The sequence below is a fragment of the Gossypium arboreum genome, chromosome 3, assembly GCF_025698485.1.
Source record: "Gossypium arboreum isolate Shixiya-1 chromosome 3, ASM2569848v2, whole genome shotgun sequence".
In the NCBI taxonomy this organism is placed as follows: domain Eukaryota; kingdom Viridiplantae; phylum Streptophyta; class Magnoliopsida; order Malvales; family Malvaceae; genus Gossypium; species Gossypium arboreum.
This window is the reverse complement of record NC_069072.1, coordinates 65,611,145-65,683,233: the sequence shown is the minus strand read 5'-3', so window position 1 is coordinate 65,683,233 and position 72,089 is coordinate 65,611,145. Positions and strand designations below refer to the sequence as shown.

General features: G+C 35.5%; 2 protein-coding genes and 1 non-coding gene across 4 annotated transcripts; all 3 read left to right on the top strand.

Annotated features, from left to right (window-relative positions):
* Window positions 1–27,863: 27,863 nt before the first annotated feature.
* On the top strand, window positions 27,864–34,524 carry LOC108475570 (high mobility group B protein 15-like). The gene is made up of 7 exons (XM_053026168.1): window positions 27,864–28,072; window positions 29,294–29,505; window positions 31,258–31,336; window positions 32,151–32,313; window positions 32,397–32,516; window positions 33,259–33,662; window positions 33,762–34,524. The coding sequence occupies exons 2-7, from the start codon at window positions 29,336–29,338 to the stop codon at window positions 34,155–34,157; spliced, it is 1,332 nt and encodes a 443-aa protein (XP_052882128.1). The 5' UTR covers window positions 27,864–28,072; window positions 29,294–29,335; the 3' UTR covers window positions 34,158–34,524.
* A 7,539-nt stretch (window positions 34,525–42,063) lies between these two features.
* Window positions 42,064–42,170, top strand: LOC128291068 (small nucleolar RNA R71). Its single transcript, XR_008280844.1, has one exon. It is a non-coding gene; the product is annotated as a small nucleolar RNA R71 (small nucleolar RNA).
* A 4,856-nt stretch (window positions 42,171–47,026) lies between these two features.
* LOC108476142 (ubiquitin carboxyl-terminal hydrolase 2) lies at window positions 47,027–53,522 on the top strand. Of its 2 annotated transcripts, XR_008280102.1 has the most exons (4): window positions 47,028–47,236; window positions 47,747–50,535; window positions 50,722–50,797; window positions 52,947–53,044. XR_008280102.1 is itself a non-coding variant. In XM_017778254.2 (3 exons), exons 2-3 carry the CDS (start codon window positions 47,756–47,758, stop codon window positions 53,182–53,184), a joined length of 3,018 nt encoding a protein of 1,005 aa, XP_017633743.1. In that variant the 5' UTR covers window positions 47,027–47,236; window positions 47,747–47,755; the 3' UTR covers window positions 53,185–53,522. The 2 variants fall into 2 exon arrangements, 1 of the variants encoding a protein (XP_017633743.1); XM_017778254.2 differs by lacking the exon at window positions 50,722–50,797 and having other exon boundaries at window positions 47,027–47,236; window positions 52,947–53,522.
* Window positions 53,523–72,089: the final 18,567 nt, after the last annotated feature.

The window sequence follows — 72,089 nt, the reverse complement described above, 5'->3', positions numbered from 1 at the left end:
AGCCAACTTTCATGGCTATAAACAAACCAAAACATTTATCATTTACAAGCCATTTCAAATTACCAAGATCATTATAAACTTATAACCAAAATAATCATAAATCCTATACATGCCATATAATCAAAACATAATCTCAAAAGTACCAAAGTGATAGTAGGATAGTGTGACGAAGTCTCCGACGATCCCCGAATCTGAGCTAGTTTCGAGATCACTATAAAACATGGTAAAAAAACAAAGTAAGCTTTATAACTTAGTAAGCTCGTATGGAATAAATGCAATTTGATTATAAATATACAATTCAACAAATTGAATATGTCAACAAGTAACTCATATTAACTAACAAACCTTTTATATAATCAATCATAAGATTATACGTATCTTTCACAAATTCTTTCAATTTAAAGTTTATACGGTTTATATACATACCTGTACTATCTCTTGTCAATCTCATACTCAACCACGTCTATCATTTACCCATTGAACCATTCAGAATACTATCAGATACACGGGAAACTTGCACCAAAGTGCCACATACATAGCCAATGCTATCTCAATCTCATATCACATATATGCTCACTCTCGAGTTATCAATGGGCTCGCTCACACAAGCTGTGGGTCAGAACGTAGCTACACGGTGCTGCTCACATAACCTGTCAAGTAACCACAACACATGTTGGTATACTCAGCCACTGGTAGGATGTACAGGACCAGCACCTGGATCACAATATCACAATAACCCTTAATGACATGTCATTCGTATCCTAATCTATTCCTAAGGTTCAACCGGGATTTTCACGTTTGTCGAATCATCATCGAATATGTCTATAGTCTTGTATTCATATTTTATGCAATATCAAAGCATTTAAAAATACATTTACAATGAAACTTCTTACATACGAACTTACCTCGATTCACAAAAATGGTAAAATAGGTCAATTAGTCGAGTACTTTATTTTTCCCCCGATCTAGATTTGAACTTCATTTTTCTTGATCTATATAATATCAAATTTATCTTATTAAATAATCTTTCTATTCAATTTAATCCAAAACACTCAATAAAGCACTTTTACACTTTTGCCCCAAGTATTTCACAACTTTTACAATTTAGTCCTTATTTCATAAAATTACAAATTCATGCAATTTCACCCAAACCCATGCTAGAAGAATTTCATTAGGCCCTAGCAGCCTATATTTTTCATTTATTTCACATTTTAAGCACAAAATTTCCACATTTCACAATTTAATCCCTAATTTACATTTTTACTAAAAATCACTTATCAAAACTTGTATAACTAACATCAAGCGTTCATAATATACCATTAAATATCAAAATACATGCCTATTCATCAATGGAAACATCCTAAATCTTTAACATTTTTGCAAAATAGTCCCTGGCCTAGCTTGACATGGGTGCAACAATCTCAAAAATGTAGAAATCATTAAAAACGGAACAAAAATCATACCTAATTGCAAGGATTTAACTTGGCTGAATGAAGAACCCTAGTGTCTTCTTTTTCTTCTTCAATTTCGATTAATGAAGATGATAATGGATGAAATTTTTGTTTTATTTTACTTATTTTAACTTTAATTTCTAAATACCATAATTAACCTTTAAAAATAATTCAATTTACAACATTACCATGCCACTATCATCCACAATCTCATTAATGGTCTAATTTCAACATAAGGACCTCTACTTTAATAATTCATAGCTATTAGATATCTTTAACTAATAGAACTCCACTTTTACACTTTACGCGATTTAGTCCTTTTTATCAAATTAACTATTCAAACGATAAAATTCTTTAACAAAACTTTCACACAAACATATTATCATACTGTAGACATTAAAATAATAATAAAATAATTATTTCGACATCATATTTGTGGTCTCGAAACCACTGTTCTGGTTTACCAAAAGCGGGCTATTACATATCACCTTGAATACGTTCTAGAAATACAGGAGATGCAATCCCAACTTTAGCTGGTGATGGTCTAATAACAATTACCTTGAGAACAAGCATCACAAGAGAAATCTTTGAATTCAAGAATCCTCTGGCTCTTTAATGGGTGCCAAATTGAATATAGATCCAGGATGGCCTAACTGGTCATGCCAAATAGTAAAAGTATGTGGTTCTAAAAACTTATGGTTTGTAGTAACATGTGCCTCTATTGCATTAATATGTGTATAATATAAACTTGATGAAGCAGGTAGTCTTTCCAAAACATATTTATTTCCACATTCAACATTTGTAATATATATAGATATTCAATATTTTTTCATTCATAATCTCAATATGATATCCATTAATACTAATATCTTTAAAACTCAATAAATTTCTTTGAGACTTAATGGAAAATAAAGTATCGTCAATGGCAAATTTTGTATCTTTATGTAATAATATAATAGCTCTTCCAAAGCCTTCAATTAGTTTTGAACTACCCAATATTATATTAATATGAGCATCACTTATTGTTAAATGAGAAAATTATTTTTTATCTTTGAGTATCGTATGTGTTGTAGCAGTATCAACAAGACACATGTCTCCATTGATTTTAGATCCAACAAAATTTTGTTAATCATTCATATTCTTCATAAAATTAAATAAAATATAACATTAGAAATGTTGCAAATATTTATTGAATATGTATAACTTGCAAGAAAATAAACATACGTTTTTTAATTAAGAAAAACATACTTAAAATAGCATAAAAATGCCAAAATAACACCAACTTATTTTTATGCAAGAAAACAAAACATACTTAAAAACAACATAAAATACTAAAATAACACCTTCCTAATGATTCTCAATGAAATCTGTCACATCAAGGTGAGTTATATCATTTAGGCCATGAATTACATCACCTTCCTCTTTTTCCTCCATGTCATCATTTTAGGATATAAAATTTGTCTCAAAATTATTTTTCTTCCCTTTAATGGATTATTGATAAAGTTTCATTAAATTTTCAGGCGTACGAAAGGTATGTGCCCAATGCCCCTCATACCATATTGGTAACATAAATTCTCAATAGCCTTTGAAGGATTATTTTGACCGCCTCTTTCTTGTCCTTCGTTGCTATTCTTTTTTGGTGGTTAGAAATACCACTAATATGAACACCATAATAACTGTTACTAGTACATCCTCAACCAAGTCCCCCACTACATCCACAACCACGACCATGACCATGATTGCGACCTCTATATTTTTCATTCCCATATTTATTGTGTACTGTAGCATTCACTTCAGGGAGTGCTGCAGTACTAGTGGGATGAATTCCATGGTTTTTCATCAACAACTCATTATTTTGTTTAGCCATTAAAAGGCATGAAATCAATTTAGAATATTTTTTAAAACCTTTTTCACGGTATTGCTACTGCAAGAGCACAGTAGTAGCATGAAAGGTTGAAAAGGTTTTGTCTAACAAATCCTTATCAGCTATGTTCTCTCCACATAATTTCAGTTGAAAACTAATTTTGAAAAGTTCTGAATTGTATTCACTTACAGTCTTAAAATCTTGCAATCATCAGTGCATCCAATCATAACGAGCTTTAGGAAGGATGTCCATTTTCTAATGGTTAAATTGTTCTTTCAAATTTTTCCACAACTCAAGAGGGTCATTCACAATGAGATATTCCACTTTTAATCCTTTTTGTAGATGATGACGGATGAAAATCATTGCTTTTGCCTTGTCCTGGTTAGATGCTTCTTTATTTCTTACTATAGTATTCCCTAGACCTTTAGTATCTACGTGAATTTTAGCATCTAATACCATAACAAATAATTCTTGCCTGGGATGTCTAGAGCGGAAAATTCAAGTTTGGCAAGATTTGACATTATAATAATTAAAAAAACTTAAGTCGATTAAATTCGATTCCTCCCGAGAACTTTAAGAAAATATTGCACAAGTTTAGAACCCTTTTTTTTGGTCAATTTTGGGGTAGCCAAGCAACCAATTTGAATGCTAGTTAGAAAAATAATGAAAGTAATTGTAACGCTCCTTACCCGTACCTGATATCGGGACAAGGTACGGGACATTACTATACACGAACATGACATTTTTAGGAAAATTTCGGGCTATAAAATTTTGTTCCAATTGAAAAACAATCAATCATATTCATAGTGTCCCTTTTATGGACCTAAGAGGCCCAAGATATACATTGAGAATGGTCCGGGACTAAACTGAGAACTTAAGAAAGTTTTTGGAAAATCTCTTACGTTAAGCCTCACACGCCCATGTGGAGACAATGCACACGCCCGTGTACTTTGGGACATGCCTGTGACCCTTACTCATGTGGAATTAATTAAATCTATTTCTCATTTCGAACCTACAGGGGTTTCCACACTACCGAGCACATGCCCGTATCCCTGGCCTGTGTACTTCACACGGCCTAGACACGCCTGTGTTGACACCCGTGCTCACAAACTCGAGCATTTTGTTTATGACGTCATCATGCATTTAGGGACACACGGCCAAGACACACGCTCGTGTGCTAGGTCGTGTCCTCCACACGGCTAAGACACACGGCCGTGTCTTTACCCGTGTGTTTACTACCATGCATTCTGACCTAAGGATTTTAGGTGCAGGGGACACAAGGCCATACCAAACGCCCACGGGGATGACCGTGTGTCATACACGGCCTAGACACATGCCCGTGTGTCTATCAGTGTGGACCTTTTTGGAGACTACAAATCTAAGCCAATGGTCACCCTCTATAACTACTCATATTCGCGAACCTCAATGATCTTTAACATGGCCTAAATATGTCCGTATACTACCATAAATGGTCTATTGAATGTCAACCTCATCTTATCGGTTATGTATATACTAATTTATCCTCTTTGTATTTAAGAGTTCCATCTCATTCAAAAGCACATTTCAACTTGGCTCTTTGTTACAACTTATTGCTAATTATGACCTAACCATCCCAAGTGATTTGGCCACATTTCATATGTCTATTTATAATATACCACATTTAATCATCATAAGAATATTTAAACACAAACAAGCACAATTAATAGGTCATAGCCTACAACACAATGAGCCATGTCTTATGGCCATATACAAAAAGAATAAGTTTAATATTTAAGCCTTTACAGAGGCCAACCAATGACACATATCACAAAATAACCAGGACCTATACATGCCATTGAAACAAAAATAAAGTATCTATATACCAAATCAAAACAAGTTGATAGTGTTGACAATGCTCCAATCGTCTTCCAATCTTCATGAGTCCACGAGCTCTGTAAAATAGGGAAAGGAGAGGGGGAAAGCATTAGCATGCTTAGTAAGTCCGGATAACGGGAAAGTAAACTTACCGGCTATTTAGCATGCAATCATATAAGACATTCAGGCCAGACATTTATAGTAAAATTTCCTATCACATTTACTCAACCATCAAGTTAGTCTCTTGTCAGTACAAAGTAACATTCTTTGTGGATGAGTTCATCAATTCAAACATGTCTATTCCCATTTAACGTTTTAATCCCGTCGAATTTCTTGGAATCTTGATGGATATCTCGTTTACCATCAAATCATGCAAGTGATCCTTTAAATACGCACTCCCATGAACCTCACTTTTATGGCAGGATTACCAGTCTAGGCTAAATCCCTTGCCTAACGTAACTCACAGAGTAATGTCGAGATTACCAGTCCAGGCTAAATCTCCTACAATGACATATACTCCTACGAGTTCAAGTCTAAATTACCAGTCCAGGCTAAATTTAGATCCTATTCGGATTACCCATCTGGGCTAAATCTGTCAAGCACACTTATTCTTCAGGATGCTAGAGCACTATAGGATCACCCGTCTGGGCTAGATCCATTATACCATTATTTCAGTTTCGAGTAATCCATCAGACATTTCTTTCTATTCAACCGGGACATTTCATCATAACATTAATAATTCCTAAGTTGTCATACAATAAATATTATTATTACAATTCATATATGTACATACATATTTAATGTATTTAAAGATACTTTACATTCGAGTTACACAAACTTACCTGGTAACTGCTTAGGTTTCATATTTCAGTTATTCCGAAACCTTTCATTTTCCATGATCGATCTCCGAAATCGGTTCCTCAGGATCTATATCAATAAAAATAAATTATTAATACCTCATGCTATTTATTTCGGACCAAAAATTCACCCCTGGGCAAGATGACCATTTTGCCCCTAACATTTCAAAATTTTACAACTTAGTCCCTAGGCTTGTAAAATAAAATACATGTAATTCCTTGGTTACCCAAGCCTAGTAGAATGTATTATAAACTCATGCTAGCCCACATTTTCCTCTATTTCACATTTCTACCACATATTTTGTACCTTTTGCAAAAAGGTCCTTTTAGGGTTTTTCATGAAAATCTCTTAGGAAAATATGTTTAACACACATCTAACTTTCATATTCCCCCATAAATCATCAAAGAACAAACATGTCACGCATGGGTCATTTTGCATACATGAACCCTAGCTTAAAATATGGGTAGAAATGGAGAGAATATGTTACGAAGATCTAAAAAATACAAAGAACATTAAAAACGGGGCTAGGAGTCACTTACTGTTGAGCTTGGAAAGTGAAGAAACCCTAGCTATGGTGTCCCTTGGAATTTCGGCAGCAAGAGGGAGAAGAATGGCTGATTTTTCCCTTCATTTTCCCTTTTTATTGATTTTATTACCAAAAGACCAAAATGCCCTTCTTACTAAACTTCCAACATTTTCCATACATGCCCATTTTTGTCCAAAAACTTAGAAATTGGGAAAATTACTCTTTAAAGACCCCTAATTAACACTCCAAATCAATTTCACACAAATTTCTTCTAGAATCCAAGTTTTACAATTTATTCAACTTGGTCCCTAATTTCCAATTGGACACCTTACACATAGAATTCCTCCATGAAACTTTAACACATGCTTACTTTCATATTCTAAGCCTCATAATAATCATAAAACAAATATTTTTTCATCAGATTTGTGGTCCCGAAACCACTGTTCCAACTAGGCCCAATTTTGGGATGTTACAGTAATTCAACGAGGATCAGAAAGGGATAGAACGCAATTGAGGTATGGGTATCAAAAAAAATTTGGGGGGTATCAAATGAAAAATAAGAATGAGGTGGGTTTAAAAAAATTGAGAATTATGCTGATAACGTGTTATAAAATAAAGAGAGACAAAGAGAGTAAAGAACAAAGAAAATATGTAAAGCAATAGAGAATGTATTTTATTGATCAAATGGAATGATTACAATGTTTTTCAAAGTCTCTACTTATAGGCATAAGAAGTATGAATGAAGTAGAGATATAATTTTAATAACTATTAGAATTTAAAGTACATCAAAAATTATCTTGATCTTGATGGATATCTACTTAATAAGATTTTTATAACACAAATGAATAAAAGAAAATAATGTGTTTATTTTAATAGTTTAGATTAGATTTTGTGTAAATTAAGATAATTAGAAATTTAAATTATATTATGACAATTAAAATTTTAATTTAGTTAAGATAATTAGAAATCTAAATTAATAGGTTAGATAATATTTTAGATTTTAATTAAAATAATTAGGACAATTAACATTATAATTTATTTAAAAGAGTTATAATTAATATGGTAGGGTTAACCCATTTTATGTTTACCATTTTATGTATAAAAATATTTGAATAAAATTTTTGAGATTATAGGGTAGAAGAATATGGTACATATTATATTAAAATATTATAACAATTATTTGGTACTTTATTTTATTTATTTTATTTTTAGTTGTGTTGATAGTTCCTTTCCCCCTTCTTATGGGATTACTCCTCGTATTTATAAGGCATGGTTTTTTTGGGACGTTCTAGGGGATAATCAGGAGCCATGCATGAGGACACATTAACCCCTAGACCTAACACGTAACCTCTGAAGGGATCCTCGGAGAGGTATCCTTGCAGGTGTACGAACAGGGAGGTGGTAAGTTGGGGAGTGGTAAGTTAGCAGATTTGGTGAGCTGGATGACATCCCTTCATTGATTGGGTCAGATTCTAGATCATCTGGGCGAACCAGACTTATGGTTTGTGAGGTATTATATAACAATTTATCCCCCACTATGTCGAAGAAGAGTTCTAAAGTGACTCTTTTGAGACAGGTTTACACTCCTTACCCGTGTAATTGATGACTTATTACGTAAGTTTTAACTGAAACTTACTAAGTAAACTTTGTTGAGTGACAGCGGTGTGTAAACTTTGATTCTTTGAGCGGAGTCAGTGATGTTGATTTAGGTTTTGATTTTTTTTTTTTCATAATGTTAAAACTGCCACTTAATTTAGCATGTGACATTGGGGATAACATCAGTGTGTATGGTGAGTAGCATAGAAAAAATACGGCGAACTGTATGGCAAAAATACCTATAGTATAGTGAAAATATGGTGAACTGTATATTGAAAAATTAGACTAGCTATATAACAAAAATTTGAAGAGCTATACAGCAAAAATTCAGTGAGATGTGATTTAAAAATAGTGCAATTGGTACGCAAAATATTGCTAGCTTTATTTTGAAAATATTGTAAATTGTATTGTAAAAATAATGCGAATAGTGTTGCAAAAATATTGCGAATTCTACTGAAAAACTACATCAATTTTCTAAGGGTTTTGCAACTTTAAATTTGAAATCAATTGTATGAGAAAGTTGCGGTCTTAAATTGGCAACTGCAAGATTTAGAAATCTTGTAAGTATAAGGCTGGGATCTTAAATGGCGAGCCACAAGATTCTTAAAATCTTGTAAGTATAAGGTAAGTTGGGATCTTAAATCAATGAGCAACAAGGTTTGGAAAATCTTGTAAGTATAAGGTTGAGATCTTAAATTGGCAACCAGTAAGATTCAGAAAATCTTGTAAGTATAAGGTTTCGATCTTAAGTCAGTGAGCCACAAGATCCGATAAACCTTGTAAGTATAAGGTTGCGATCTTAAATCGAAAAATCGCAAGATTCAGAAAATCCTGTAAGTATAAGGCAACGATCTTAAATCGACTAGCTGCAAGATTCAAAAAATTTTGTAAGAGTAAGGTTGCGATCTTAAATCGGCAAACCGTAAGATAGGAAAAATCCTATAAGTATAAGGTTGGGATCTTAAATTAGTGAGCTGTAAGACTCAAAAAATCTTGTAAGCAATGAATTGAGGGAAAAAAATCATGGAGCGAAATGAGGGAAAGAGAAAATTGTGCCGATTTCATTCTTAACTATTCTACTAACAAATCTGCCAAAATAAAAGAGAGAGAAACCCCAAAACAATTTTGCTAACTCTCCTCGCTACTTACTAACACTTCTCGCTAACTCAACGTTACACAATTCACCACTTCGCATTCTAGCCCATAACATACAAGGTTATTGTCTACTAAAAACTTGAAATTATAATAATCAAAAGAAACAAGCCTAATATATTAAATCAAGTTACGGAGATGTAACTTTTCACGAACTCATGCTGGGGTCTTTGAAAGCTTGACAGAGAAACACCCTACGAATAGTTCTTATTTTGTCCCTCACTTTGTATCCGCAAACTCTACGAGGTGTACCCTAGTTGCCTATGAATATTTGACCGCTCCCTAGCTTGCTTATCTTCTCGGTGAAAAGAATGATTTGACCTTTTAATTTCTTCTGCTTCTACGAACTTGGAAGCTCTTTCATAAAGGTCTGCTAGGTTTTACAGTCTGTTACTTGTGAACGAATACTGAACATGCTCACTCAACACCCCCATGATGAAAGAATTAATGGCCCATTGATCTTCCAAGTTTTTTGTATTCAAGATCGCTACATGAAAATGCTTTATACTCCTGCAAAGACTCTTCTTCCTTCTGCTTGACCAACATTAAGCCTATTGGAGTACTCATTATTATTCTGGCATGGAATCTTCCTAGAAACAACTGACCTAGCTGTGTGAAACTCCTACTAAAGCCCTGTGGCAAAGAAAAATATCAATCATTAACGCTTCCCTTTAAATTCAGGGAGAAAGCTTGCACTTCGTAGCATCCGAAGCTCCCAAAACATTCATGTAGTCATCATACTGCACCAGATATATTTGTGGGTCCCTTCTTCCCTTAAAGACCTATTTTGGCACTTTAAACTCCAAAGGTAAGCCCACCGCTGCAATTTATAGGGCTAAAGGATTGTTAGAACAAAAGACCCAATCCATGTCCTTAACGTTAGGATGTAGAACCTGGATGTCTCAGTACAAGGCATCTATTTCCTGTTACCATGGCCTTGCATATACTCCATAGCCCTCCTCCTACAATGGCATGTTATTATCATGATGACTAGAATGGTGTTATCGTATCTTTCGCATCATCTCCTCATTCCATCTGAGCTGCTCTTGATGATAAAGTTGTTGTTCATATATGATATTCTGTTGTACCATCTACTCCTTCAAAACATGTACCTCCTCTTGTAGGCTTACAATCTACTGTTGTGGAGTCTCCTAGTTAGATGGGTTGGAAATCTCTCGATTTGACGAAAAATTAAGGTTGAAATTATGGTGTGTTTCCTACTGATCTGAGTTGCTCAAGTTTTCGGGTTGATTAATGAACCAATCTACAAAGAGGTCAAGTTCATTGGGACAATTACTCGCCTCTCCTCTACATTCTGGTTTGAAAAAGGTGTGTTGGGGGATCTCTCGTTTGGGTGAGCCATATCAATCTATCTTCAATCTGAAAGTCGAATGTCTATCAATGCTCACTGCACCAATTATTAATGGTCCCTTCCTCCCTCTCATGGGATTACTCCTTGTATTTACAAGGCATGGTTCTTTGATGGGACGTGTTAGAAGAAAACTAGGTGCCATGCATAAGAACATGTTATCCCCCCTAGACTTGACATGTAACCTCTGAGGGTTCCTCAGAGAAGTATTATTGCAGGTGTACAAACAAGGAGGTGGCGAGCTGGGAAGTGACTGACTAGCGAGCTAGATGACATCCTGTAACACCTCAAACCCGTATCCATCACCGGACTAGGGTTAAGAGGCATTACCGGACATATAGAAACATTTCGCAATCATTTCACATTCAAAAATCATATATTATCATATCAAAGTCAAATATCAGCATAATGTCCCTTTTTTAGGTCAACAAGACCTTAAACATGCATTAGGAAGAGGTCGAGACTAAACCAAATACATACAAAATTTTTCTGAAAACTAACAATTTTTCTAAGTTACAAAGGTCACACGCCCTTGTGAACAAGCCGTGTGCCTCACACGGCATTAGACACGCCCGTGTGTCTAGGCCATGGCGAAACAGAGCATACATACTGACCTGTCCACACGGCCACAAGACACACCTGTGTGCCAGGCCGTGTGAAAATTAGGGAGGCTACTGAATTGGGTTACACAGCCAGTCACACGCCCGTGTATCTAGCCCGTGCTCGAAACTAGCTTATCCACATGCCTTGGCACACGCCTGTGTGTACGATCGTGTGGTCCACCGAAGCCCATTTTGAAATGACCCACGAGCAACACGGCAGAGACACACGCCTGTGTCCCTACCCACGTGGGAAAAAATAGGCCATTTACAAGGACAATATGCCACCCATTTAGGGTCCTCCCTACAAGCACCAAATAAACATCAAATGTACCATAATTTCAACCAATTTCAATATCAAAACATATATCACTTATACTTCAATATCATTAATCATTTCCATACATAATTCGAACTCAAACATACTAATTCCATATAACAAATTCATACCTTGAACACATGATTCATATCACATTTATAACCATTTCAACCACAAAACTTACCAAAAAGGCCATTTCACTAGGCCATATATATACACCAAATTTACCATTTTTGCATCACATATCATATACCAAAATTAAACCATAAGTTCAACCATAATCAAGCCATATCTCATGGCATGATATACCCATCTCAAAACATACCATATCAATTCTAGCCTATACATGCCATACGATGATATATACCTTTTCAAAAGGAACCAAAGTAATATTTGATAGTGTGGTGATGATCCTCGACGATCCTCAAGCTTCCAGTAGCTTCGATATCAATAACACAATGCAAACACACACAAAGTAAGCTTTCAAAAGCTTAGTAAGCCTTAAACAAATAAACTTACCATTTTAAGCATATAAGCATCATAAAATACATACACTCCATAGCCAAATACTATCACAATCCACATAGTTCATATACATCTCACATATTCTCAATTCATTGCACATGTAGCATAATTCCTCATACTTATATCACATATCATCACTTGTACATATACTTACTTCTCATTAACAAATGTTAACACATCTCTACGTACCTGTATCAGTTATTTATTCATTCAATCACGTATTTCTTAGAATGCCCATTGAACAGTATGGAATTAAATAGGATACACAGATAGCTTGGAAAGCTCGTACAATGCCAACGTCCCAGACGTGGTCTTACATGTAATCAAATATCAATGCCACTATCCTAGACAAGGTCTTAAACAAAATCAAATACGATGCCAATGTCCCAGACATGGTCTTAAACGTAACTCTCAAATCGATGCCAACGTCCTAGACGTGATCTTACACAAAATCAAATATCAAAAATCCTATTTCATGGCATATGTATCCTAACTATTCCTATGGTTTGTACGGGGCTTTCGGACGTCGTCACATTATCGAAACTTTCTCAATTTCACATATTCAACTTCTATAACCATTCATCACAATTCAATATCATATAAACATGAATAAATCAATTCAAACACATTTATTTGTATATAGACTTACCTCGTACGGAAATGAACGAAAACGAACGACTATTCAACAACTTTCGACTTTCCTCGATCTAATTCTATTTTCTTTGGTTCTTGATCTAAACACATTCAAATTTGACTTATGCAATCTCACATTTGTTCAAATAAATCCATAAAAACATATTTAGGGAATTTTTCAAATTAGCCCTCACATTTTCACATTTTCACACTTTAGTCCCTAATTTATAAAATCACAAAATACACAATTTCTTTTCACACATGCCTAACCGAATTATCCTTTAGCTTATATAAGCCCACATATTTCATTCATTTCACATTTTATCCCCTCAATTTCTCATTTTGACAATTTAGTCCAAAATACTCGAATTCATCAAAAATCCTAATACAAAACATGGAAATCTAACACATATATTTCATTTTCTATCATCAAACTTCATAAAACTCACATTATCAATAACAGAACATCTTAAAATCATAATCAAATTCAGAAATTGATGCATGCGCTTAATAGAACACAAAGCAACGAGTACAAAAACATAAAAATTATCGTAAACGGATTAAAATATATACCTAAATCGTCAATTTCCTTAGCCGAACCCTAGGACTCTTTTTCTTTTCTTTTTCCTTGTATTTTCGACAAAGAATGAATGATAATGATGAATTTTGCTTTTGTTTTAACTTAATTAACATTAATGCACATTTTACCATTTTACCCCTTTAATAAACCAGTTAAAAACCATCATTTTAATGCCCATTTATGTCCATTCCCACTATTAATGGACTAATTACAACATAAGGACCTCTCCTTTGATAAGACATAGTACTTAAGTACTTTTAACAAATAGCTAGCCACTTTTACATTTTATACGATTAGGTCCTTTTTCTAAATTAAGCACACAAATGATCAAATTTTCACACGAAACTTTCACAGACATCAATTCACATATTATAAGTACAGAAAATAATATTAAAATATTTTTCTAACTCATATTTGTGGTCTTGAAACCACTATTCTGACTATGGTCTAAACCGAGATGTTACAACTCTCCCCCTCTTAAGGATTTTCGTCCCCGAAAATCTTACCGTTGAACAGATTCAGATATTGTTGTCTCATAGAATTTTTGGGCTCCCACGTAGCCTCTTCAACACCGTGTCGATGCCACATTACTTTTACTAACGGAATTTTCTTATTTCTCAATTATTTAACCTCGCGAGCCAAGACACAGATCGGTTTTTCTTCATAGGTCATATCAGACTAAATTTTTATCTTAGATGGGGAAATCACATGGGAGGGATCAGATCTGTATCATCGAAGCATCGATACATGAAATACATTGTGGATCTTTTCTAGCTCAGGTGGCAATAGAAATCTATATGCAATTGGTCCGATGCGCTCAATAATATCAAACGGTCCAATGAACCTCGGACTCAATTTGCCTTTTCTACCGAATCGGAGTATTTTCTTCCACGGAAATACTTTTAGAAACATTTTATCACCGATCTTAAATTCAATATCTTTTCATTTCAAATCTACATATGATTTCTGGCTATCAAAAATTGCTTTCAGACTATCTCGGATCACTTTCTCTTTCTGTTCAGTCTCTTTAATCAAATCAACCCCGTGAATCTTATTTTCACTAATCTCTGACCAATACAATGGTGTACGACTTTTTCTACCATATAAAGCTTCGTACGATGCCATTTTAATGCTCGATTGAAAACTATTATTGTAAGTAAATTCAATTAATGGCAAATATTGTTCCCATGTACCTTCAAACTCAAGAATGCAACATCTCAACATATCCTCAAGAATCTGAATAATCCGCTCGGATTGACCATCCGTTTACAGGTGAAAAGCAGTACTAAAGTATAATTTTGTACCCAAAGCCTCTTACAGTTTCTTCCAAAACCGCAAAGTGAATCTCGGATCTTTATCTGACACAATAGACAATGACACCCCGTGCAATCTTACAATATCAGAAATGTATAACTCAGCTAATTTATCAAGCGAGTAATCAGATAGTACCAGAATAAAATGAGCTGACTTCATCAATCGGTCAACCACAACCCAAATACATCTTTCTTTCTCAGAGATAAGGGAAAACACGAAACAAAATCCATCGTTATTCTATCCTATTTCCATTCTGGAATCATAATCAGTTGTAACAAACCAGATGGCAGTTGATGTTCAGTTTTAAGTTGCTGACAAATCAAACATTTCAAAACAAAGTCAGAGATATCTCTTTTCATTCCAGACCACCAGTATTAATGTTTCAGATCATTATACATTTTCGTACTACCTGGATGTATAGATAGATGACTATTGTGAGCTTTACTCAAAATCATCTGAATTAACTCTGAATTTCTCAGAACACAAATCCTACCTCGGAATCTCAAACAATCATCATTATCAATTCGATATTCAGAATCAAAATCCAAATTACACTGAGCTCGTTTTGCTATTATCTCATTATCAACTTTCTGTGCATCAATAATCTGTTGTAAAAACAATGGTCTTGCTTTTAATTCGGCTAAAATCGAACCATCATCGGACAAAACTAAATGAGTATTTATCGCACACAATGCAAACAATGATTTCTGACTCAAAGCATCAGCAACAAAATTTGCTTTTCTCGGATGATAATCAATAATAAGTCATAATTTTTTAGCAGTTCTAGCCATCTTCTCTGTCCCAAGTTCAACTCTTTCTGAGTCATCAGATAGTTCAAACTTTTATGATCAGAATAAACATGAAATTTCTCACCAAACAGATAATGATGCCAAATCATCAAATTACGGCTAATTCAAGGTCATGCTTTAGATAATTCTTTTCATGTGGCTTTAACTGTCTCGAAGCATAGGCTAAACCTTGTCTTCTTGCATCAGAACACAACCTAAACCGTTCATCAAAGCATCAGTGTAAATGACAAATTCTTTACCAGATCCTGGTTGTACACTGGAGCTTCAGTCAATAAAGCTTTCAACTGATTGAAATTTTTCTGACATTTATCTGACCACTCAAACTTAACATCTTTCTAAAGTAATTTTTTCAACGGAGTTGCAATTATAGAAAAGCCTTTCACAAATCATCTATAATAACCGACAAGTCCCAAAAAACTGTAGACTTCAGAAACATTTCTCGGAGGCTTCCAATCTAAGATAGCTGAAATTTTGCTCAGATTAACTCGGATACCTGATGCTGACACAATATGTCCCAGAAAACCGACTTCTCGTAACTAGAATTCACATTTACTGAACTTCACAAATAACTGCTTATTACTCAAAGTCTGTAACACTATTCTCAAATGCTCAGCATGTTCAATTTCATCACGCAAATAAATCAAAATGTCATCAATGAATATGACAATAAATAGATCTAAATACGATCTGAAAATTCTGTTCATCAAATCTATAAAAATAGCAGGTGCATTCGTTAATTCGAAAGGCATAACTAAAAACTCATAGTGTCCGTACCTCGTTCAAAATGTGGTTTTCGGAATGTCTGAATCTTTTACTCTCAACTGATAATAACCTGATCTCAGATCTATCTTTAAAAACACAGTAGCTCCTTTCAAGTGATCAAACAAATCATCAATTTTGGGCAGAGGATATTTATTCTTGATAGTCACTTTGTTCAACTGACGATAATTAATGCACATTCTCATCGTACCATCTTTCTTTTTCACAAACAGAACAGGAGCACCCAAGGTGAGAAACTCGGTCTTGTGAATCCTCTATCAGTCAACTCTTACAATTGAGAATTTAATTCTTTTAACTCGATCGGAGCCATTCTATACGGAGCTATCGAAATTGAAGTAGTTCCTGGCATTAATTCAATGTCAAACTCAACTTCTCAAATTGGAGGTATTTGGAAGTTCTTCAAGAAATACATCAGGGAATTCACAGATAACATGCACTGATTCAATTTTTTTTTTGTCACTTTCGAATCAATCACATAAGCAAAGTAGGCTTCACAACCCTTTCTCACATATTTCTAAGCTAACATCGAAGAAATTACTGCCGGTAAACCATTCAGATCACTAGACTCAATACAAATAATCTCATCATTCTGACATCGCAAATCAATAGTCTTCCATTTACAGTTTACAATAGCATTGTGCAAAGTTAACCAATCCATACCCAGAATTATATCAAATTAATCAAATGGTAATAACATAAAATCAGCCGGAAAACATGAATCTCGAGTCATCAACGGACAATTTTTACATACTTTATCAACAAAAACACACCAACCTAAGGGGTTCAATACTCTAATTACAAATTCAGTAGACTCTATAGGCAAAGTCTTACTACTCATTAAGTTTATGCATATATAAGAATGCATTGATCCTGGATCTATTAATGCAATCATAGAAGTATCATAAAGAGTAAAAGTATCAGTGATAACATCTGGAGACGAAGCTTCTTCACGTGCACGAATAGCATAGGCTCTGGAAGGTGCGCGAGCCTCAGATCTAACAGTCGTACCTTTAGTTCCCTTTTGCTGCCACTCACATTACCCGTATTTCTAGGTGGTCTACCTCGAACTGTTTTGCCACTCGGCCTCAGATTTTGCACAATCTCTTGCTCTACAGACTCGGGACATTCATGGATAAAGTGATCTAAGGATCCATATCTAAAGCAAGCTTGGTTATTTAATCTAAAACTTCCCAGATGTCTTTTACCACAATATCTACACTCGGGCCGATCGGATCAGACATTTCCAACACTTGCAACTAAAGTGGCTGGAGCTCTGAAACTCGAATGCGATCTAGTACGATCCCTACTCGAATGTCCCACATGAGCCTATGAACGGCTAAAATCATCTGGGAATTTCTTTGATGCCGACTGAAATGACTTGCTCGATGATCTTTTTTGCACCTCTCTAGCTTCTGATCAGCTTTTCTTTTCTCTTTCCTGAATTCTTCAGCTTTTCTTCAACAAGCACAACGAACTCTTTTATCTCCAGAATTCCGACTAACAAATGGATGTCTTCATTTAAGCCGTCTTCAAACCTTTTGCACATTATTGCTTCGGTCAAGACACATTCCCGTGCATACTGGCTCAATCTCACAAATTCTCGCTCGTATTCTATAACAGACATATGGCCTTATTTTAGCTCAAGAAACTCTTTGTGTTTCTGATCGATGAATCTCTGACTGATGTATTTCTTTCAGAATTTAGCTTGTAAGAAATCTCCCTTAACCCGTATCCATTACCGGATTAAAGTTATGAGGCATTACCGATCAAAAATGCAATTCCAATCATTTATAAATTTCCACCCAAGTCAAAACCCATTTATATAAAAAATAAATATTTAACTTACATTTCAGAACATATATTATTTTGCACAATGTAAACAAATATCATATCAAATTCCAACCTAACATTTACTGCATAGAAAGTATATATATTCAGCCTTACTTATTAACAACATGGTCAAACATATTATTAAGTCACTTATGAAGTTATGCATAACCACCAAATATCACAAGCTTATTCATATAATTTAATAAGCCATAATACACATAAATAAAATTTCTTACGTATGCAACTTAGGTCAAGATCAATTTTGAACTTGCATGCTTTGTACTTATGTACAAATTGATACAACCATTCAACACCAACCATACATTACCATATACTTCTTTTAAAATATTAATCACAAAAGACTATACATATTTTTTCCAAGTCATTAAATCATGCGCATTTGGCTTTAATAAATTTAATATTTAATAAATACACATCAATCAAAAAGTACTCTTATTACCTAGACTAACTAATATGTCTATGATCATATACTCAATAACCAAATAATAGTTAACATTCGGACAACTTAAGCTTGGATTTACTTATTGACATTTGAGACCCAACTTTAATAACATATTCATGATAACTAAATTTAAGCATGCAACCACAATTTACTAAGTTAGACCAAATTTACATATCAACTAAAGGAGATTATATCTATCATTACAAGGCGCAAATCACATATAAACATACTCAAAACATAAATCTTGCATATGACTTGCTAATTACCTAATGATTTCATAATTTACCTTAACTAACTTCCATAATGAACCATACGGATAAATACATAACATCATCAAAAACATCATGTATTTTGTTTACACTCTCATAATAGGCTCAATACAAGACCAAATATATATACATATAGCCTAATCAATATTTTCGATATATCCGTGCCTCATCCGAATTCAACAACTAACCACAAAATGCAAACACATAGCATAAGTTAAAATCAACCATGACACATTATATAATAATCAAAAAGAACTTAAGTCATAGTCTAACAAAATCGAAATTAAACATAGATTTTTAAGCCATTTTCGCATGGCCTTTATACAAAACCAAAGTTCATCATTTCAAAACATAATCTATCCTATACATGCCATAGTTCCAAAATGCAACTAATAAAATACCAAAGACGGTCGATAGTGTGATAGACTTTACTGACGATCCCCGAGCTTGTAACTTGAATCCAAAATCTATAAAACAGAAACACACATACAAACACAGAGTAAGCTTTTTAGAGCTTAGTACGTCATAAGCAAATGAACATTCCATTGATATTATCAACTTAATTAAACCAAACTAAATTATAGTATCATAACACATTAGATCCAAACGTATGAAGTTCATATTATATATATGTACTTATTTATACATTCATTCTCAAATAATCACCTTGGCCGAATGCTTATGTAGCCAAATTACCATTACTATCATTTAAGTTCCACAGCTAAATAGTCATTGTAACCTAGTTCACATACTTATAAACATATAAGTTCATGTGTTACAGCATAGTTTCATATTCATATATTAGATATGAAACCGAATACATATAATCATGCATGCATATAACTAAGTTTCATTTCAATAATAATCTCAAGGCCAAATACACTTACCTTATTTTAAATAAACAACAAGCCAATTCGTACCTGACATTTAGCTCATCATACACATTCGAACACAACTTATCTTTTCCAAATGAACCATTCGGAATTGGATAGGACACTCGGATAATCACACACATCGTACAATGCCAACGTCCCAGACGTGATCTTACATGTAGCCACATATCGAAGCCACTATCCCAGACAGGGTCTTACTCGCACACATATATCAGAATCACATATCGATGCCATGGTCTTACTCGCACCCATATATCGGAATCCTATGTCATGACATATGTATCCTAACTATTCCTAAGGTTCATACGGGGCTTTCAGACATCGTAACTAGATCAAAACGAAGTCATAACATAGTTGCCAAGCTTAACAACATTCTGCTATTGCATTTATAATTCCATATATTTCAATTCAGCATATATACTTTGCATTTAATTAAAATTAAGTACGTTTATTTGCTTATAAACTTACCACGGACGATGAAAAACGGAATGGGCAGCTAGTCAACAACTTTCGTTTCCCCCGATCCAAATCCGATTTCTTTGGTTCTTGATATAAACATATTCAAATTAAGCTTATTCAAACATATTTTCATTCAATTCAGTCTAAAAACACATAAATGTAAAAATTACCATTTTACCCCTAACATTTATAGTTTTTTACAATTTAGTCCCTATTGCACAAAACACAAAATATATAAAATTTCAATATACCCATGTTGGGACGAATTTTACCCATACTCATACAAGTCCATATATTTCATTTATTCCATATTTTAGTCCCTCAAATTATTATTTTTTCAATTTAGTCCTAATTACTCAAAATCATCAAAAACTCCAATACAAAACATGTTAATCTAAAACATATCTTTCATATTTCATCATCAAACAAAAAAAATCCCAAACTCTCATCAATGGCATAACTCAAAATATTCATCAAAATCACAAATTCAAGCACGGGTCTTGAAGATAACTTAGCAATGATCTCAAAAACGTAAAAATTATCAAAAACCGAGCTAAACTCAAACCTTGATTGAGCTTGAAAGCAACCGAACTCTAGTTTCTTTTTCTTTTATTTGGTTTCAGCAAGAACAATAATATAAACACTTATGTTAACTTTATTTTATGATTTATGATATATATTATAACATATTATAACTTAAAGTTTAATTTACATATATAACCTTAATGAATTAATATAAAAACTTTATAATATAAGCCTAATACCGTCCAACTAATATGTAAGTGGGCTATTTACAACTTAAAGGCTCCTATTAATAAAGCCAATAGCAATTAGGCCCCTTTTAGAAATAACCACCAAATTTCCCTTTTACGCGATTAAGTCCTTTTATTTAATCGAACATCCAAACGATAAAATTAAATCACGAAAATTTCACAGATATAAATTCACACAAAATAAACACAGAAAATAATTTTAAAATATTTCTCTGACTCGAATTCATGGTCCCAAAACCACCGTTCCGATTAGGGTCTAAATCGGGCTGTTACAAAATCCCAAGTGACTCGTTCTCTCGGAACCACAGATATCAACGTCTTCAACCAATGATACGCCGTATCTCTTAGAAGTGGAACGGCACATTTAAGAATTTGTCCAAAGTACATGACAATTCATCAAACACGCGTATCGTATTCTCTAGCCAGAATTCAGCTCTCTCAGCATCATCATTAGTAGTAGCATGGAACTCTTCAACCCTATATTTTCTAATTTTATCAATAAGTGGCTTACTCAATTGAATCAGATTAGCTTGTGGCATGACAGGAACTTGCAGAGGATTTAGCGGGGGTGAAGGTTGTGGAACAGCTGGATTAGTTCTCATATACTGAGTGAACCAATCATTCATCATTTGGTAAAAGGCTTGTTTAGCCCCTCCCTCATGGCTACTAGTAATAGGTCTAAAATCAGATGGTGCTTTCCCTTTAATGGGAGCAGGCGCATTACTTTCAACATCGTTAGCTACGACTCGTTCGGGATCCATTTACTATATAAAAACACATTTTAATTGTTAGGAATCATCACACTATCGCAATTCATATATATGGTATGTATAGCTAGACTCACATACGCTACATTAATCCTAGAATCGACTAAACCGTAGCTCTGATACCAACTAAATGTAACACCCTTAACCCATATCTATCGTCGGACTAGGGTTAAGAGGCATTACCGGACACATCAAAATATTTCACAATCATTTCACATTCAAAAATCATACATGATCATATCAAAGTCAAATATCAACAAAAGGTCCCTTTCTTAGGTCAACAAGACCTTAAACATGCATTAGGAAGAGGTCGGGACTAAACCGAATACATACAAAATTTTTCTAAAAACTAATAGTTTTTCTAAGTTACAAAGGTCACACGCCCGTGTGTCTAGGCCGTGGCGAAACAGAGCATACATACTGACTTGCCCACATGGCCACAAGACACACCCGTGTGCCAGGCCGTGTGAAAATTAGGAAGGCTACTGACTTGGGTTATACGGCCAGTCACACGCCCATTTATCTAGCCTGTGCTCGAGACTGACTTAGCCACACGGCTTCGCACACGCCCATGTGTACGACCGTGTGGTCTACCCAAGCTTATTTTGAAATGGCCCTCGAGCAACACTGCAGAGACACACGCCCGTGTCCCTACCTGTGTGGGCAAAAATATGCCATTTACAAGGCCAATATGCCACCCATTTAGGGTCCTCCCTACAAGCACCAAATAAACATCAAATGTACCATAATTTCAACCAATTTCAATCCCAAAACATACATCGTTCATACTTCAATATCATTAATCATTTCCATACATAATTCCAACTCAAACATACTAATTCCATATAACAAATTCATACCTTGAACACATGATTCATTTCACATTTATAACCATTTCAACCACTAAATTAACTTACCAAAAAGACCATTTCACTAGGCCATATATATACACCAAATTTACCATTGTTGCATCACATATCATATACCAAAATTAAACTATAAGTTCAACCATAATCAAGTCATATCTCATAGCATGACATACCCATTTCAAAACATACCATATCAATTCTAGCCTATACATGTCATACGACGCTATATACATTTCCAAAGGTACCAAAATAATATTTGATAGTGTGGTGATGATCCTCGACGATCCCCGAGCTTCTAGTAGCTTCGATATCTATAACACAATGCAAACACACACAAAGTAAGCTTTCAAAAGCTTAGTAAGCCATATACAAATAAACTTATCATTTTAAGCATATAAGCATCATAAAATACATATACTCCATAGCCAAATACTATCACAATCCACATAGTTCATATACATCTCACATATTCCCAATTCATTGCACATGTAGCATAATTCCTCATTCTTATATCACATATCATCACTTGCACATATACTTACTTCTCATTAAAAAATGTTGAACACATCTTTACGTACCTGAATCAGTTATTCATTCATTCAATCATGTATTTCTCAGAATGCCTGTTGAACCGTACGGAATTAAATAGGATACGCGGATAGCTCGAAAAGCTTGTACAATGCCAATGTCCCGACGTGGTTTTATATGTAATCAAATATCGATGCCACTATCCCAGACAAGGTCTTACACGAAATCAAATACGATGCCTATGTCCCAGACGTGGTCTTACACGTAAATCTCAAATCGATGCCAACGTCCCAAATGTGATCTTACACGAAATCAAATATCGAAAATTCCATGCCTTGACATATGTATCCTAACTATTCCTATGGTTTGTACCGAGATTTCGGACGTCGTCACATTATCGAAACTTTCTCAATTTCACATATTCAACTTCTATAACCATTCATCACAATTCAATATCATATAAACATGAATAAATCAATTCAAACACATTTATTTGTATATAGACTTACCTCGTACGGAAATGAACGGAAATAAACGGCTATTCAACGACCTTCGACTTTCCCCGATCTAATTATGTTTTTTTTGGTTCTTTATCTAAACACATTCAAATTTGACTTATTCAATCTCATATTTATTCAAATCAATCCATAAACACATATTTAGGGTATTTTACAAATTAGCCCTCATATTTTTACATTTTCACACTTTAGTCCCTAATTCATAAAATCACAAAATACACAATTTCTTTTCACACATGCCTAACCAAATTTTCCTTTAGCTCATATAAGCCCACAATTTTCATTCATTCACATTTTATCCCCTCAATTTCTCATTTTCACAATTTAGTCCAAAATACTCAAATTCATCAAAAATCTTAATACAAAACATAGTAATCTAACATATATCTTTCATTTTCTATCATCAAATTTCATAAAACTCACATTATCAATAGTGTCACATCTTAAAATCATAATCAAATTCAGAAATTGAGGCATGGGCTTAATAGAACACAAAGTAACGATCCCAAAAACGTAAAAATTATAGAAAACGGATCAAAACATATATCTAAATCATCAATTTCCTTAGCCGAACCCTAGGACTCTTTTTCTTTTCTTTTTCCTTGTATTTTCAGAAAAGAATGAATGATAATGGATAAATTTTGCTTTTTTTTTTAATTTAATAAACATTAATACACATTTTACCATTTTACCCATTTAATAAACCATTTAAAAACTATCATTTTAATGCCCATTTATGTCCATTCCCACTATCATTGGACTAATTACAACATAAGGACCTCTCCTTTAATAAGACATAGCACTCAAGTATTTTTAACAAATAGCTAGCCACTTTTACATTTTAAGCGATTAGGTCCTTTTTCTAAATTAAGCACACAAACGATCAAATTTTCACACGAAACTTTCACAGATATCAATTCACATATTAGAAGCACAAAAAATAATATTAAAATATTTTTTAACTCGGATTTGTGGTCCCAAAACTACTATTTCAACTAGGGTCTAAACCGAGATGTTACACATCCCTTCCTTGATCGGGTCGGATTTCGAATCACCCGGGCGGATTTGATTTGGGTTTGTGAGGTATTATATAACAAGTTGTATTGAATGTATTATATTATAACAATTTTTTGTTATTATTTATTAAATTTATAAGTGGAATTATTTTAAATGTAATTAAGAATGATTTTTAAATATAAACGTTTTTGTAAATGTTGAAATTTTAGGGACCTGATACATCTTATATTAAGTAGATCATATAAATTATTTGAAATTAACATAATTTCATTTAATAGGTTAAAGAAATAAAATTTAAAATTTATAGTAACGTGAAAGTGCAAAATAAACTCTCTCTTTTTTTATTCCTTTTTTTTCACATTCATCATATAAACACAAAATACAGGGAACTAACTTGGTTGTCTAATGTCTAGTACAGGAAAGAAATGTTTTCTGAAAGTTTCAATCATTGCAAACAAAGATATAAACAATACAAAGCTCAAAAGAGAATATCACATATAGAGATTGGCAAGAAGGAAAATCAATGAAAATGTTGACCTTTAATCGGTGGGTCTCAAGCCTTCTTATCAAACTAGGCACCTCTGATTAAGATTAAAAACCGATGAAATCACAAGGATATAGATATGTATATGAGATGCAACACAGTTTTTCTATGAGAGCTTGTTTTGTTCCCTAGTTAATGTTGCTGGAGCGGCTCCTAATCGGGTCGTGTTGAGTATTCGAAACTGTGAAGGGTCGGCATTCATCTTAAATCGTCTTCAAAATAAGCCAGGATAAATAGGTACTTCTTCTCTACTCCAAACACCTGAATTGGGAAAACAGCTAAATTGTTCATCATGATTTAAGTAATATAATTCGTTTGCGATGAAAGAAGAGCAACCAGCATGTTTAAACTCCTGCAATTCTTTAAAGTTCATCCAAGGTTTAACCCACTTTGGCCTCATAAAGTTTCTTTTTGCCGACGTCGATAGTTTCTACCATCAAATGGTGAAGCGTCCCAACCACCACTTGCTTTCACAATCTCACAAACTCGACCATCGCATTTTCTTTCTTGTTGTGCTTATTGACGAGAATATTTTACTTGGAATTCTTTTGGGTTTCACTGTACTTCTCAGAAATCATTCGTATTTCTTTCATATTTTCATAAATCCACAACTCTTATTTTTTCCTAGACTTATCATGGGTCGGACCACCTGGTCCGCTCAAAATGTGGGAGGGTTTGAGTAAAAATATAAGCTCGAAAAATAGATTTGGACAAAAAAATAAGGCCCGTTTAAAAAATAGGTCGGGTCGTTTAAAAAAAATTTTACTTTTTGAATATTATTTTTCTTATTGTTTTTTCCTTATTTTGCTACAATTTTACTATTATGTTGTTACTATTTTATTATTATTGTTTAGATATTGTATAAAACTTATTTTATTTTTAATTTTGTTATTATTTTAAAGGCATTTGTTAATTTTGTTATTATTTTAGAGGTATTTGCTTGTTAAGTTGTATTTATTTTAGTGTTATTTAAGTCTACATATTTTTTAAAATTTATTTTCAATTTGTTAGGAAATATTTATTTTGATATTTTTAGTATTTTTATATATTATATATATTTAAAAATTATATAAAAATAATATAAAAAATTAATACGAGCGGGCTGGGTCGGGCTTGGGCAAAATTTTAGGCCTATTTTTCGGGCCGGGTCAGGCTCATGCCTAGTAAATGGGCCTGAACTTTTAGTTGAGCCCAGCCTGAACCTGGCCCGGCCTATGATCACCTCTATTTTTTCCTATTTAAAATTTATAAACTCGTCAGTCTTCATTTAAAATTTGAAAACATATCTATATACAGGTTTTTTTGTTTCAACGTAAAAGTTTTTATTGAAAATATTTTGAACTTTTTTCAATGTTTGTTTCATGTAAAATAGATGGTCAACGTAAAAAAGTTTCTAGTCGTAAAATATCTTATCAAAAAAAATTTTTTTCCGTAAGACATTTTTCAAACTGATAAGGCTCTGTTCACAGTAACACCCCAATACCTGACCCGAACATCGAGTCAAAGCACCAAGATGTTACGTTCTCTAATACATTCTTCACTTATCAAATATTTTTTTATAAGCTTTCATAATTTATCAATTTAGTCCTTTTTTTATCGTAAAAAAATCAATTTTTACTAATTAATCATATTAAATCAATTTTTTTGTTACACTTTAATCACATAATTCATCTAAAAATCTGGTTTCAAAGATCGAATTTCTATGTATTTCACTTCTATTATTCCATCCACATATTTTCTCAAGTTTAACAATTTAATCATTGTCATCATAAAATTCCATATTTTTCCACAATTTTACTTTTACAATACTTTATACATATTTTATCATCTCATAACACATTCATTAAACTTTTATCATAATTTTTATTCATATATTAAATTATTTCATACTTAAACTTTTGTACATTTTTCAATTTAGTCCCTATTATCATGTAGTACATTTTTCAATTTAGTCCCTATTATCATGTAATTTATTTTTCACCATATAAGCACTTTAATCAAATAATTCATTATAATATCTTATTTCACATAACAAATTTTCATGCATATCATTTATCTAGTTTCAATTATAAATTTCATAAAGTTTACAATTTAATCCTTAACATCATGAAAATTAATTATTTACTATAATTTCATCTTAATATCACTTTGTTATCAATTCACTACTTATTATAAATCTCAAATGTATGTTTGTTTAATTGAAAACAACTTTTATAAAATATTTTCGAAATCACAAACAATAAAAATATTTTATATAGATTCATCCAAATATTAGAAAATATTAACTTTTTCAGAAAAATAAATATTTTTAAAATTTTAAGTTTTGAATGGTGCCTAAAATTTATAATTTTCGAGTAAACGCTATTAGATTAAATTATTTATATTAAATATATTAAACAAACACTAAAAATACAATTATACTATTGAAGCAAGGAGCTTGCTTATGAATGATAAGATTTATACGCTTTGTTTTTTGCCATCAGATTTATGATCCTTATTCTTCTAATTTTTGAAGGAAGGAATTCTTATTCAATATTAACTATAAGTATTTAATATGCACTTTTTAGTTTTCTCCGTAAGCTAAATACCAAAACTACCATCAGAGTATAGCTCAAGTGGGGGCAAAATAAGGGTGTATTTTGTCTTTTGACATGTGGGTTAATTTAATTTTCTCTCACGAGTATCACCACGAATCAACAATGAAAGAAAATTATAATAAAATATTTATGATTTCAAAATTTACGTATTAACCTTTAAAAATAATTAAAAAAAGGAAACAATAAATACTATTAATTACCTTATTTTTTGAACATATAATTACCCTTATTTTTGGGTTATAATTAAGGGTTATAGTTTTAAACTTCTTCTTTAATTTCATTTCATTTTTCCCATTCTTTCTCTCTCATTTCTAAGGTAAGTTTTTTTTTTAATTATTTTGCTTATCGTTTTATTTCTTCATCTGGGATTTCTATTCTTTATGCTTTATTTAATTAATTTTATTTGGAAACATTAACTATTTATAAAATAAAGAATATAAATACATAAACAAACATCATTAAAAAGAAAAATAAAATAAACAAAATATAGTTATGAAACAGTGCTTTGCATTTTTAATAGTTGGGAAAAAGAAGTAATTTTTTTCTTTGATTTCTTGGAAATTCAAGGTTAATGCTTTAATGGGTTGTTTAAGCACTGGTAAGATTTTGTCTCTTTTGGAGTTATACCTCATTCTTTCTGATTAATTTTGTTCTAAGATGGATGCCATTGAAGGGCACTACAGTTTTATAAGAATCCATTATCCATGTATCTTGTAAAAGTTTGATCTGAAACAGTGTCAGATGAAAGAGACAGGCAAAAAAAGTTGACATTGTTAGATGAATATATGAATGCATATAATATATATATATATATATATATATATATATATGTCTATGACATATATATATCTCCATTTGTAAAGTACCCAAACCCAATCGATATCAATGTATCTTTAGAATGTCAGGAGGAATGAAAACTCTGCGTTCTGATAAGAAATGAGAATTATTTTTCCCTTTTTGGGTATTTATTGATGTGGTACGGGTGTCCCCTTTTTCTAGACTGTAGAGTTTAGACATAAGAGTATATAAGAGAAAAGTTTGGAACTTTTGGTGATTCTTTTGCTGTGCTGTTTCATTCAAATCCTAATTTATGGCTGTTATAGACATTCTGTACAGCTTGATTTTGTTGAATTTTGTACCTCTCCTTTGTTACTGGGGAGTTATTATATTATATCAACTGAGGTTGTTCATATTCTCATCTGCTGTTACCTGCAGGTTATGGTCTCATTTTTTTAAAACAAATATTCATTTTTTATATTCTATTTAATGAGGTTTTTTTTTTTTTTCCTTGACATTGGTATGCCTTAATTTCTATATTTTCTCTTTTTGGATTGTCTTTTTTTTATTTTTTTGGCTTGGCGGGGCTTCTTTGACTTCCTTTCTTGCTTATAAGCATGCTTTTTTAATTCAAATGTACAGTGTTTCTGTATATTTTCAGCTCTTTTTATTTTGTTTGCTACTCTTTTTCGCTTTCATTATAAGTCTATAAAGCTGGAAAAAGAGACAGTTAATGGTTGATTTCTTGGTGGGTGAGCAGTGAAGGACTGGTCAAGGTTGGAATATTAAGAAAGAATTAGCAATGGCATCAACTTCTTTTGCAAAGCAGACTGTAATGCCTATGAAAGAACCATCATCTAATTACAATCCATATCCTCCACCTCTTGCAAGATATGAAGATGTTGCAGCTTGTCCAAAGCTTTTTCTCTCTACTTTGGAGAAGCTCCATGCTACTATGGGAACTAAGTTCATGTAAGTTTCTTCATTTCAATAGCAGCAATGTTAGGCTGCTATTTTGTGGTTTCGATGCTTTCCCCTGTCAGGTTTTTTTACTGATAAATGCAATGTGACCGAAAATGTGATAAAAGTCTGTCTCTTGATGGCTTTGCTTCCTAAGTTTACTTGAAAGTATGAAATAGCATTTATATGCCCTTATATGTCAACAAGTATATCTGATATCCAATGCTCTATCCAGATTCCATATAATTTATTTCCTGTTATGTACATCATTATATGTATACATATACACTTTGATCTTGTTTATTTTATTGTTCATGAATAAGTTACTATGTTGGTGGTGTAAGATTAGACACCAGCAATTTTTTTACGGTATTAATCTGTCTATATTCACCCCAAGTAACCATTAAAGCATTCATTATGTTTGTAACTGTGGAAAATGCAACATGACCGTAAAAGTGTTACATCCTGTCTCTTGATGCTTTTTGTTTCCTAAGTCTGCATATAGTATGCAGTAGCATTTAAATTTCCATTTATGTCTACTTGAATATCTAATGCTTACATCCGATTCTACTATCTAGATTCCCAGATACATTTATTTCTGTTATGTACAGCATTATATATACACACACACTTTATGATCCTTCTTTATCATTGAATAAGTTACTATGTTGGTGTAGGATTATAGACCAGCAAATGTTTTACAGCATTACGTCTTTGGTTTATAATTGCAGGATAACTTATTTACTCTCTTTTGTAATTAAAAACTGTGTTCTATGCTTCTGGTTAGAGATTGTCTAGCCTACATTGGAAGAAAATGTGGCATGCTATGTAACTTGGACTTGGGTGTTAGTGTGAGATATGGGTATGCTTAATTTTTCTAAGTTTTCCCATGTATTTGGAGGGCCATGTTCCCATGCCTATGTCTGAAAATGTGTTAGACACGAGTGCCAGATATGGGTACTTCAAAATAATGAAGAGTTGGAGCAACATAGGTGACATGTTCCTTAACTGATGATGCTTGCTAAGGTCTTGTGTTATTGCTGAGGAATAGTCACTTGAGCAGTAATTACATTTTTAGTACATTAATATCTGGGATTTGATATCAAGTCATCCGTTCTTGGCAGTTTCTTTAGAACCTTAACTTATGATAGAACCATGATTTTAGTTGTATTTTGCTCTTATCTTATCGTTCAAAAACTATGTAAAGGTCTAGTGACACATTTTTTTTGTTTTGCCCGTAGAGAACAGCGCATATTCTTTGAATTACAATTTAAGTTTCTACTATTCTTCTTAATATTGGGGAAAATTATTGCTGGACACTTATTTTTCCTCCCTCTTCAGACTCGGGTTCGGTTTTCTTTTCAGGTTTTCCAAAGTGTTCATTGGAATTGGTTATAGAAGTGGAGAGAAAAAGACCTCCATCTGCACATGTATAGTTCTTTATTTTCTGACTGAATGCATACCAAGTTGAGTATGCTTTTTGGTAGTTTTAAGCTAGAATGATTTTTTTCTTTTTAACAGTTGTGGAAATGGAAACTGAAATACCTTGTGGCTCTTCTCGAAAACAGCCTTTATTTTTAGATATTGGTAGTTTTAAGCTAGGTGTCTCTGTCTTTGTGATTTGATGCTGGCATGAGCATAGTTCCCCTTATGCTTGTTTTGTTGATACATTGTCCGTAGAATTATATATTTTCGACAGTATGTTCTTAATCGTACTTCTCAATCTAAATTTTAATAATTTCTTCTTACTCTAATCCAATATAGGATACCCATCATTGGAGGAAAGGAGTTGGATTTGCACAAACTTTTTGTCGAGGTAACATCTCGTGGTGGCATCGAGAAGGTAAGGTGATATACACCTAATTGTTCTGAGTTTCTTTCCTCCTCGTCTAGTGTTGTTGAGATCCTCAAACAGTTAACAAATTCCATATGTGTTCAATGTTGCCACTTACATTATGCCAAATCCAGTTCATACACGAGAGACTCTTTTGACCAGCGTGTCAAGGGTGCAAGGTGCACTTTAAATGCTAGAACCCTGACATTGCCTCAGGCTTGAGACGAAAAAATATGCTTGCCTGAGTGATGTAAAACGCAATATATGTATGTGTAAGAGTTTTTTGTGTGTATATATGCATATAAAGCTTAAGATATATAGTAAACTCTAAAGTCTGGTCTAGTTTATCTACAAAACCTGCATTTCCTTTATTGGTCAATAATCAATATGCATGAAATCCTTATGGTTAATGCTTGTTGTTGAATGCTCAAATATTGAGAAGTATAGAGTTTGTTAGTATCCCTTTCTTACTAGTAAAGGCATAAAAAATGAAAAAAGGTGAAAAAAAGTTAACGAGAACTTCAATCAGGCGGGCTTTTTTTATGCCTATTGCCTTTGGAAAAACTGAGTCTAGGCACATCAGCCATGCACCTGATCTAATGAGCCTCACTTGAATGGGTCTGAAGCACTCTTATTGTAACACTAAGGCACAGGCACAACTAGGTGCACGCTTTGACAACACTGCTTTTGACTAGTCTGACTGGTGCCATCTTCTTTGAAAAATATTGGTCGCAGTTATATTTTGAAATCATTTGCTAACTCAAGACTCCAAGATCTATAAAATGTAATGCCACTAATCATGTGTCAAATCCTGAGCTTGCAGATTATAAAAGAGCGAAGATGGAAGGAAGTGACTGCGATTTTCAACTTCCCGTCAACTGCTACAAATGCATCTTTTGTGCTTCGGAAATACTATCTTTCGCTGCTTCATCACTATGAGCAAATCTACTTCTTTAAAGCCCGTGGTTGGGTCCCTGTTTCTTCTGGTATGCAAATTGAGAACTCAACTCTTCTCAAATAGATGTCAGTGTACTGTTCTTAATATTATATGATGATCTGCTTTATGCAGATCCCTTCAGGAGCCAATCCATTACACAGATTCATACTCAAGGACCCATACGGCCAGTCATTGATGTTCATGCAGCCGCCGTCCAGCAACCAAGAGTAAATATTGCCGATTCACCTGCAGGTGCCTTCAAAGTTTTCCATTTTGAATGATACCATATTATTTTCTCTCCGTAATGCTGGTGATCGTTTCCCTTTCCTCGCTCTCTCTTCCCTTCTGTTCCATAAACGATCTGTGCATTCTCAACTGTTCTTTCATTGATCAAATATATCGGAAATGGATTTTATTAAATTTTTCAATGTTTTTTTACTCCATCGACTGGAAGTCATTGGTTACTTTGCAGCAGCTATCTAGTGAATATATTGTAGATAATTTGGTGTTCTGTTCGTAGATTTGGCTATTTTAAAACTTATATGAGTTTATATTATTATTTGGATGAGTGAGTGTCGGATAAGGTATGTGTTTGAGACGGTTATGTTCAAAGTTTCTTCTCATGTATTTGGTGTTATTCAAGTTTCTGTTCTTGAATCTAGGTGTGTGTTAGATAGGGTATGTGATTGACACGGTTATGTTCTATTTTTCATTTTCCATTTTTTCATGTATTTGGTGGGACCTTGGAGGATGATATCCCCATACTCATGTCTGTATGAGTGCTAGGCACAGGTATTTTAAGAAAAAGTAATGAGTTGGAGCAACATAGATTCAAGTAACAAATATGTTTTTCAGCAATTATATAAGATTCATACTTCTACTCATAATATTTGCAGTTATTTGTTTATTTTTCACATAATGCCATTGTAATTCTCTATCCTTGTACAGTGTCATGATTTTGTCCATTATGATAATGTGTTTTAGCTTATTACAGCAGCAAGGCAATCAACAACTGCAGGCTCTCCGGTGATTGGTGTCATTGACGGTAAATTTGAGAGTGGCTATCTTGTCACAGTCACTATTGGCTCAGAGAAGCTAAAAGGTGTCCTTTATCAGGCTTCAGATGATGCAGCACCTGAAGTGCCACACTGCTATGGTGCATTTTCCAGCCAGAGTGTGACTCCACATGCTACATCAGGTGTCCAACGCAGAAGACGCCGGAAAAAATCCGAGATAAAACGGAGGGATCCCGCTCATCCAAAACCAAACAGGAGTGGATATAATTTCTTTTTTGCTGAGCAACATGCTAGATTGAAACCACTTCACCCTGGACAAGACCGAGAAATCAGTAGAATGATTGGTGAACAATGGAACAAGTTAACCGAACCTGAAAAATCTGTAAGAGCTATGTTGTATTCCATAATACCACTCTGTTCTCTCTTTTACAATCTGTTTCTTAACTCGTATTGTTTTTATGGTCTTTTATCCTACATTCAGGTTTATCAGGAAAAAGCTCTCGAAGATAAAGAACGATATCGAGTTGAGATGGAGGATTATAGGGAAAAATTAAGGACCGGTCAAGTTTTAGGCAATGCACTCCCACTACCACAACAAGTTCCCGAGATGGATGTCGGAATGGCTGAAGCAGATATGAAGCTTGATGAAACTGAAGGTGGTGAGTCCCCTCAAACCCCGGAAAATGATAGCAGCTCTGATGGAAGTGATTTTGAAGATGATAAAACTGCAGATAAGGATTTAGATATCGAAGAATCTCAATTTGCTGGTGTAGTGGGTGATGTTGATGCAGATATTTCAGTCGAGGAAGCAGCCGAGTTATCAAAGGTGGATGATAATGTTGGACATAATAGTCAGGTTGAGAAGTTCAGTATTTGAAGATGAAGAAAAGAACCAATGCCATGTGAAGAACACTAAAATCTGCTTGGGATTAAGTTGAATATTGTGGCAAATGAAGCAATAGATGCATTTAGAGATGGTAATTCATTTTTTTTTTTAGTTTTTTTTTCTTCGTCTATGTTATTCTGGCTCATTACTTTTCTTGCAATACATGTACGCATTATCCATGTTCAACACATATTTTGATATCGGTTCGGGGATATGGCCCTTCAAGGTCCTCCCAAAAATACAGAATACCTTGGGAAAAATTTACACATATCCATGTAAGATATGTGCTTGTATCCGACGTTGACGCTCGAGTTAGAGTAACTTGGCCTTTCTTTTAATATATAAAAGTTTAGTCTTACTCGCGTTAGAAGATTTTATTTTCTTAGGTTTAATGGGATGTTTTATTTTTGTCAATGTTCTTGTATCGAACATAGAGCAGGCGTAACCTGAGTACATAAAAATTGCATCCACATTTCTACAATTGGAAACATAATAGTTTGATTAAAAGAAGTTGGGGAATATCGGTACCTGGTTGGTGCTTCCATTCACCCCTACCTTCAGTTAAATAATTTACAATGTTATCCATATCTATGTATGTCAAATCAGTATTATCAATAAAATATACTCAAAGTATGGTGCATTGTAAAATTCACAAATTTCTTTAGGGGTGACGCGCACCTCTTTACCCCTAACTGTTATAGTTTCCCAAATAGCATTATAGGGTCTCTAACATTCCTGGTCCCTAAATGATGCATAAAATTCTTGTACTATAAGGACAACAACGGGTTCTTTTGGGGTTACGCCAAAGTGCTCTCACCTATGATATTGGACCAATGCCCAATTCTCTTTACACAAGATCATCAATGGTTTGAAACCCTTCTCTTGTATGAATGTTTTCCCTTGTACTGCTAGAAAAAAAAAATTTGACGTTCGGGATCGATAAATTAGAGGGATTTATGTCCACCGGTGCTTCTTGTTCATTAGTTCTTTTAGCTTTTCTAGGAGGTATTTTTCTAATGCGTTTAACTAGAGTAACTAATTATCAAGGAAGATATTTCAAAAACAAGCAATGCAATGGAAATAAGAAAGGAACCCTTAACCTTGTTGAATGTTGTTCCTATTCGTTTGTTGCAAATTCCTCGTTTATGTGGCGCCTTATACCTACACAAGAGAAGAGCAAAAGAAAATGAAAGGAAAAAATTACAGCATAAGTAAAGAAATATGAGGCGTTAATAAGGGTTTTATGGTTAAAAGGTTTCTAAGAGAGGGTTTGGAGTTTGAGAGGGTTTAGTATTAGTTTTAGAAGTGTTTTAATTAAACTAAAAGTGTTATTTTAGTTTAAAAAATGGGTAAAATAGTGGGTTACCTGGTGGGTGACCCCTCTAAATGTGTGGATGTTTAGAGTTAAAATCATGCAAATAAATATATATAAATTAAATGCAATATCTATAATCGAACAAGTTAATTTGTAATATAAATTTGTGTTACAATAGAATATTGATAAATATTCCAAGACTCATACTCAAAGAATTGCAGATTTGAAAATTTTATTATTAAATTAATTACGTAAAAGAATTACTAATCTAATTGAGTCCCAAATTAGTAATATGAACCAAATTAAAATATTAGTTAAACTAATTAAATTACTTAAACTAAAATTAACCTAATTGAATTAATTAATCTAAAATAACCTAATGAAATTAATTAGTCTAAGGTAACTAATAGAATTTCCTATTACTAGTGTCGATGATGTGAGTTCTCGATCTATTTTCAATTAAATCACTAATTATTAATTAAGTCGGTAATTACCCTCGATTGAGTTATTTACCACTTTTAGCTAAGAATACCCTCTCGGCCTCATCTTCATTAAGGATTACCACCTAAGTCACCCTCTCGATTTCTTCCTAAGCATATATGCATACCTTCTCCATCTCACCACTTGGCACAAATATACTCGACAAGATACCCTCTCAGTCTCACCTGTCTAGATATTCTATTAGGGGCGTCACTCCCTAATATACTAAGTACTCTTGAATAAACACTCAAATTTAGACAAATAATTACTTAATTAATAAATTAAATCCATAACTGAAACATTTCAGATTAAAATAAACACAAGATTTATTAAGATATTCATACAAACGTTAATTGGCCAAAGAAACGAAATAAAAATAAAATAATAAAATTTTTCATTGATAATTAATTGAGGTTCAGTACCGAAGCAATTCCCACTCACAATCATCTTCACATCGGAACAAAAAGAATTTTGACTAAGCGAACATAAATAAATTACAAAGAAAAATAAAAAACTATTTAATTGTCTAGCTATCAACAACCAACTAACAACACCCTCTAATGAGGTTATAAGGGTGTATATATAGGCAAAATCTACGACAACATTAAGGTAATTTATTCTTAAAATATTGTCACACCTCAAAATAGGGCCTAGGAGTTTTAGGGGTATTTTAGGAATTTTTGTCTATATGAGCTCAGAATTTCATAAGGTTGGTACTCGATAATGTTTGCGACAATGGTTTTCATAAAGTTAAGTTAATTTTTGGATACGAGTTTTAAATATCCTTAGTTTTGGAAAAAATACTGAATTGTAACAGGGTCAAAATTGAGAGTTCTTATTAAGCAAATTGCCCAGAATTTTAAAACCAAGCTAAAAACCCCCATTCCTAGCTTGTTTCACGAAAAAACTTTGCTCTCTTATTGCTTGTGTCATTTTTTATCTCTCAAGTCCTCTTCATTGATTTTGGTTGCTAAATATTCTCCCTTTTGATTTCTATCATTTTTCAAGTAATTAATCTTAAAAATATTTCAAGAAATCACCAAAAAATCTCACCAAATTCATTATCTTCCTCAAGTGTGGGTTTTCTTGAATTCACATCAAATCTTTGTTTTTCTCCCGTTGAAAGTAACCAATCATTTTCCTATTAGTTTTAAATGTTATTTAGTTCTTTACATTGAATTTTTAGCCGTTAAGTCACATGTTTTGATTAAAAGCCGAAAATTGGATCTTTAATGGTGAATTTCGAGTTTGTGGATAAAAACTTGATTTTAAAGTTTTTTCAATTATTTTTAACCTAATTAGAAGCTTTCTAAAGTAACTTTGAAGTTTCGTCAAGGATTTCTCGGGTTTTAATGAATTTTCGTTGAAAGGGCCAAAACTTGTCGAAAAATTTTGATACCTTAAAACACATTGTTTTGTGTAGTTTAAAGGTTGGGAATTAGCCGTAGATGAATAGAATTCGTTTCATGCGAAAAGATTAAGTGTTGGCTAAGTTATTCAAATTTTAAGTTTGTTGTGTTCATGGTTTTGGTTAGAAAAGAGTGTAGCTTAAGCTTGTGTGTGGTTTTTTGAGGTGAGTTATTGACTGATTGTTGACTGAATATATGTGTGGTTGTTTTGTTTAAGTGTCGGAGTCGATACAACCTTTAACGAATAGAGATAAGGGGAAATGGAAGCTTGTCTAAGCTTTTGGTTTTCCGAAAAAAGTGAATATTCCGGTGAGTATTTTGGAATAGTTGCTCGTAAGTGATTCGTTGTGTATTTGGAAATTTAGAGGTAGCCTAAACCCTTCTCTAAGTTTTGAGTGTTATGCTAAATTTGTGATGGATATATTTGTGAATTGTGATAAAAAGAATTATGATGCGATGAAATATGAACACTTGTGATGACTATTGTGACGGTAAATATGAGGGTATGTTGTTCATGCCATATGGCAGTGTGTATAATGTGTTAATGATATGATCAGTAAGTGGTATTTGATTACATTATGGATATTTTGGCCTTGTAATTTAATGAGACCATTGGATATAGTTGACATGCCATAGGATTATGAATACTCACTTATATGTGTTGTAATATATGGGGCATTTAGATCCAAGGACAATTTTGGAGAGATAAGAGAACGTGAATTAAGCTCAATTCATTAGGATACAAATGTGTGATGTCTTGGAGAGCGCTAGCTATATATGCATCGCTTATGGGATAAGTTTTACTCTACAAGTTTATGTGTGGTGTGTTGGAGATCTGTGTATCTAATGAGTGGCGATAGAGTCTACTTTATGTTTCATAATCTCAAGAGCCAAATTATCATACATTGTGATTATATGTGCTTATATGTGATTAATACATGTCGAAATATATATATGCCTACATGCACGTATAAATAATGTGTAGAAAAATGCATGGAATATGACTAGATATGTGAATTATGGCATTTAGTTAATGATGTTTTGGAAATATGTTGTATGTTGTTTGGTTGATGCATGTGTAGTGGTTACTCTAGGCAGTTACTGAGCTTGTTAAGCTCACTCACTCCATTTTATCCTTTGCAGAGTAGTTATGTTCCCGGTGTGAGCAGTGTGACTATTGAGGGATTGATCCAAGCCATTCTTTACTCATTATAGCAGGTGTTTTGTTTATTCTAGTTCTAGGGAATAAAAAGGCAATATGATAGACATTTTTATTGGTTTTGTTAAGATGCATTTGGGATTATTTGCATATTGTGTAAGTTTGGAATCTTGTAAACTTGGACATGGTGTTTGGTTTATTGTTTAGATATTTTGGTCCTTACATGACTAGGTGAATGAAGCATGATGTTTAGAGACTAAGTTTGAATTTTTTAAATGCTCTTATATGATGAATTTTTGTAACCTAAAGCAAAAGTATCGATATTAAAGCTTTTAAAAAGATACCTCTGTATTTTCGAAAGTGCAAGGAGTCAGAATACCATTTTGGTATCTATATCTTGGCTCGAGTATTGATATTTGGGGTGTAATTATTGATACCTTATGAAAGGTACCAATAATTTTTGATGTTTTGAAATTGGCAAGAAACAGAATGCTAATTTGGTATCGATTATCTAGGTGGTATTGATACTATTTAAAGAAAATATTGATACCAAAGAGGCGGTATCGATACCTACGTAACATTTTCGATAAAATTTGATAAATGGTCCTAATACTTGATTTATGCCTACTCTATGGTTGTTTGTTGTATGTTAGTATGACTAAATATTAATTTGACCCTGCATGACTTATTATTCATATATATGTTACTGTAACAATAAAAAAATGCATGTATATCAAACATGACAATAATAACAAAAACAATGTGAGATGGTGGTATGGCATCTCGATATTTGATTTGACATCTAGGTCGAGTATGGGGTGTTACAAATACCATTAATTTAATAAAAAAATTACAGCTTTTAAAATTTTGTTCATGCAGCTATTGACGTCAGCAATTTGTCACGGTGATGTCGTGACGCCAAGATCCCCACGTCACGACGTCAACCCTATTTTCAGCCTTTGATGCTTCGAAGATCAGTGTCGTAACGCTGGATGTTGATGTCACAACACGGCCACTTTTCCTTGCATACTTAAGCCCAAATTAATGTCTTACACACTCAAATAACCCATTAGTCATACCCAAGGCCCGAGTTCGCCTTACGAGTCCTCAAAACACTAAAAATTGTGTAAAAATGCTTATTTTACATAAATTAACCTATGAAAATAAAAACTGAAAATGAAATAAAAACATATAAAAAAAATTATAAAAACAAGCTCATTAAGTGCAAAAAAGTCCTTGATATGCGACAATAATTGTGGCAGATTAGCGGGTTGTATAGCTGGTCAGGCTAACCCTATAATTTTTTACAGCAATGTCGTGACACAAAGGTTTCATGTCGCGACACCCCTATTAGTGTCCTAATGTTGTGACATCGAGGTCGTATGTTGTGACACATTGAATTTTTTTGAATTTTGAGGTTACTGTCTATGGTGTTGTGACAAAGAGGTTCCTTGTCGCGACATCTAGTCGAATTACTCGATTTATTAAGTCTGTGGTCGATGTTACGACACCAACCCTATTTTTATCCTAGTTTCTTGATTTCAAGTAGTTTGGGTACATTTTTACCTTATATCTAAATGACATAAACTAAATCCTAAGCTACCTATTAATCCTAGTCCTATTTGAGTTTATCAAAAATTAAATTTACAATAAATTACAACAAAATTACTATAATGTCTATTGTCACATATGGTTGCCGAATTCATCCATCAGCTCAGTTAGTCTATACGTGGACACTTCATCTATCGATTGTTTGTCTGTATTGGTTTAGCTTCCATCATGCCATTTCACCTTGTTTTTTTTGTCCCACTCTTTAGCCTTACTTTTTCGACCTATATCAATCACATAATACACTCTTTCCGGATCAAGGTCATTAGGGAAATTTATAGATATCTCATAACATGCCTTCCCTAAATTCTCCTTATGGTCTTCATTTTGTAGGTGACTACATTTGAAAGTTTCAGTCTCACCATTGATTTTCATGATTAACTCATTGTTTTCTATGTCCATGGTGGACATAGATATAGCTAAGAAGGGTTTCTTTAAAAAAATATGGATATCATAGTCTTCTTCAAAATTTAAAATTACAAAATCTACCGGGATGATGAAATTGTGCACCTTAACCAACCATATCTTTGAGCACCCCTTTCAGTTGTATCGAAGATCTGTCAGCTAACTGCAATGTGATATGGGTATTTTTGTGCTTCTATAACCCAAGTTTCTTATATATTGATAAGGGCATTAGGTTGATATTGGCTCTTAGGTTGCATAGGACGTTGCTAAAGTGTATGTTCCCTATCTCTATTGGTATTGTGAAACTCCCCAGGTATTTTAATTTTGGAGTATCTGTTTAGTGATGATTGCACTACAGGATGCGTCTAGATTAATTTGATCTCCCTATTTAATTTGTCTACGCCTAGCTGTTATTTCCTTTAGGTACTATTCATATTTAGGAATTTTTTCTATTAATTCGATGAGAGGAAAATTAACATTAAGCGATTTAACTAAGTTTAAAAAGCTTACAAACTCCATTTCATCCCTTTTGCGTTTATCATCTAACCGTGAAGGTAATGGTATCTTTGTGAAGATAGGTTCTGGGTTATGCTTATCTATAGGCTCAATTGTCAGCTCGACTATCGCTTCTGGCTCTATTTTAGTATTATCTTTTTAAAAGGTTGCTTCCTGAGGATCATCGACATCTTCTTCATCTTCCTCTTGAATAGGGTTATTCAGGCTACTCAGTACTTTACCAGAATGGAACACTATTGTCTTCACTTACTCCTTCCTTTCTTTTCAAGGGTTATTTTCAGTATTGCTCGGGATGCTTGTGCCAATTTGCCTTTTGATGTCTCTCATCATGCTCATCAATTGGATCATCTGGATCTTTAAGCTTAGTCAATGTGGTTCGGGTTTAAGTGCATTTAGACTACACCTATCTTACCTCTGTCCAAATTATCTGTATCTCTTCCTCAATCTTATCCAGCCTTTGACCACATATAATATGGCCATTAGGGTTTGCCATTTCCTAAGTTTCTTACAAATAATAAGATTGATAAATAATATTTTGTCTATTCTGATTGAAATTATTACCTCCTCCTTGATTGCTGCCCCATTTAAGATTTGGGTGATTTCTCCAATAGGGATTATAAGTGTTTGAATAGGGATTTTCACCCCTATTCCCAATATAATTTATGTCATCGACTAAATTCTCAAGATATTGGCCAATTGTTCTAGATGTTTCGTGCACCATGGGCCTATTGGATGTCGACTTAAATCGGTTAAGCTTGCCGAATATTTGTTGGTATTTGTCCTCCTATTGGACAGCTTTAGCCGTGGATGGTCTCGGACCCTAGGTGAATCTCTCGTTAGTCCATTGGTAAGAGTTCAAGACCATGCTCTCTATCAATTAATAGGCATCTTCATATGTATGATTCATCAAGGCTCCTGCTGCAGCTCCATCGAGTCCTAACCTAAAATGTGCATCCAGCCCATTGTAGAACATTTGCAACCACATCTATTTAGGTAAACCTAGGTAAACCATGGAGAGGGCATCTTTGCACCAGCAACTTAAATCTCTCCCAAGCTTTATGAAAACTTTCTCATTCAATTTGTTTAAAAGTTGCGATCTCTCTTCTCAGTTGGATTGTCTTGCTGATAGGAAAGAACTTGTACAAGAATTTTTTTTGCAAGTTTGTTCCATGTCGTGATAGATCTTGGTGCTTGTGAATCTAACCAAGATAAAGCATTATCTATTAAGGAGAGGGGGAACAACCGAAAACAAATAGTGTAATTGGTGACCCTATTAAATTTAAAAGTATTACAAAGTTAGAGAAATCATTTTAAATTCTAGTTCAGGTCCTTCATCATAGTTCCTTTATACTGTAGGTTGTTTTGAATCATCCGGATCATTGCTGACTTTATCTAAAAATTATTGGTTGTGATAGATGACCTCATGATAGTACCTTGTACTGAGTTAAGATTCGATAATGCATAATCTCTTTGAGTGCGTACCTCTAGAGCCATCGGTGGCTTATTGGTAATGGTAGTGGTAGATCTGGTAAGTTAGGATTGTCAAAGAGTAGGTTATCTCGTAGTGGGTAAACTACAGTAGACAGGTTATTTTGCATCTACTATTGTTGTTGTTGCGGACAATTTTTTGCGTATTAGTCTTTCTAGATCAGTGGCTGGCTCTATAGGTGTGCCTCTACTCTAAGTCATACATTGAAATCTACAAAGTAAAAGAAAAAGTTAGTAAATTAAATGAATATAAAGAAAAAGAAAATACAAATTGTATCTATAACTTTAAATTTTCCTAACTATACTATTAAGCACAACAATTAAGATCCATTTAGTGGCGTTGCCTCTTTGAAAATGGCATCAACAACTTGACCACCTCCCAACGTATCAATGTCAGAAGTGAGAATACTACTACTAAGGATATGAATGAAAGTAATGTTCACAAGTATACGAGTCAGGTTGCAATAGAGTTTTATAACGAAGTATGCAAGTACTTTGAGAATCATACCCAAAGGAGGCGAGACTAAACTAAGATTAATTCCAACGTTAATGGGTTTAGCTAGTAATTTAATTAAATTATATTATAATAAATCCTAATGTGATGATAAAAATATATTTTATAAAAATAATAAAAAGCTATTATGGAGACAGATTGCAAATTTTATCATATTTAACGATAGAAGACTAACTCGCTTCAGTGTTCATAATTAACTCCTATTTTGGGTTCTATTCAATCAACTAGTCATTAACCTAGCAGGGTATCTCGGCCTTCCACTAACCTAATGAGTTGGTAAGAACTACTTATCTCTCGATGTCATAGTCCAGGTCTGATTGGGGTAAGGTTTTCAGGGATATGCATTACTAATTTTGGGTTCATTTCCAACTATATGACTTTCTAGGGTCATCAAGCTTAGGGTTTTAAGTTATTCCTATCCCAACCAGTTGATTCACTAAGAAACCCTGCAGAAAGGTTAATTAATCCCACATCTACTCATTAATCTCCCTTATTGGATTAGTTCCCCATGGATTTAACACATGCAAAGTAATCGATAGAAAAGATAAACATTATAAATAAATCAAAAACAGAGATAAGAAAAATCTTCATATAATTATAAATGCGCGAACAATAATCTGTTGAAGAGTAATGGCAATCTACAAATTAATCCCCATGAAGAACGAAATAGAAAACTAAGAGAAAATCTAAATACAATGAAAAGTAAAATTAAAACTAAGTAAAAAGTTGTCCATAAAGTGTTTCGAGCAATGCTATTTATAGGCCTAGGGTTGGCCATTGATCCTTAACCTAATTCGGCTGACGATTTCACATTAAAGTTCGTTGTGCAGATAAAAACACCCTTGACTCATTAATTCCCCCCGTCACGTTGGTGTCGCGACACTCTCTGTTTATGTCTCGACATCGAAGGTAGACTGCTCTTTTTAGGTACTTTTTTCACAATGTTGCGACATTGGAGCTCCTTGTTGCAACATCACGGACAAGCCACTGTCTTTGTGTCCCCGAATGGTGTCTTACACACTCACTGAATATGCTAGTTTACCTTTAGTCATGCTTTGGCGCCCAAGGTCATATAAATTACTGAAATTGCTCCTTTTATTATCTATATACTAAAATCGAAAACTAAACAAAATATAACTAAATCTCTTTCCTATGAGCTCATTAAGCACGAAAAATAGTTTAATCTACTACAACAAATTGCGGTAGATCAACATCGACATGTAATATGGTGCTACAGGCGACGGTCGTGCGAAATATACACTTAGAGAAGGTGTTTATGTAGTGACCAATGGTGCATGATATTGTACTTGTGTATAATAAAGTGGGTTAACAGAAAAAATATATGAATAATATTGATCGGTAGGTTGCACGACAATCGGGTCCTCGTGTGGACCTAGAGTAGATACTAATCCCCCTTAGTATGTTCTCCCGACTTAGGATTAATGGGCCCTCGTCTAGGCCTATTAAGGTAACGTTTCCTACTTATTTCGCAGCCGACAATAGATACGACTTGTCGTTATGCCTGAACTAATCCATGTAATTCGGAGATGCGACCAAATTCGGTATGAAAAATGGTTCACACATTGGCAAGTAATCGTACCTACACTGCCACATCTCGATATACTTCTTGTGAATGTTGGTTAATGTTCCTTGAGTCTCCCCTGCAAGTTGATCTTGTGTAGGTCATCGAGCTCCTAGGGTGGTGGCAGAATATGTTGTGTACACTCGAACTGTCGCATTACTTGGTTGGATTCTTATATCTCGACTATCGCAAAAATGATCAATGGCACTTTAATTTTCCAGATGTTGCGATTGACCAAAAATTCAGCTAAGACACATTCTTGAATTCTTGGATCGGCATATTGCATCCTTATAAACTGCAGTACAAATTTATAAATTTTAACACTTGCCTTATATACCTATATGTCTAAAGCTAGTCGGATATCCTTAAGTTTGGTTAGTATACCTATATGTCTCACCGCAATGTTTCACCTAATCAAATAATATGTTATTTCAAAATAACAACGATGAAAAATTATAATGATAATGATATTATCAAATTAATTTTACCATATTACATGTGGAAATTCATAAGGGCGATCCACTCGGGGGCGTAAAAATGGTAGTTGATATCATGGCCACGATTGAAGAAGGAGCATGCAAGTCGCTTTTGGCTATTTCTACTTTCGTCACTCGACACATTTCTCGGTACAATGTTGCTAGCACCGCTGATCTCTAACTAAGTTATCTCGCTTCTTTCAAGTCGGCTAATAGTAGTAGCCACCTTAAATATACCAGATTTCGAGATTTATCTGGCATAAGTAGACCCCTGATCAATCTCAAGATGAATGCACGCGTGAATTGTTCTTTTTCAATGTCACTCACGGAAGCCTTGATATTTTGGAAGTTGTCCTCCAACCATCCCATCTCGATCCGGATACCCTTAAACTTGTTCGGCACCTTCCCTATTAGTTGCTCGCATGTTGCACTCCAATCGACACTCTCGATTGGCCCTGTAATGACTTCCCCATCGATTGGTAGACCGAGTTGTAAACTAATGTCCTTGAGTGTAGTTGTACATTTATTGCAAGGAAGATGAAATGTGTGTCTCTGGTCTCCATCTTTTGACCAAAGTACTAATAAGTGGGGGTCCAATTTAGTCCCCCCAAGCACTCGACTTGCGTATAGAAATCCTTTAATTCGAAAGTGTCCATAAATGACATCCGATGCACCTTCGCTTAAATTGTTTATGTACGTCTCTAAAATCCGATCTTTGCTTTAAGTATATAAACATAAAAAAATTAATAATGTCGACAGTATAATACTTAACTATTTAAAATTAAATAATATAATAATATTTTCTTACCATTTGTAATTGAACGTCGGATATATGCTTGCCATCCAAACGAATAAACTGATTTGTCGTTTTAGAAATTATAAAGAATAAAATAAAAGAAAATAAATAAGATTCAGAGAAATATTTTAAAAAAATAATTGAGAATCGAGAATCGAGAATCGAGATAAATTTCAGAATTGAGAGTTGAGGATTGAGGATTGAGTATTGAGTTGAAAAGAATAAAGTTTGGAGGGGTTTATATAGGAAAAATTATGGCTGTCGGACCTCTTGTTGCCGTTGGAAAAGTTACCATTGGAATAGTACTGTTAAGGGGAAAACGCGTCCTACAGGGCACGTTTTTACTGATATGGTAGTGAAAACGCACCCTGTAGGATGCTTTTTCCTTTCTCTCTCCAAAAACAATATAGATCGGTAAATTAAAAAAAAAAACAACATAGTCTCTGAAATAAGTTTTTTTTAGCATATATGCAAAAATTAGCCGAAAATTATATATATATATATATATATTATAAATATAGTATATATTAGACTTGATCATAAGTTAGGCAACCTGCCCAGGTCGGAAGGCTTGCTTGAAAAATAGAAGGGTTTGAGAAAAATATAGGCTCGAAAAATGAGTTTGGAAACGGGCACGACCTTGGGTAGGATTTTTTGGCCTGGACCCAACTCGATACGAATCAGCCTAAACTTTCTTTTTCTTTTTTTTAATGTTGTTTTGCTACCATTTCGCTATTATATTGTTACTATTTTGTTGTTATTGTTTGAATATTATATAACTTTTGTTTTATTATTAATTTTACTACTATTTTAGATGTATTTATTTTAATGTTTTTAGTGTATTTGATGCATTATAATTTTTAAATTTTAATACGGATAGATCAAGCTCGAATTTAGCATTTTTAATTTAAATTGGTCTTGGACAGAATTTTAAGTCCAATTTTTGAACCAAACCTGAAAAACAAATTTAAAATTTTATATCAACCTGATCCAAACCTGGCCCGACACATTATCAAGGGTTATAGATAAAACATTACCTTTATAAACAATATTTTTTTGTTATTAAATTTTCTTATAAAGTAACCGCAGTTAATTTGTTTTTCACTTTTCATTGTCTCTTACTCTAATCTTATGATTTGAGATAAAAGAGAAACTAGAAAAAAGAGTAAACTTGGAGCCGAAGCTGTGCCACCAAAACCCTCACTTGTTCTTTCGTTGCTTTAGATCCTAAATCTCCAAAGAAAACCCTAATCCTTTTCCATGTAATCAAACCCCTGCTTTCCTGATTTCTCTAAAGCGGTCCTCTTCCACCGGATTTCAAGGTAAAATTTACTTTTCCTTTTATTTTTCTCTGTTTCTTTTGTTTTTCATTCCTTGATTTTTCTAAGTTTAAGCACATTTTTTTTATCGGCTTTCTTTGATTCACCTGCTTTGTTCTTAACACTAGTTTGGAAGCTTGATTTTGCATTCATCAATCCGAATCATAATCTGGTCATCTTCATTCACATTCGTTATTGTTTCTTTTCTTGTTTCAATCTCTGCTTGTGCTTACTTGATAGTTATTTTGGGTATGTTTCGTAGATTCTAATCCTCATCGTATATGTTTAAGAAAGTATATATTTGGATCATTTTCCTTCAATTTTTTCCTTATTTGATTGCTTTTGTGATTGGGTTTAGGAGGTTAATGGTTATTTAGAGTTATTTTTAGGAACTAATGATGGAGAAAAGAGTTAAGACGTTTGGAATTTTTTTTTTTCCATTTTTTATTATTTTATTGCTTCTATGATTCTGGGTTTAAGGTATTAATGGGTTTTTGGATTTGTTGTTTTTAGGAACTAATAATGGGGAAAAGAGTTAAAAAGAATCGTCGAGTACCTCCGAAGGACAAAAAGGTTGTGGCAGCTCAATCTCCAAAAGCTATACCTCAGGAGAAACCTGCCAGTATTGATGATGTTGACGATGAAATTAAAGCCGTAAAAGAGAGGAAAAAGTGCCTGCATTTTGATAAAGGCATCAACATAGATAAGTTGTTGACTAAACTTAGGTCATCAGATCCCATAAGGTGTGAAGATTGTAGGGAAGGCAGAAATGATAGGAGAGGAGGTAAGGGAAAGAGTAAACATGGGAAGAAGAAGGGAAGTGCTTCGGTTGAGTCGAAACGTGAATCGAAAGCCATTTGGGTTTGTTTGGAGTGTGGACATTATGTATGCGCTGGAGTTGGTTTGCCAACAGCTTCTACCTCACATGCTGTTCGACATCTTAGACAAACCCGTCACCACTTGGTGGTTCAATGGGATAATCCTCAATTGAGGTGGTGCTTCTCTTGCAGCATATTCATTCCAGTTGAGAAAATGGAAGAGAACAGTGAAAGCAAAGATGTTTTATATGAGGTTGTAAAATTGATTAAGGAACGATCATCTGAATCATCCACAAATGCTGTTGAGGATGTTTTGTCAGGAAGCGGCAGTGTTGCTTGTGATATCAAATCAGAAGGAACTATATCGAATTCTTTGGATGGAAAAAATGGTTATGTGGTTCGAGGTTTGGTTAATCTCGGTAATACGTGCTTCTTTAATTCAGTAATGCAGAATCTTCTGGCTCTGAATAGGCTAAGGGACTACTTCTCGAATCTGGATGTGTCCATGGGGCAGTTAACAATTTCTATGAAAAAGCTTTTTGCTGAAATAAGACCTGAGATGGGCTTGAGAAATGCTATCAATCCAAAGCCATTTTTTGCATCCCTTTGTTCTAAGGCTCCCCAGTTTAGAGGCTATCAGCAACATGACAGTCATGAATTGCTTCGTTGCTTACTTGATGGGCTTTATACAGAGGAGTTGGCTCTAAAAAAACACATTAATGCTTCTAAAAGTGATGCAGTTACTGCAAGTCAGGATCTTACTTTTGTGGATGCTGTATTTGGGGGTCAAATTTCGAGTACTCTCTGTTGTGAGGAGTGTGGGCACTCGTCAACAGTGTATGAACCATTTCTAGATCTCTCACTTTCAGTGCCAACTAAGAAAACCCCTTCTAAAAAGGCTCAACCAGTCTCTCGAGCAAGGAAAACAAAGCTGCCAATGAAAAAAGTTGGCAGGAATAGAGGAAAAGTTAACAAAGATGTAGATCAGGTGCCAGCTCAAGTTGTTACGGCTCCTGTACCTAACAGTGAATCTTCAGGCCCAAGCCATATAGCTGTGCCCCAAACGGAACCCAAGGTGGCATCATCTGGTGATTCTTCACTCTCACATGCTGCTGGCCCAAGCACCAAGGCAGATGAAAGCAGTTCTGCTTCAAGGAATCTCTTTGATGTTGTGGAGTCTCAGAAAGAACAAGTTGTGGAGAGTACAGTGAAGGAAAATTCAGCTGGGACAGATGATTTTGCTTGGTTGGATTACCTCACAACAGAGAATACACTCCCGGAAAATGACGCTGGTGCAGATGATTTTTCTTGGATGGATTATCTGCAACAGGAAATAGTAGCTGATGAGAGTGACTTGATTTCTCAAAATAACAATACTTCCCTTCAAGATTCGGAGGAAAAGGAACTAGTTCCAAATGCAGCTTTAGCAGAAAGTTGTGAGGTTTCTGTACTTGAGGGGGAAACCAATAAAAAAACAGAAGATTCTTCTGGGAACCTTCAAGAGGAGCTTCCATTGCTGGTTCAAGATTCTGTGGTTCTTTTGCTTCCATATAAAGAGGATATTCCAGGTACTGAGAGTGTGAGAGAAAATGAGGCCTCTTCATCAAATGCGGGTCTTGGACAAGAGGAAGTGGAGTTTGATGGCTTTGGTGACATGTTTAATGAGCCTGAAATTGCTGAAGGGCCCATCATTGGACCATCTTTGGCAAATGAAGTTGCTGAAACTGGTTTTATGGCTGGGAGTATTAGTGATTCTGATCCTGATGAGGTTGATGACAGTAATTCTCCAGTATCCGTGGAAAGTTGTTTGTCTCACTTCATAAAGCCGGAGCTTCTTTCGGATGATAATGCTTGGAATTGTGAGAATTGTGCGAAAATTTTGCGACATCAGAAGTTGAAAGCAAAGAAGAAGCAGACTAAAATGGGAAAGGATTTACTCAATGGAAGTGAGACCCGAAGTTTAGATATGGAACACCAATGCCCTAATGGAGTTAGAACCATTAGTAATGGCGATATCAGTAGTTCCGGTGATAGCTCGGTTTTTCATAACAAGAATCAAAATGGTGTAAAAGTTGAAAATGGTCAAACAAGCGAGCTAGATTCTGTTGAATTAGAAGATGCAAGTCCGTTGAAATTAAATTCTTCAGTTTCCTCTAAATGTTATGCTCAAGAAAAATGTGGGGGTACCCTAACTATTGATTCTTGCAATGTTGAAAATCATAGTGGTAATGATACCTTTCATCAGAGTAATTCACATATGACTGAAAACTGTCAATCGGGCTTAAGTGATGATGAAGAGTTAGACTCCGAACATGTGAAGGTTAAGAGAAATGCTACAAAGAGGGTCCTCATAAACAAGGCACCGCCTGTTCTGACTATTCATTTGAAGAGGTTTTGTCAAGATGCCCGTGGTCGTTTGAGTAAATTGAATGGTCATGTCAATTTCAGAGAGACAATTGATCTTAGACCATATCTGGATCCCAGGTACCTTTTACCATATGTCGAGCTTTTGCTTATTCTAATATTCTAGCAATGTCTTTTATTAGCTCACCACATTCCATAGAGATACGTGGATAGTTGGTAGTATTCATATTAAATCACCATGCTCTTGTTCACTTGATCAATATGTTTCCTGTTTGTGATACATGATTTTCTGGAAATTACATGAAGCTGCCCCGTATAGGAATGATGAACTATTTCTGACGTTTAAGATGCTGAGACACTTCTACAGAATTTAAAATACAATGTAAGATCTCTACAGAACACAATTTTAATAACATCTTAGGAATTAAACCAGAAGTAGGTTAAAAGAGCGAGTTCAGATGATAGAATAGGATAGTTTGACCAAGAAAAGGATAAACATTGCCCTATTTTGACATTGTTACCTGAATGGGATGATTTATTTCATTAAAGTAATGTGAATTTTTGTTAGAAAAAGATTATTTCTGTTCCTCTCACATCTCTTAAGATTTTTATTGAATGGCCGCTGTAACTTAATTCACTTATCAGCTTTTGAAAGTGAAAGGTTGGCTATTTATCACTTTAATTAGTTATGTTAGTTAATGTTGTAAGAATGCCAACACAAGCCCATACTATTATCATCTATGCTGTTTCGACTCTTTTTTTTGTTCAAGTACCTGTATTTGACCTTTGTGTTCAGTATGTATTCAGACATGGGTATAACTCTCTAAGGACCCTCCAAAAAAAAAAAAAAAATTCTTTACCTGGCTGGGAATGTAAGACCTAACGAAGATGCATGTGCCAGCATCTAGCTTTCAAGCTTTCCCCAAAGTTATACAAAAGGTTTCTTAGTATGATTAGTATAATGTACTAAATGGAAAGTTGACTTTTGTAATTGAGATGGACAAAAATATCTAGATGCTTTCAATATGCAAGCTTTAAATTCTAGTATTTTCCTTTCTAATGCTCTAACTCTTTACCATTGAACATTATCTGCAATGATCACACATTCACCTGTATTGTAAATGCGAGACGTAATGGTTTAGCTGCTAATTATGCGAGTGCCTGAGATATCTAAACTCTTATTGAACACAGAGATATTGAAACTGGCCATAGGTTTTATTCTTAGATGAAGTTCCAAAGAAGAAATCAGGAGACCTATCCTAGTAGGGTGATATTTCCAAAATGTGCTGATTTAAATTCTGAAACATGTGAAAAATGTTTGTTTGGTCTTCTATCTGTTCATAACATGATCTTTTATATAGATAATATATACAATCCCCCTTTGATGGCTATTTCCGGGTATGCCTCTCTTAGTCACCTATTTTTGTTGTTTCAATCCGTCTCTTTTTTCCAAAGAGTCTATCATGGGTGTATGCTGTTACATGTTTCTAGACAAATAAACTTGCATTCAGATGTTGAAGTACTTGCTACATGCTTCAGATGCTTAAGTTGCTCTGACTCTTCTTTTTTCTTAAAATACCTATGTCTTGATACCCATATTCTACACATTTTTGGACATAGATGCGTGCATACGATTCTCCAAATATGTAATAAAACTTTTATCAGATTGAGCGTATCTATATCTGATATATGCTTGTATTAGACACTCAGCCTTGAGTCCATGTAGCATTGTCAAATGCTAAATTACTACATTATAGCTGATCACTGTTTTGCTTTCTATGCAAAGAGTTGGAAAATTTCAAGCAACCTCTTTGCTTTTGAAAACCTCCGTTCATAATCCTATCTTTTTAAGCTAATTGTACATTCAAGTCCAACTTTGAAGATATGCATAGGCTTATTCGGGTGATTGTGAAAGCATCCTTTTGAAATTATAGCTTGTTTTTAGAGCAGTAGCTCAAACAATATATAGAAGCCATAATATCTTTATCGAATTAGGGATCGTTTTTAATGCTCATGATATAACAAGTTTTATTGGAGATTTTACATGATGTAGCTTGTACATTGCACTTGATTGTATATACATACAGGTCTGTAATTCTATGTCACTTGGACTCGAGGGGCCAGTGTCAAATACGGCTGTGTCAAACATGATACTCTTAATTTTGTTCAAAGTATTTCCAGATATTTGGAGGGTTGTACCTCTGTATCCATGTCCCAATATGTATTGAACATGAGTCCCGAGCAATGGATATTTTAGGGAAAAAGAGTTGCTAGCAAAGCCATTTGAGGGAAAGAAATGGTTTATTCTTTGATAAGACATGTGGCTGTCTTTTGCACACCACGATATCGTTGAACTCTTGATAATGATCCTTAAATTGATTCCTTTGGCTGTAATTTGTCAATTCTGATAGCATATTGTGAAATGATGTGAACAGATTGTTAAACTATGAGGCTATGCAGTCACAAATGTTAGAACAAACGAAAGAAAAACATTGATTTATGTGATTTACAAGCATGTTTAAAATTTGCAGGGGTGAAGATGCAGATAATTGCAATTACAGTCTGGTGGGGGTTGTGGAGCATTCGGGAACAATGAGAGGTGGTCACTACATTGCGTATGTGAGAGGAGGTGAGAAAAGGAAAGGGACGATCGATATCGACCATGTTGGATCTCAATGGTATTATGTGAGTGATCAACATGTTCGCCAAGCATCAATCGAAGAAGTTCTTCGCTGCGAGGCATACATTTTATTCTACGAAAAAGTTTGAGCGATGGATTTCGTTCTGATACATGTTCTGATTCTTAGTGACACCTGGGGGGGGGGGTGGGTGAGTTAAAGTCCGCACGGCACCCTGGTGAATGGAGACAGAAAATACATTAAAGAAAGAGGTGAGTGTAAAACAACAATTTACCATATATTGATATCCATTTTTGACATGTAACGAGTTCTATGATGTATACCATGAAATTATATTTTGAGAAAATATTCAGTATTCTTTTTCTTAATTGATTGTTCTTATTGGCTGGAAAACTTCGTTTCTGGACGATTGAGGTGACCTTTTAAGGATTTTACATGTCAAAGTTATTATATTGATTGTTTTCCTCATTGATATTTTTACTTAGGATGTTTGATTTTTTGAATTTGCATAATTACTTTAAAATCAAAGTTCGTATATTATTCGTATTAAACTAAATTGTTGGATTTGGATTCCGAACTTGAATTTACTATTTACAGTAGTATAGTGGGAAAACAGAACTTGGTAATGAATATATTAAAGACCATGTGGTTTGGCATCAAATTCGTAACATGATCAAGAGACAATATTTAGCAAACTTATGATCGTTGGATTTTATTGGATTTTGATGCCCTCACGTTTACGTAGGAGATCTTTGCATTCGAAAATCATGCAACCAATTTTGGACCGATCTTACTCCATTGAGCGGATTGCAAATGGAACTTCTGGAGCATTAGTATTGATCATCTCTTTGCTTTCAAAGTTTTGGATCGCCCACCTTCCACAACTCATGGTGAATAGAAATTCAAGGATGATGAACGCAAGGGCCTTCGCAGAAGCACCCTTATTGTTTCAGACAATCATTCCTGTTCCTTATTTTTTCTCCTTTTCAAATAGTGTTGCATTCATCCAACAGTACCATCCTCCTTCCATAGGTGAGTCATAGTCATGATCTCGTTCGCAGCTATTTGCGCCACCATATAGGGAGCTAATAGCTTGTGCATCCTGCTACTCCCTTAAATGCCTTGTGGTAAAGTTTATGATGATTGAACCATGTACATCAGAATTTTCCAAACTATCTTGTTCCTCGCCCATCAACAAAACATACTAAAATCCTTCAAGATAGCTTTAGTGTCATGGAGCTAGACCTTTTGTCTCGCAATTTATGAGGCCTTAGGCAATCCGCTCGTCCAAACTCGCCTAAGTTAGCCTTTACACCCAAAAATGAAGATTCCTTAAGAATTCCTCCAAGGCACTGATTTGTATAGTAGAAGCGATTGTGCCAAAAGAAGCTACAAATAAGCTAAAGAAAGCCAAAGAAAGAATGCACACATGGTGTTTGAGTAAATGCCCAAGAATTCAACATACGATGGATGGGTTATAAAAGAGGGGGGGCTTTCTATTTATAGTTGAGCTCCCCCAAAACTGACAATCAAGATACATTTACATCGACGGACAAGATTAACGATATCCCATGATTTAAGAGATTTACAATATATGACTTATCAAATCTAATCTAATCTTTACAAGATATGATTCCCTCTATTTTCTAAGATTAGTTACCCAAAATAACCTAAGTTGCCATATCTTCATTATCGAGCCACCAGGCTTCAATCTGACAGGCTTCTCCAACAATTCTTGGAATCAGGCTAGTTCTCGTGGGCTAAATGATCCCTATCTAATCGATCAACCTCCATTAGGCGCATCTTGTGTCATGGTCACAGGCTTTGAACTTTGGCCCGTGACATTTTCCCCTAACCATTCTCGCAACGGCCTCGTTGCGACTTCTAAATGACACTGGCTTGATTCGTCTTGGAACTCTCCCGTTGCCTTGGCCTCTTCCCGACTTGCCTTGCAATCGGGTGGTCCCTTTCTTCGGAACCTTTGCCTCGGCTTTCGTTGCCTCTTAACTTGAACCGTTGCACTCGCTGGTACATTTCGTTGGCAAGAAGTCTTCTTTCTAACTTGCCCCAATTTTGACTTGTTCTCATTGGAATACCCTCGATTCTCACATCTTGGCTTCGTTCCGCCCACAGTCCCTCGACCTTCTTGCTTACGAATTTTGAAAGGGCCCTTACAACCTTGCCAAGCCAACAAGTCAGAATTCAAAACACTATCAGAGGATTTGCAATGTACCTTACTTGTAGCATTTACTCGTTTCGACTGCTTTTGCATCGCTTCTTTCCCCTTGAAGTCTGATGCACAATCCACCTTCCCTAAAGGTGGCTCTCCACAGTCGACTCCACAGGTCTAATATCAGACTCACGCTCCACTAACTTTTCGAAGGGGCTTTTATAGCATTCCGTTATATCAAGTTAATGTTTCTCCCATACGACAACACCTTGGTCCCAACCTTCATATCCCGATGCACTGGCATAACAATCTTCGATAAAGGACCAGTGACAATATGAATTTCATCGGCCTATGGAAACAGAACTGTCTGAATCCTATCAAGGAAGTTTAAACCAAGTACATAATCGTAATCATCTAATTGGATTACCTTAAAGTCTTCATTGCCTTTCCATTCACTGATTTGTAGCTCCACATTACGAGCTACTCCCACGTTGGGGCCTCCTCAGAATTTACTGTCTTGATCTTCTTATTCGATTTCCTAATTGACAGACCAAGCTTCTTGGTAGCCTTTTCCGATATGAACAAGTCTGATGCTCCTGTATCAATAAGAGCACTCCGCTTTTGACTCGCAATGTTGATGTCCACAAATATCAACCCTTCTTTACTATTCCTTTTGTTAGGAATAAACACCATCAAATAGACCCTCGATGCCTTTCCCTCAATAGGCTCCGCCTCTTCCTTTAGCATATCTTTCTTTTGGATAGCCAACATCATCGATCTCTTCGGACATTTTTGCAGCATGTGTAGTCCTTGACAAATGAAGCATTTTATCCTCTTCCCCTCACCCCTTGGGTTGTTGGATCCTCGGTTCACATCTCGTGGTTTCTCATTGCCACTTCTGCTATCGGTTCCCTGCTTTGCATCTTATGGTTTCGCATTGCCACTTGTACTATCAGTACTGTCGCCATCATTGCTATATCCGTCTTCATGTTTCTCATGGTTTCTCTCACCATTGCCCTTTCCATTGGGTTGAGACGACTCAAACTTGTCTTTTGTTGGACCAAGTTCAACAAAGGACTCTGCTTCAGCCATGGCTACAGTAAGTTCGGTGATCCCTTTCTTACGCAACTCATGATTTGCCCACGACTTTAACCCATCCTCAAACCAATAGAACGCTTCTTTCTCGCTCAAATTGGAGATTTGAAGCATCAATTCGCTAAATATCTGAACATATTCCCGAACAGTGCCCTGTTGCATAAGACGACGCAACTTAGCCCGAGCATCCTTCTCGGTATACTGTGGGTAAAACTGCTTCTTCAACTCTCTTTGGAACTCCTCCCAAGCCCAATTGCATTTCCACCATATTTATCATTCATGGACCTACGATGCCACCATAAGAGAGCCATATCAGTAAAATAGATTGAAGCAATGTTTACCTTAATTGCATCATCCTCGATGCCCATTGCTCTAAAGTATTGCTCTATTTCCCACAAGAAGTTGTCCACATCTCTTGCGAACCTAGCACCTTTGAACTTCTCCGGTTTGGGAACATCTATTGCTTGTTGCTTCAGCCTTGAAGACAACATCCCATTACTCAAAGCAGCTTTGTAAATTGTGAGCTCCCCCTTGAGCTCTTCAATTTCTTTCTTCATGGCTAACACCATTTCCTCGAGATTCTCATCTCTCTTTGCCAACTTTTCTGTGGTGGAATTGACTAATTCATTCATCTTTTCTGCATTGGCACCAAGATAATCTAACACAAAATCTTTGAGTTGCTCTTCCATTGAGTCAAACCCATCTGTGCGTGTAACACCCCGAACCCGAGACCATTGCCGATGTCGGACACGAGGGGTTAACAAGCCAAGTTCACATGGTTTGCCCACCAATTTGACATTTCCAGTCAGGCTGGAAGACTGCATCACCGTCGCCTTAAAAATCATATCTCGAGTTTCAAAACTCGGAAACTGGTTTCGTAAATTTTCCCTGAATTTATACTCATATATCCATCCATGGATTTATTTCTAGAATTTTGGATGGGCCAATTGGTACAGTTTATTAGTTAAAGTCACCCATGTTACAGGGATCGACTGCTCTGACCTTCGCGCGGTATAACTTGAATATCTCTCTGTACAGGGCTTTAATGCTGGTGTCGTTTGTTTCTAATGAAACTAGGCTCAAAATTGAATCTGTACATATAAGGTATGTCGCCTAATTCTTTCTGGATAATTTATAGTAAATTTTTAAAGTTGCGACAGGAACCCAGAAACCGTTCTGGCCCTGTCTCACAATAGCATTAATATCTCTTAACATGTAACTCCTATGACCATTTCGTTTCTTCCATATGAAAATAGACTCATCAAGGTTCATTTACATAGCTTATTCACTATTTAATTCCATTTCTACTAATTTTGGTGATTTTTCACATTCACGTCACTGCAGCTGGCAGCATCTGTTTTAAGGTAGGTCTTACCTATTTGGTAGTCTCCATAAACCAACTAGTCTTTGCCATACATAGGTTCATATATGATCATTTTAACCATGCCAATGGCTGATCATATGACCAACATTCCCATTTCCAAGCCATAGCCACATCATGACACCAAATATATACATACAAACCACAATTATTCTAAGTTCATGTTCCTTTTCGAGCCATTTTCGCATGGCCGTACATACTTACATCACCACATATTTAACAAACAAGGGTAGTCCTATACATGCCATTTCAAGTTCAACCAAGAATTTATACCAAAATGGGGGCTTGATAGTGTGGATGACTTCGACTTCAACGATCCCGAATCCGATTGCTATCGGCGAAATCTAGAAAACCGAGAGCCAAAGCAATGAGTAAGCATTTTTATGCTTAGTAAGTCTCAAGGAATATAATCAACTCTAATTACAGCAATACATTCACATAGTTAAATGCATCATTTCATTAATGCGCATTCACATAATCATACTTACTTTACCATCCCAACTCTTATGTTCATACACAAATAACGGCTTCATTAAGGCCGATAACTCGCTCCATCATAGGAGCGGATATTCATACGCTCTTACTCCTAGCGCCGCAAAGCACACACCGCACTTACCTTATCATTGGGAAATTTCACAAGTGCATTAGCTGAAATTTTCCAGCAAGCTCATAATTTTCAAATCACATACCTTCGAGTTTATCCGGATGTCGGTACTCGTTCAATCGCCTTGGGACATAGCCCGGTTATGGTAACCCGCACCAAGGCCAACGGACTTTACCGGATATCACGATTTGCACAAATGCCTTGGTCTTAGCCCGGATTTAACAACTTGCACGAATGCCTTGGGTCTTAGCCGGATATAGCTACTAGCACAATTGCCTTGGTCTTAACCGGATATAAATTTCAGCATAATTGTCTTGGGCTTAGCCGGATATCATTCAATTTCTCATGCACACATACATCAATAATCATTGGACATACATATTTCATTTTCAGTTACTAAGGCTCAAACACAATTATAATCATTAGCATATTCGCCGGGACTTAGCCCGGTGGAATTCAAATACTCATACACACATGATCAATAATCATACACATCCATGTTTCATCTTACATAATTCAAGTAAGATCACTTCTTGAGGACTTACCTCGGATGTTGTCGAACGGCTTTTTCGCTATTCGATCACCTTTTCCTTCCCTTGTCCAATTGTGGCCCTCTTAGCTCTTGAGCTAATTCAAACAAATTCAATTTATTAAAACCTCATTGTGCTTGCTTATGGCGAATATGACAAGGATTTTAAATGGTCATATGGCCACTCTTTAGCTTGAATACACAATGGTCATGCACATTTTATACTACATCAAGCAATTCAATACAATTTATTTGAGCATCAAGGAAATGCTAAGGCCTTCAATAGGCTACCCAAGGCCGAATATTCATGTACATGTTGAGGCCAATTATGCACTTAACACCTCACAAAAACAGCATGCATTTTACTAGTTAATGCTTTGCATATTGTGGCTCAAAACTTATAATATAGCATCAAGCACTTATATGTGTGCTAGGCCGAATTGTGCTTGAAATTTCACAATTATTCTTCAACATCTTCTTCTTTAAACCAACTTATTCATCACTTACTTCATAGCCAAAACATCATGTGCAAACATATATATACAATATGAGCATGGCGAATTTTCAAGGTGTCCATAGCCATCCAAAAATACAAATTTTAACTAACATGCAAGAAGCATGAACCATGCTCATGAATGGCGAATATGACAATCATGCTCCTTTTCAACTTCAATCATGATAAATCAAAAAGAAGGCTCAAAATCTTGCTCAAGAGTAGACAATCCATCATTGCATGCATCATCATCAAGCTTCACACTTAGCATGCAATGGCTTTATCACCATAACAACTTTGGCCAAATACCATTTCCATGGCTTAACAAAGATTTGAGCCATGGCTAACATGCACATCAAGTTAGCAACCAAAACATGCATGAAACTCCTAACACAACCTCATACATACCTTAATCTTGATGCAAACTTGGCCAAATCTCCTTCTAGATCTCTTCCAAACCAAGCATGAAGCAAAAATCCTCCTTCTTCCTTAGTTTTGGCTCAAAGAAAGGATGAACAAAATTTTTTCTTTCCTTCTCTACAACTCACGGCAATGGGGGATTACCACACTCACACACATTTTTTTTTTCATTTTTTATCACCCATACACCTTTGTTTATTATTTCACCCTAATGCACCAACAAAACATGTTTCATGACATGTTTAGCCCATCCTCCTTGTCATGGCCGGCCACCACCTATAAAGGGGAATTTGACATGCAAGTCCATTATTTTGCATGCATGCTTTAATTAGTCATCACACATTTCCTATCATACTTTCAAAGTTCATTACTAAGTCCTTTCTTGTGGAATTCACCCTTATAACACTAAATCAATCATCATAAAATGTCATACATGAGCACACACATATTATAGGCATCAAAATAAATTTTAATTATTTTTATGCCTCGGTTTTGTGGTCCCGAGACCACCTTCCGACTAGGGTCAATTTTGGGTGTCACAACTCTCCCCACTTAAGAAATTTTCGTCCCCAAAATCTTACCGTAAATAGGTTTGGATATTGCTCTTTCATAGAGTTCTCGGTCTCCCAAGTAGCTTCTTCTATCCCGTGCTTGAGCCATAACACTTTTACTAGCGGAACCCGCTTGTTTCACAACTCTTTCACTTCGTGATAGGATACGAATCGGTTCTTCCTCATAACTCATATTAGCTTGAATTTCAATTTCGATGGACTAATCACGTGCGATGGATCGGATCTATAGCGTCAAGCATCGAAACGTGAAAGACATCGTGAACCTTTTCGAGTTCGAGGGGCAAAGTCAAACGATATGCCACCGGATCGACTCGCCGGATATCTCATATGGCCCAACGAACCTCGGCTCAACTTGCCCTTACGGTACCGAATCGAGTATCTTTTTCCAAGGCGATACCTTGAGGAACACTTTATCACCCACGATACTCGATATCCTTACGCTCAGATCCGCGCACGACTTCTAACGATCGGAGGTTATCTTTAGACTTTCACGGATTACTTTCACTTCTGTTCAAAGCATCCCTAATCAAATCCACCGAAAATCTTGCTTTCACCGAGCTCGGTCCAAAACAATGGTGTACGGCATTTACGACCGCACAAGGCCTCGTAGGGTGCCATTTTAATACTTGATTGAAAGTCGTTGTTGTGCGAATTCAATCAACGGCAAATACCGTTCCCATGAACCACTAAACTCGAGGACGCAACATCTTAACATATCCTCAAGTATCCGAATTATCCGCCGGATTGACCATCGGTTTGGGGTGAAAGGCGGTCTGAAATGCAACTTGGTACCCAAAGCTTCTTGCAACTTTTTCCAAAATCGCGAGGTAAATCTCGGATCTCTATCCGACACGATGGAAATAGGCACCCCATGTAATCTCACAATCGAGAAACGTACAATTCCGCTAATTTGTCCATTGAAAAATTCAGACGACGGGGACAAAGTGGGCGAGTTAGTCAATCGATCTACCACGACCCAAACCGCATCCTTCTTACTTGTCGACAATGGCGGTCCGGATACAAAGTCCATTGTGACTCGATCCCATTTCCACTCGGGTATCGTGATTGGTCAAGTAATCTCAAGGCACCGATGTTCCGCTTTCACTTGTTGACATATTAAACATCTTGAAACAAAGTCGGAGATGTCTCGCTTCATACCATGCCACCAAAACCGACGTTTCAAATCATTGTACATCTTCGTACTCCCCGGGTGGATTGCCATTCGGCTACAATGGGCTTCATTCAGAATTATCGAAATGAGTTCCGAATTCTTTGGGACACACCGACGACTTTTGAACCTCAAACAATCGTCATCGTCGATTTGAAACTCCGAGTCCTTGTTTGGAACACACGCAGCCTCGCTTTTGCAACCAACTCGTCGTCGACTTTCTGAGCTTCTCGAATTTGGTGTGTCAATAATGGTTTGGCTTTCAATTCAGCCACTAACACACTGTCGGATCGGACAGACAAGTGCACATTCATCGCTCGTAAAGTGAATAACGATTTACGACTCAAGGCATCCGCAACCATATTCGCCTTTCCCGAGTGATAGTCAATGATCAGCTCATAATCCTTTAACAGCTCGAGCCAACGTCTTTGTCGCAGATTTAAGTCTCTTTGGGTCATCAAATACTTGAGACTTTTGTGATCCGAGTATACATGGCACCTTTCACCAAATAAGTAATGTCGCCAAATCTTTAAGGCGAATACGATGGCGGCCAGCTCGAGATCATGAGTCGGATAATTTTTCTCATGTGGCTTTAATTGCCTCGACGACAGGCCACAACTCGACCTTCTTGCATTAATACGCAACCTAACCCAAGTAGAGAGGCGTCGCTATAGATGACAAACTCCTTGCGGACTCGGGTTGCACTAGAATTGGGGCTTCACCAAATAAGTTTTCATTGATCGAAACTTTTTGGCATTTCTCCGTCCATTCGAACTTAACGTCCTTTTGGAGTAAGCCGTCATCGGCGTGGCTATCGTTGAGAAGCCTTTACAAATCGTCGGTAATAACCTAAGCAAGCCCCAAAAAGCTCCGAATCTCGTAATATTTCTGAGGCTTCCAATTAAGTATGGCTGAAATTTTATTCGGTCGACTCGAATACCGTCTGAGATACCACATGACCCAAGAAGCTAACCTCTCTAACCGTAACTCACACTTGCTGAACTTAGCATATAATTGCTTGTCCCGTAAAATTTGCAAGACTAACCGCAGGTGTTCAAAGATGTTCGGTCTCATTTCTTGAATAGACCAAGATGTCATCAATGAACACGACTACTGAATCGATCCAAATATGGTCTAAAGATCCGATTCATTAAATCCATAAATACCGCGAGGGCATTAGTGAGCCCAAACGGCATCACTAGGAACTCATAGTGACCATATCTCGCTCAAGGCGGTCTTGGGCACGTCCGAATCTCGGATTCGCAATTGATAGTAGCCCGATCTCAAATCTATTTTCGAGAACACCGAGGCTCCCTTCAGTTGATCGAACAAGTCGTCAATACGTAGCAACGGATATTTGTTCTTTATCGTCGCTTTATTAAGTCGACGATAGTCGATCTACAACCGCATGGTTCCATCCTTCTTTTCACGAACAACACCGGCGCACCTAAGGCGAAAAACTCGGGCGAGCAAAACCTCTATCCACCCATTCTTGCAACGAGCTTCCAACTCCTTTAATTCCGTTGGTGCCATACGATACGGAGCTATCGAAATTGAGTGGTACCGGTACCAATTCGATGCCAAATTCTATTTCCGAACAGTGGTAAACCCGCAATTCTTGTGGAAAACATCCGGTATTCACAAACCACGGCACAGATTCGGGTTTCTTTTCTAATTCCTTGTCATCGAGCACGTCGCTGTGTGCGCTTCGCACTCTTTTCTTACATATTTTCGGGCCAACATTGCGATATTACGGTGGCAACCCTTTAAGTCCGTAGACTTAACCCGAATTATCTCGTTATTCGCGCACCTCAAATCGATAGTCTTGCTTTTACAATTTACGACCGCATCGTGCATGGTCAACCCATCCAAACCAAGAATAACGTCAATTCATCGAACGGCAAAAGCATCAAGTCCGCCGGAAACAAGAACCTCGGAACACTAGGAGACGTTTCTTGCACACTTTGTTGACAAGCGCGAATGACCCAAGGGTTTGACACCGAATTACAAACTCGAGAGACTCAATAGGAAAAGTCTTCTTGGATGCTAAGGTTTCACATATATAAGATTGAGTAGAACCAGGGTCAATCAACGCAATCACTTTAGTATTGAAAAGGGTGAAAGCACCGGTAATGACATCTGGAGAGGCAGCATCCTCGCGTGCACGTATGGCATAAGTCCTCGCAGGAGCACGAGCCTCAGATCTGATGGTAGCATCTCTAGATCCTCTCTGACCGCCACTGACATTGCCAATATTTCTAGGTGGCCTACCTCGGCGATGGTAGCACCCGAGTTTCCACTCTGACTCACATTCTGTTCAAGCTTCCTCGGGCAATCCTTCCTAAAGTGGTCGGCCGATCCACACTTATAGCAGGAGTGATCACGAAACCAACAGCTCCCCGAATGCCATTTGCCACAATGTTGACACTCCGCCCTCTCTCGGCGATCATTTCCACCACTGGCGATCGAAGTGACTCGTGTGGTCACAGGGGGTCGATCGCGTCCTCGTCTAAAAAGCCCAAAGCGCCTCTAGACCGGTTCACATCATCTCGAAATCTCTTCGGTGCCTGTTGAAGAGACTTTCCCGAGGACCTCTTTCGAATTCTCCGGTTCCCATCGCTTTTTGTTTCTCCTTTCTAAGCTCTTCGACTTTACAAGCTCGCTCAACAAGTACTACGATCTCTCGTATTTCGAGAATGCCAACGAACATCCTTATATCATCATTCAGCCCATCCTCGAAGAATTTACACATAATAGCTTCGGACAAAATGCATTCTCGCGTGTATCGGCTAAGCCTCACAAATTTTCGTTCATAGTCGGTAACCGACATAGAACCTTGCTTAAGATCAAGAAATTCCCAAGTCACTTGCTCTCTAGGTACCACAGAAGTCAGAGTACTCCACCAATAGTAGGTGGAATCACGTAGCAAGGAGATGGTACACTTTAAGCATTCATCGGGTGTACAAGATAGCTCATCGAGCACCCGGATAGTGTTGTCCAACCGAAATTCAGCTCGTTCGGCATCATCATCATCCGTAGCTTTAAATTCAGGTGGCCCCATGTTTTCGAATCCTATCGATTGGGGCTTACTTGACCTTATTTGGTCGATTCGGAGGTATTGTAGGTCTTGAGGTTGCATTTGTCGGGAATGGAGGTCGTGGGACAGCCGTGTTAGTTCGAATGTATTGATTAAACCATTCGTTCATCACATTATAAAAGGCTTGCCTAGCCTCATCATTCGGATTGTTGGCCATAGGTTGAGAGTCCGCGCGCTGTCCCTTGTGCGGGAGCAGCGCCACACTCTCCACATCATCAGCTATTGCTCGGTTGGGATCGGGACCAATTGCTATAAACAAACTCAAAGTCAAATTGTCGAAATCACCACACTATCGATTCATCATTTAATGGCATGTATAGCTAGACCCCAAACACCTCACGGTAGTCCTAGAATCGACTAAACCTGGCTCGATACCATAAAATTGTAACACCCGAACCCGAGACCATTGCGGTGTCGGACACGAGGTTAACAAGCCAAGTTCACATGGTTTGCCCACCAATTTGACATTTCCAGTCAGGCTGGAAGACTGCATCACCGTCGCCTTAAAAATCATATCTCGAGTTTCAAAACTCGGAAACTGGTTTCGTAAATTTTCCCTGAATTTATACTCATATATCCATCCATGGATTTATTTCTAGAATTTTTGGATGGGCCAATTGGTACAGTTTATTAGTTAAAGTCACCCATGTTACAGGGATCGACTGCTCTGACCTTCGCGCGGTATAACTTGAATATCTCTCTGTACAGGGCTTTAATGCTGGTGTCGTTTGTTTCTAATGAAACTAGGCTCAAAATTGAATCTGTACATATAAGGTATGTCGCCTAATTCTTTCTGGATAATTTATAGTAAATTTTTTAAAGTTGCGACAGGGAACCCAGAAACCGTTCTGGCCCTGTCTCACAATAGCATTAATATCTCTTAACATGTAACTCCTATGACCATTTCGTTTCTTCCATATGAAAATAGACTCATCAAGGTTCATTTACATAGCTTATTCACTATTTAATTCCATTTCTACTAATTTTGGTGATTTTTCACATTCACGTCACTGCAGCTGGCAGCATCTGTTTTAAGGTAGGTCTTACCTATTTGGTAGTCTCCATAAACCAACTAGTCTTTGCCATACATAGGTTCATATATGATCATTTTAACCATGCCAATGGCTGATCATATGACCAACATTCCCATTTCCAAGCCATAGCCACATCATGACACCAAATATATACATACAAACCACAATTATTCTAAGTTCATGTTCCTTTTCGAGCCATTTTCGCATGGCCGTACATACTTACATCACCACATATTTAACAAACAAGGGTAGTCCTATACATGCCATTTCAAGTTCAACCAAGAATTTATACCAAAATGGGGGCTTGATAGTGTGGATGACTTCGACTTCAACGATCCCGAATCCGATTGCTATCGAGCGAAATCTAGAAAACCGAGAGCCAAAGCAATGAGTAAGCATTTTTATGCTTAGTAAGTCTCAAGGAATATAATCAACTCTAATTACAGCAATACATTCACATAGTTAAATGCATCATTTCATTAATGCGCATTCACATAATCATACTTACTTTACCATCCCAACTCTTATGTTCATACACAAATAACGGCTTCATTAAGGCCGATAACTCGCTCCATCATAGGAGCGGATATTCATACGCTCTTACTCCTAGCGCAAAGCACACACCGCACTTACCTTATCATTGGGAAATTTCACAAGTGCATTAGCTGAAATTTTCCAGCAAGCTCATAATTTTCAAATCACATACCTTCGGAGTTTATCCGGATGTCGGTACTCGTTCAATCGCCTTGGGACATAGCCGGTTATGGTAACCCGCACCAAGGCCAACGGACTTTACCCGGATATCACGATTTGCACAAATGCCTTGGTCTTAGCCCGGATTTAACAACTTGCACGAATGCCTTGGGTCTTAGCCCGGATATAGCTACTAGCACAATTGCCTTGGTCTTAACCGGATATAAATTTCAGCATAATTGTCTTGGGCTTAGCCGGATATCATTCAATTTCTCATGCACACATACATCAATAATCATTGGACATACATATTTCATTTTCGTTACTAAGGCTCAAACACAATTATAATCATTAGCATATTCGCCGGGACTTAGCCCGGTGGAATTCAAATACTCATACACACATGATCAATAATCATACACATCCATGTTTCATCTTACATAATTCAAGTAAGATCACTTCTTGAGGACTTACCTCGGATGTTGTCGAACGGCTTTTTCGCTATTCGATCACCTTTTCCTTCCCTTGTCCAATTGTGGCCCTCTTAGCTCTTGAGCTAATTCAAACAAATTCAATTTATTAAAACCTCATTGTGCTTGCTTATGGCGAATATGACAAGGATTTTAAATGGTCATATGGCCACTCTTTAGCTTGAATACACAATGGTCATGCACATTTTATACTACATCAAGCAATTCAATACAATTTATTTGAGCATCAAGGAAATGCTAAGGCCTTCAATAGGCTACCCAAGGCCGAATATTCATGTACATGTTGAGGCCAATTATGCACTTAACACCTCACAAAAACAGCATGCATTTTACTAGTTAATGCTTTGCATATTGTGGCTCAAAACTTATAATATAGCATCAAGCACTTATATGTGTGCTAGGCGAATTGTGCTTGAAATTTCACAATTATTCTTCAACATCTTCTTCTTTAAACCAACTTATTCATCACTTACTTCATAGCCAAAACATCATGTGCAAACATATATATACAATATGAGCATGGCCGAATTTTCAAGGTGTCCATAGCCATCCAAAATACAAATTTTAACTAACATGCAAGAAGCATGAACCATGCTCATGAATGGCCGAATATGACAATCATGCTCCTTTTCAACTTCAATCATGATAAATCAAAAGAAGGCTCAAAATCTTGCTCAAGAGTAGACAATCCATCATTGCATGCATCATCATCAAGCTTCACACTTAGCATGCAATGGCTTTATCACCATAACAACTTTGGCCAAATACCATTTCCATGGCTTAACAAAGATTTGAGCCATGGCTAACATGCACATCAAGTTAGCAACCAAAACATGCATGAAACTCCTAACACAACCTCATACATACCTTAATCTTGATGCAAACTTGGCCAAATCTCCTTCTAGATCTCTTCCAAACCAAGCATGAAGCAAAAATCCTCCTTCTTCCTTAGTTTTGGCTCAAAGAAAGGATGAACAAAATTTTTTCTTTCCTTCTCTACAACTCACGGCAATGGGGGATTACCACACTCACACACATTTTTTTTTCATTTTTTATCACCCATACACCTTTGTTTATTATTTCACCCTAATGCACCAACAAAACATGTTTCATGACATGTTTAGCCCATCCTCCTTGTCATGGCCGCCACCACCTATAAAGGGGAATTTGACATGCAAGTCCATTATTTTGCATGCATGCTTTAATTAGTCATCACACATTTCCTATCATACTTTCAAAGTTCATTACTAAGTCCTTTCTTGTGGAATTCACCCTTATAACACTAAATCAATCATCATAAAATGTCATACATGAGCACACACATATTATAGGCATCAAAATAAATTTTTAATTATTTTTATGCCTCGGTTTTGTGGTCCCGAGACCACCTTCCGACTAGGGTCAATTTTGGGCTGTCACAGTGCGTCCCTCGACCAACTCAAGCGCCTCCTTTATGTTCCCTACGGACTCCTTGAGATTAACTGTAACACCCCCTACCCGTGTCTGACGCTAGGACCGGATACGAGGCATTACCAGACTTAAACATGCACACAAACGAAAATCGACCCTAAAATTTCATTTAATTCAAAACTGTTCAGACACATGCATAACGTCCCTTATTTGGGTCTATGAAGCCCAAAACATAATTTGGAACGGTTTCGGGACTAAACCGAGAACTTACGAAAACTTGGAAAATTTCACGCAACAACAAGTCTTTCATTTTAAACATAGTTCACTTTAACCAACATCCATGATTATCAACCTCAACACAAGATATTAGCACATACATGAGTTCAATAACGTTCAATATCATCTATTTTAATACCAACGTATCATTTGCCTACCATCATGTATGTAATGTACATTCTTACATTAACTAGAACTAGATATGCCAAATCTTATTCCCGTTTAATACCATCTTACTGTGGTTACCAATTTGCCCATTAAGCATTCATGTTCAAGGCATTATTACTTATTTACATTTAATTCATGATCCATAGGTATGCATTCAACTTACCTAATGTATCACCAATCATGCACAACAAACAAAGCTAACTACCTTATCACACCAGAAACATAGAACATGACATGATTAATTACGCTTACAAACCATAGTGAATATGGGCCACATCCCACGGCCATATACGATAACTCAACGTAGATCAATAGGTTAGGCCAAATCATAATAATAATACATGTCATAAAACTAGCTTACTATACATGCCACTCACTTGATATTTCTAATATTTGAATTAATTCTCCCAAAAGTGATAGCTTGATAGTGTGATTCTACCTCCGACAATCTCCAACCCCGAGCCAACCTGCCAATACTAAAGAAATGGAGAGGAGGGGTAAGCTTTACGCTTAGTAAGTCCATATGAAATTAATAAGCAATTGCTAACATGCTTTTCAAGATAAAACACTATAATTGTACAATTACACATGTTCAGGTTAAGCTGTTTTATTGAGTTATAGTTACTAAATCATTTATATCTGGATCTACGAAACTCCAAATTAAGTTTTGTTAATTTTAATTTAAACTATACTCATATAACTTTCTCCCATAAAATTTTCAGAATTTTTTACTTAGCTAATTAGTACAGTTTATTCATTAAAGTTTTCCCTGTTTTAGTGTTCGGCTACTCTGACCTCTGTTCACTACGAATCAATTTTCTATCTGTACAGAATTCAAAGGGCTATGCCGTTTATTTCTCTTAAAAATAGACTCAATAAGGAATCTATAAATGTAAATTATAACTCCTAATTATTTTTTAAAATTTTTTAGTGAATTTCTCAAATAGGAACATGGGATCTCCAAGTCATTCAGACTCTGTCTCACAACAATTTAAATATCTCATAACATAAAATTCAATTACATGTACCGTTTCCTCTATGTGAAACTAGAGTCATTGAGATTTAATATCATATTTTATTCAGCCCCTAACTCAATTTCCACAATTTATGGTGAATTTCCAAAGTTGCATCACTGTAGTAACCCAAAACTGCTAAGGCTAAATTTACTCAATCACAACTATTATTCACTAAATCCATACAATATCATTTCATCCATCATGGAAAGAACACATAATTATGCTTCATAGGCATAGATCCATAATCTCAATGTCATCAAGTATCAAGACTTATTCCTCATCATGTCATTTTCATAGTATTCACCAATACTATATACATCATATATCAAGGCATCACACATAAGTTTAGTGTGCATACCTGTACAACTTGTAATTTAACTTAAGAACATACTCACCAATGGCTTGTCTCATTGGGACCATTATCGAATACTCCATCAAATTACCCGTTGAACACTCGGAATATAATCGGATACACGGAAGCCCGCAGCTAGACAAACTCAATAGCCTGCGGTTTATGTAGCAAAGCTACCATAATCTCACCCATAATGAACTCGGAACGCAACTCAACGAGCTCGGGTGTTCGCATCCATAATAAACTCGAAACACAACTCAATGAGTTCGGATGCTTGCATCCATAAGTGAACTCGAAACACAACTCAATGAGTTCGGATGCCTCATAATTCTCACGAACTCGGACCACAACTCAACGAGTTCGGATCTCAATTTCCTAGTGACATGTCACTTGTATCCTAACCTATTCCTAAGGTTCAAACGGGCTCTTTCCTCGATCATACGCCTTTGCCATCTTTCTCATGATGTCAATATCGATACTCCGGTGGCAACTCATATTTTTCAAGTATTCCACATAATTTGTATAATAATTCAACAATAATCATAGCATGCAACAATTCATAAATAATAATCATCATACCATTATAAAGACATCAACAACATGTAGTAATGTTACATCAGTTACATAATATCAAATTATTCACATATATGTATACTTACAATTCATATAATATCATAATATTAACATTAAAATACACATTGCATTATTAAAATCATATGAACTTACCTCGTATGTGAAAATGGTCATTTTTACCATTTTGTCCACAACTTGGTATTTTGCCGATTTTAGCCCGAGTTTCGATTTTCCTTGATCTATCATTTCAAATATAGCCTAATTAGGACTCATATTATTCAAATCAACTCAAAATCATATTTTGGAAAAATTACAATTTTGCCCCTAAACTTTCACATATTTACACTTTTTCCCCAAACCTCGTAAATTAAACTTCACCCTATTTTCTTATGTTTTATGACATGCTGATCATTTTTCCCTTCTATAGCAACATCCAATTCTCACTCTAACATGTTTTTATGAACATTAGGTATTTTTACCGATTATGTCATTTTACTCGTTTTCACGTAAAATCGCTTAGCAAAAGTCATTTATCTAACACCCAACCTTCATTTTCTATCATTATACATCAAAATACATGCATATTATTCATGGGTAAATTTTTAGACATGAACCTTACCTCAAATTAATGGTAGAAATAAGTAGAACAAGTTACCGGGATTTCAAAAATGTAAAGAACTTTAAAAACCGGGAAAAGATGGACTTACAATCAAGCTTGGAAGTTTTAAAAACCCTAGCCATGTATTCCATCTCCATATACGGTTATGGCATGAGAAAAATGAAGAAGATGACATCTTTTTCTTAATTATTTTAGCTTTATTTACCAATTTACTAAAATACCCTTAATGAAAAATAATTAAAAACATACCATGCCATGTCCATCTTTGTCCACTAATTACAAAATGGGCTATTTACCATTTAAGGACCCCAAATTTAAAAACCCATTACTCACAAGTACTTAGTACCTTTGTAAACTAGGATACACATTTTGCAACTTTTACAATTTAGTCTTTTTGACTAAATTGAGTGCCCGAACATCAAAATTTTTGAACGAGGTTTTCACGAAATTATTCCATGAAATCGTAGACCATAAAAATATAATAAAAATAAAATTTTCTTTATCGGATTTGTGGCCCTGAAACCACTGTTCCGACTAGGCTCAAAATCGGGATATTACATTAACCACTAGATTCTCCAAAGCTGTCAGCATATCCCTCGAGGGACTTGCTTTTCTGACCCTCCCATGTGTCTGTATTGGCTCATTCTGATCAATAACTTCTTTCAACATCCCAATATTGCCTTTGAACTAATAGCTCGGATACCACTTGTCACTGGGCTAGACCGTTCGTCCGCAATCCGTGCGGCCTTAGGCGATCCACTCGTCCAAACTCACCTAAATCAGCCTTTACACCCAAAAATGAAGATTCCTTAAGAATTCCTCCAAGGCACCAATTTGTATAGCGGAAGTGATTGTGCCAAAAGAAGCTACAAAT

Bases quoted from the DNA above. Each gene is read 5' to 3' on its own strand.
- LOC108475570 (XM_053026168.1), top strand. From the start codon at position 29,336: ATGGCATCAACTTCTTTTGCAAAGCAGACTGTAATGCCTATGAAAGAA. The intron at 31,337-32,150 runs GTAAGGTGATAT...CTGAGCTTGCAG, and splicing joins CTCGTGGTGGCATCGAGAAG to ATTATAAAAGAGCGAAGATG. The intron at 32,517-33,258 runs GTGCCTTCAAAG...AGCTTATTACAG, and splicing joins TATTGCCGATTCACCTGCAG to CAGCAAGGCAATCAACAACT.
- LOC108476142 (XM_017778254.2), top strand. From the start codon at position 47,756: ATGGGGAAAAGAGTTAAAAAGAATCGTCGAGTACCTCCGAAGGACAAA. The intron at 50,536-52,946 runs GTACCTTTTACC...TAAAATTTGCAG, and splicing joins AGACCATATCTGGATCCCAG to GGGTGAAGATGCAGATAATT.